Source organism: Nipponia nippon, unplaced genomic scaffold (assembly GCF_047370975.1).
Source record: "Nipponia nippon isolate SJK-2023a ecotype South Korea unplaced genomic scaffold, ASM4737097v1 scaffold_7, whole genome shotgun sequence".
NCBI lineage: Eukaryota > Metazoa > Chordata > Aves > Pelecaniformes > Threskiornithidae > Nipponia > Nipponia nippon.
Window position 1 is genome coordinate 50,135,020 of NW_028262391.1, and position 60,948 is coordinate 50,195,967.

At 41.1% G+C, this 60,948-nt stretch overlaps 1 protein-coding gene and 1 long non-coding RNA gene across 3 annotated transcripts; one reads left to right on the plus strand and one right to left on the minus strand.

The window, feature by feature from the left end:
• The first annotated feature begins 9,077 nt into the window (after positions 1-9,077).
• Positions 9,078-20,856, plus strand: LOC148051068 (uncharacterized). 2 transcript variants are annotated; one of them, XR_015700569.1, is made up of 4 exons: positions 9,078-9,124; positions 9,218-9,290; positions 13,361-13,440; positions 20,727-20,856. It is a non-coding gene; the product is annotated as an uncharacterized LOC148051068 (long non-coding RNA). The 2 variants fall into 2 exon arrangements; XR_015700568.1 differs by having other exon boundaries at positions 9,104-9,290.
• KCNG4 (potassium voltage-gated channel modifier subfamily G member 4) lies at positions 20,533-39,967 on the minus strand. Its single transcript, XM_009477441.2, has 3 exons — positions 39,841-39,967; positions 38,157-38,956; positions 20,533-21,318 (listed from the first exon to the last, which is right to left on the minus strand). Exons 2-3 carry the CDS (start codon positions 38,904-38,906, stop codon positions 20,533-20,535), a joined length of 1,536 nt encoding a protein of 511 aa, XP_009475716.1. The 5' UTR covers positions 38,907-38,956; positions 39,841-39,967.
• Between the last annotated feature and the right edge of the window lie 20,981 nt (positions 39,968-60,948).

Below are 60,948 nucleotides of genomic sequence, written 5' to 3' on the forward strand. Positions count from 1 at the left end.
CCCAGAGCGTCTCCTGATGAGTTTAATGTAATTTGAGACCCTCTCATTCTTGGATGCTACAATTGCAATGAGATTAGGAAGCAGAGTGGTTAAAATGAATTTCCATTGCTGAAAAAGATATTGGTAGATAATTCAGAACTTCTCAAAAGAGAAAAAAATGTTAAAGATTAGAAGGCTGAAAGGAATCCATATTGAGAGACTACGTGCTGTCCAGAGCAAGCAGGGACTCCAGCTTCTTCAAGTTGCAGTTCTCTTTGCTTTCTGATAATATGCCAGATGTAACATGAACGTCTCCCAGATCAAGTGTTGCTTGATTAAAATGGGTTAGAGAAAAGAAATGCAGTGAGAGCTTGCCACTTTCTCCTCGGTGCGACTCACCCTGCCTGCCAGGCACAAACAGGCAGCAGAGCTATTATCATTCAAATAGCAAGGAGATGTGTGATTTAGGTTTTTCAGGTCTCTGCCTTTTATACTCTCATAATAGAAATCATTAGGGATCCACCGAAATATTCCATTTATCATGCTAAATTTAGATGACTGGTGACATTAAGTGCTGTTATGGGTCTGGGTCATGATTACTGCCAAGCAGAGTCTTGTTCTGGCTGAGTGAGTAGGCATTAACTCGAATGGCTAGATTGTTATCCGTCATGGCTGTTGAGTAAGGCCCAGTTTTTCTAGCAGCAGGATGGGTAGGAAAGTGTCCAAGAGAAGTACCTGCCTCTTGTATCTGAGGATGAATTCAGAATCACGTCTTCATGCTTTTGCTTGGGTAAATCAAAAGTATTTGAGCTAATTCAGCCTTTCCAAATTGCACTTTTCTGCTTCTGCATGCTGACTGAGGCCAACTCCTATTTATGCACTGGAGGAGAGTTATTACCTATGTGCCTAAGAAAAGGAAAGGAAGAGGCAGGCATCTCTGAAGCTAGACAGTGATGAGGTTACAAGGAAATTACACTCCCAACTACAAACATACAGAATTATCACATACGATTAAGTGGTTTTCTCTTCTGTCATGCAGTTTATGTGCAATCTGTCATGGCAGCCTTGCTCTGGAATTTGAATGAATCTCAGCCTTTGACTTCCATCCTCTCCAGACAGGTTTTTAGGTTGACAGCCAAAAATCAGGTAGCTTACAACATAAATTCACTATCTTGAGTTCCAAACACTGGCTTTACAAATTGCACTTTCATTATGTAAAATAAAGCAATTTATATCCATTGACAGTAGATACAATGCTTCAGTGCACGCTGTTTGGCTTGATGTATTTGATAGCTTGAAACTAGCTGCCTTCCAAACGGACAAGTGCTTGTCCTGCTGCATGATCCTTGTGTCTATAAGCACTAGCCTGCTCATCTTCCAGAATGAAGTAGGTTGGTTTTAAATTCTGAGTTTAGCCATTTTAATCTGGAATGAAATGCATGGATAAAAGAAGTTAATTTGTTTGTCTTGCTGGTAAACCTCAGGCTTCTGTTATTATAAGACTGCTTATCCGAAATAATAAATTCATGCACTTTTTTTCCTCTGAAACACTGGCAAGGTATAATTATATTATGATTTATTTTACAGCCTCAAGACCAGAACCTGAAATATTTACTCAGGCAAAATTAGAAATCAAGGAGAGTAATCAATCATTCACAACTAGGGAACTGTAATTCTTTCTGTGTCCATTTAGTAGACTGAGTACAGAATAACCCTGGTGTTAGGACATCTGACAAATGCAAAGAATAAAAGTCAGGTTTCTTGATTTCTAGTGCCCTTTCACTCTGAGCCTTATTAACGCATCTCACCCTGAGTAACAGTCAAAAACAGTAGTTCAGCCTTTCTAGTACCAAGGATAGAAGATACTAGTGGAAATGGTGATAATTTGGGACCCCAGTTACCTAGCTAATTGGGAGCACTGGACAAGGCATCCTCCAACTTTACCATTTCCTTCCATGTGGATACGGCATATTGGTGGGATTTCTCTCACTGGTCAGATCTACTCCAAAAGCTACCAGTTGTGTAAGATTGCGCTTGGTTTTGGGGGGAGGGATGTGTTATTGGGTTTTGCCCATGATATTTTCCTCTTCCCCAGGCCATGCTAGGCATTCCTGATGGATAGCTGTCCTACTGTGTGTTTTAAGATCCCAACCAGTCACTACAACTTTGGTTGTAAACAGAAAAACTTCTTATGGCATTTAACTGTATGGGGATACAAAAGTAGATTACAAATCAGCAATGTGTTCAGGGTAAGAAACTGCCCACCAAGGAACTGTTAATGTATGAGGAAACAAGCTGATTTGAGAAAGAAAAATGAGTATGTCTCTGAAAGACACTTTAAGAATTATCCCTATTTTCAAGCCTGAATCTTCAGTAACTGTAAATCGGTATGTAGAAAATGGTTTGTCATGTCTAATTCATGCTTAGTAAAAAGATCATAAAAGTCTCCAGATTCTGCATTCTTTTAATTTCCTTTTGTCTCAGGAAAACTAAGAACTGTCACCATAACTCTAAGTCTTGACATGCGTTTAGTTAACAAAACACTGTGTAACGTCAGTCCGTAAGTCTTGCCACGAATAGTCAATTTTTCAGCTTCTTTCTTCAAGTGAATGGTGAGCCTAGAATAATAAAATACGATGGAATCGATGTCAACCCAAATGATTATTCAATGAAAATTTAAGTAACTGAGTGGTCAGGTAACCATACGTGAATTGCAGAATGAGGTCAGCTGCTGAGTTGTGAGTCATCGGTGTTTCATAATTTTGATAGATGCTTAGGGTTCATTTTGTGGCCTGTTAAAAATGAGACATCATTGTGTCATCTTTCTTGTCCCTTAGAAATGAACTGCACAGAGCCAATCTTGTACAGTTCATTTAAGAAATTATTAGCTGAATCTGTTAGAAGTTGGTTTTATTTATTTCAGTGGAGTTACGCTAGTTTACATCAGCTGAGGTTATGATGAATATTTCCTTGGATCTTCCACAAATCACTGCACATATAGTATTTTGGGAATATATACCTGTGAATGTGAATAACAATTTCTGACTGCGTGGTTTTTGAGATATGCTGTGTGTGGCAGGACTCTAGACCCTACCTATCAAATATATGCAGGGACATTTTGGCCAAAACACCCTGGAAGTGGTGTTGTTCATACCTTTGATTTCGAAGTGGAACATTCACTGAAATTAGAATGATGCATGTGTAATTCTGAGCAGATCTTCTGCCTTCCGATTTTGGGTCTGTCAGGAAAGTTATTTTCCAGTGGGAAAAAAACCAACTATGCCATTTTATTCAGGCTACAGGAGCTATTAATCCTCAAAAATGGCTGTTTGCAGACAGTACTGTCTGGTAAATTCTTCCTTACAGCTTTTTTCAGCTGGCCTCCACATAATACGGGTATAGATGCGCTCATCCCTTACACTTTTACAGATGCTGCTCTGGCAAGTGTCATTGCAGCAATGTCCATCAAAAATGTCACTCAAGGGAAACATCTGCCAGATCTGCCTGCCGGCATGAGCTAAATCATCTCACTGTGGATCGACTGTAGTTCATCCTTGCCTCTCCCTCTCTCAGAAAATCGTTAGGGAGCCATAGAAGTGCCGAAAACTCGCCATGAGTGACTTGCACTAGGTGCTAAATACTGTAACTCTGATAACAGTTAAATTTTTATCGAGATCTGAAACTCTAGCAACTTTAGTCATTGCTGAGGAATGGTTCTTCTAATTTTAAGGGATTGGATAGAAGAACTTGTGGGAACAGAACAAGTTAGGAAGTGAATATATGATCTGATTAATAAACATTCCATACTAGCCCTGAGCCTGGAGTATCTTGAGTTTAAACCTAGCTCACACTCTCACTTTTTTATGAAATGATGCTTAACACATGGACCTCACTGAAATTACGCATCAGTAAGAGGCCTCCCATGGCTTCACTGAACACTGCTTTGGTTCATGTTTCCTGAGAGAGGTACAAGGCAACGTTAAGTCGGGTACCATAAGTGGGGTACGTAGGAGATGGAGAGCAAAGCAAAGTAGAGATAAAAAGAACAGGGACTTTTAAGCTTGTTGTAATTTGCCTAATCCCGTTGAGATGAATGTTTCATGTACTTTATTTCTGATAAGTAGTCTTAACATTTTTCTCCTGCAGATTACCACTTTCTATGGCTTGTCAGTCTTTGCTGAGTTTCAGTCCGAAAGGATAGACAGTTGTGTGCTGCAAGACTGACAAGAAATATTAAAATGAATTAATTCAGGAAGTCAAAGTTGGTTCTTACATTTTCCTACATAGTCCAGTCCAACTGCAGGGATGTACTGTGCAGACCTAAGACCCCAGTCCTGCTGCTGCCAATTTCTTAGCAGATCACTGCACCCGTGTCAGAACTTCCTTGAAGGCAAAAAGTGCCAACTGCTGGGTCCAGACCTTGCCATGGGAAAGATCTGCCCCTGGAGCAGATGAGCAGGAACTTCCCAGGTGACCTTCCCCGCTGCCAGAGAGTCGCTCCCGCTGAGGTGCCTTCGATCCCAAGGAGAGGCATGAACCGATGCATCGCTGTTCAGATCACTAACGTTAGCGGCTTCGTCTGTTTAATTGGGACTCTCAGCAGAATGTGACTGCAGAGAGAGCCTGGAGGAAAGTAAGAGATCACTCGGGGGTGAATTGCAAATGTTTGAAAGCTTCACTCTCCCCTGGATAAATCCTCCCAGGAACTGCGACATTTGTGCTACTGCCATTCCTGGCCAGTCATCTCCTGCACTGGGATGGGAAGTTTCTTCCAGTGCAGGAGAATATTTAATAGAAATACACAAGAGATCTACTTAATATGTGGCATTTCTCTGTCATACAGCATGATACTAAATATTTTCCAGAGCTACTGAAGATATTTGGACACTTCAAAGGCTATTTTAGACCATTTTCATAATTTTCTGCATGAGTTGAGTGCTAAACTCCCGGATTTTTTGTGGATAGCTGTCAAAGGTCCCTTAAATACTAAAAATCTCTTTAAAATGTCCAGAACCTAAGCTACCATTGAAAGTCTTAAGTATTGTGCATGAGGCATATCAGTTGCTCTCTGTTTGTGCCTTACGTTACCAAGAACTGTGTCCATCATTGTTATCTTTTACCTGTTTATCAGGGTCCTGAATGCCGCTGATATTTCCAGTAGAGAACTTGGTGAGAGGTGGTGCTGAAAACGTAATACTTAAATATAAAAGGAAAACCTGATGTAGAATTGTATTAGGAGGTTGGCTCTAAATTCACCATCTTTCTCATATAAAAAAATAACATTATTTCAATATCATGCTAAATGAAAATTTATCTATTTCATTGCTCTTTTGAAGAATGTGACATTGCTGCCTAGTCAAGAACTGGATATAACCTTTCCATCAATAGGTCAATAGTACATTGTTTCTACATTTAGAAACAGAGTGCCAAAAGCTAAGACTTCAACATGCATCTGCTTTGGATTAGGTTTACAGGCCATCATGGAAACACAAGGAAAGAATAAAGAGGCATTGCTTATAACCCAGAATAATTTGATTTCAGGTTTTGCATCCAAAACTCAGATCGTTATTCTCTTTTGAAAACAATTAAAGGTTGGCAGCACTCACAGTTATGTGAGAGTGACAATATCCTTTGTAGTAAGGGATTTTTGGCAGAACACAATGTGTCAAACTGATCTCATTGTTCTCTTAGAAGATGGATCCTACAGCTGGTAAGTCAGTGACGAGAACTTGAAATATGCTTTATTCTCTGCATTCAAGTTAAAATAAATGTTGAATCTGCCAACAGTTTTCTTTAAAACACACATAAACACTTTTCACAGCATTTTTTTAATCAGTGGTTTGCTGAATATCTCTGCAAACTTTGCGGCAGTCTGATGTGTCAGCCTTTTCCAGATGTGTCAAACTCTGGCCACCAGTGCAACAAGAGAGTTGCTTGATTTATAGAAAAACTCATTATTGTTAGTGCTAAGCTGTCAAAAAAATGAATATCACTGGTGCTTCCTGATCCCTGATGTCCTGTTGGAAGCTGCATTCCTCTGGGAGAGGTGGATGGGAAAGTATTGCTGTTGAGAAAAACTTTGTCTTACCGGGACAGCGAGTGGGAAGCCAGCTTTTGAGAACCTGCAAGCTGTGAATTCTTTTTCCTGAAAAAGAAACAAAGGATTTTGTCCTACTTTTCTAGAGATTAGCTTTTGTTTAATCTTCCAGTCTTCTGGCGTACTGAATCACTGACTACTCTAATAACAACATACTAGTTAATCCGTATGAAACATGTAGTGATAATTCAGCCTAAGAAACAATTCATGTTTTACTGCTGCCAGCTAAAAGCTTATGTTAAAATTTCTGCTGTTACAGAAAAAAAATGAAATGTGATTTTTTTTTTCTCCTCAATTTTCTTTTTTTTTTCAGTGAACTCTCAAATCACGGTATTCTCAGTTATTTCAGGCATCCTCATCATACATCGTCAGTTCTTACCGGGTTTCATTTTACATTCTTTTAGAGCAGACCAAAAGTCCACCCTTCCACTTCACCAGTAAACAAGTAAGAAAAGAAAACCTGTTAATTACAGGTGGTGTTTATGTCTGAAGATCTGATCTAGTTTCACATAGATCAACAATTCTAATTGTCTTGGGAAGAAAAACAGCTGTTTGGTAAAAAGAAAAAAAGTCTATAAATAGAAAAAAATCTGCAAAATGTCTATTTTTTGTTGAGAGGAGGAAAATTTTTTTTTTTAAAAAAGGACAGTTTGAGACAAAAATGTCATATCAACAATTTCTCTTAAGGACATTTCAGCAGTATTATGCTAGTTCAAAAGATATGTATCCCTGATCTCCTGCTTTGTGCTCATTTTCTGCGTAAAAAGGTCCTCCTAAGACTCCAGGTTCCACAACAGCAATCATACAAGCTGGCAAAAAGATAACTGTAAGTAAGTTTAAAAACTACCAGGCCAACAGCAAAATGTCTGAGCAGGCTGAGATACTTCAAGCTGCTCTTCATGGACCTGCGCTGCTGCTTCACGCTTAGCATGAGATACTTAAACAGCTGAGGGGCTTTTTCAGTACATTAATATGTAAGGGGCAGAAAAGTCGAGAACTGGGTCAGTAATGAGCTTTGTAACTTTAAGTCAGGCATCAGCTTTGGTTTTCAGCTGGAATTTGTGAAAACCTTGTGTGGTGCTCTCCCAGGATTTGAATCTTCACATATTGTCAATGATGTAATTAATGATCTTGCACCGTTCTTGAAATAGGGAGAATCTACTTGTTAAATAGTCCTAATGATCATCCTGCTTCTACTGTTAACCTTACTGCGTATTTACTGCTGTCATGTGGGAGGGGAAATGGTCACATTTTTACGGTTGGGGGCATGCCACACAAAAGGCAGGCTTGACAGTACCACAGACAAGTCAGTAGTACAGTGAAAATCAGTGAGACCTGGTGATGACAAGCTTTAGGACTACAATTAAAGCCACATATCCAAATGTGCTTTTATGGCAGTGAGACAGCTCTCCTATATTGTACGTGTTCCACCCTGGTTCCCTGTGCGTGGACTTGCCTTCTTAGCCTTCTCCGCTGTGCTTCATTTTTCTCTTTTTAATTTGCCTCCTTCAGATCTTCCCACTGACTCACTTACTAGCACATCCTTCTGAGACGTTTTAAAAATAGATGGCTGAAAATAAGAACATTACATAAAAATGTGGAACCACTAAGACACATGGAAAATGTTCATAATAAATTACCCTCCCTCCTTTACCTTTTGCATCGACTGTGAACTGAGCAGACGTCTTCATTCTCTCTACAGGTAATACACTCAGCATACAGTGTTGCTGGACCTACGGAGAATTAGCGCTGAGTAACCCTGTGTCAGACTTTGATTCAGTCTTTTCAGGGGCTTAATGTGAAGGCAAAGTCTGTAGGCCAGACTGGATGATCAAAATCATATTTTTGGGCTTCCACTTCAATGAAACCACATTTGTAGATGCTTGTCAATGTAACATGGTACAGTGACAACCACTGTGGTCAAGAATAATTGTTTTAAGAATTTCATGCTGTACTTCAAATAGCATTGGATATCACTACGCAGTGTAGAAACAAACCGTTGTCAAAAATATGGCAATTATCAATTAAATAAATTTAATGTAATATAAAAACATGATGAAGGAATTTAAAAATCTTTTAAACACAGCATCTAATCTTTTGCCAATATAGCGATGTGAGTTCATTTTCAATATTCCCTATTTTCCTATTGCTCTTACATTACTAACTCAAATTCTCTTTTGGTTTTGTGGTTAGATTTTTTAATCTGCTTACTTGTGTTTAGTTTCAACAGAGATTTATCGGCAGAGAAAAGGCTGAGGTCTAAAGATCAATTCATTTTGTTATGTTTTCTTCGCACTCACCTTTTCAAGTTTCAGAGGGAGAGGGAGTAATTTGTTTGCTTTTCTGTATGCCTCCACACGTTGTATTTGCATTTGTAAATGACAAACTGCTAGCCTGATTTTTAATACTTCGGTAATTTGGTCCACTTGCTCTGATACATTAAAAAAAAAGAAGTAATTTGTTTCACCAGGAGCTCCCAGGTAGCTTTTGAGCTATTAGTTGGAGCTTCCAGTCTGGAAAGGTACACATCGGTAATCAAGTCTATTTACTCCTTTCAGTGTGAATGCATTGTGAAGGAGGGCTGGTCCGGAGACCTGTCTGTGATTGATGCCTCTGGGCTGTGAAAGGAGCTAGTATAAAGTCTACGACAAAACCCGCTGCCTTTTTTAAGAGGGGAAAAAAAGCTGAAAGTGAATTTCTCAGCGAGCGCATAACGCAGCATTCTTTTGCTGCACTATGGCCTGGGAAATTTACGGTGCCATTTTTTCCTCCCTAAGGATATTATCTTCCACGTAAAGATATACGTTTAGATGAGCACCAGCTAAAGCTTTTCTCTTTCTTTTCTTCTTTTTGGTTGCTTGCAGGACTTTACAAAGAGAGCTAGAGCTACAGCAAGTGAAGAATGCTCTCTGTGTTAATTAATCAGGCTGGGGGATGAGTGCCAGCTGGGGATCATTATAAATTGTTCGGAGCAGCATAGGAAGTTTGGGCAGCTGGGGCTGGGTGGTTGGCGTGCTGGCAGGCAGAAGGGAAAGGCTCTTCTTTTCTGTAAAGAATTCAGGCTGGAGGAAAGAAGGGGGGGTTTCTCTGTCAATCTTTAAAGTTAGAACTAGTTTCTCTTGCATTATTTATTGGTTGTAGGGTTTCACGTATCCTGTCTGAGTGCTGGAGGAAAACATTGCATACAATTTCTCTACAAGGCACCTCTGCTGAGGTAAGCTGAGGGTATTAATTAAGTTAGGGCTTGAATGTATTGAAGGTAGAGGAAAAGCAAGCTTGAAGTCCAGTACACTGAGATCTAACAATATCCTTATCTTTGTAGCTGACCAGAGCTCACATTTCTCCAAATGCTATTTCCAACATTTCTTTCTAGTAGAAACCCTGGGCTGAGTAATCTGCCCGATGCCACTGGGATAGTAGTTTGACTAGCTACTGTATTCTGGAGGCAAATCATGCTTTTGGCAATGAGGTGTTCCCCTGAACCATGTCAGTCTGTCTACTGTGAATTAACCCCTATGTGTGCAGCTAAAGGCAAGCACCTGGGGCGGCTGGTTTTCTTTGGGTTGCTTGTAATATATGGGATAATCACACCTGCCTCTGAATACTCATGCTGACTCTTTAAATCTTCTTTTTCCTTTTTTATTTCCCTTAACACTAGAATATGTTCCTGCCCTCTGAGTAAACCTGAATAAAACTTAACATTCATTTGCAGTCTTCTTGCCTTCACACTAAGCTACCCAAGATATTTTACTGTTAATTTCACAGTTTTCAGAACCTCAAGGCAATGCAGCACCTGTAAAGTCTCAAAACTAGTGAACGATGCCTATAGTTAGGAATGAGTGCAATGGTCTGCTGAGCTTAGAAATGTGCACAGCGTTACATGGGTTTCTGTGACTTTGTCATGCAAAGTATCTTGTAGATTTGTTCTAGCTCTCGTTGCTTCTGCTGGGGACAGTGCAGACCAGCTGAAGTAAAAGGAGATTACAGAAGGGGATGTGTGAAGACAAAAGCATGACAAAGATCTCTAGGTGATTCCGGGCAGGTGGTGTAAATCTGAGCACTTAGAATACAAAAGGATGCAAGCGGTAACTGAGAAAGAAACTAGAAAAGCTCATGTATTTGTTACAGTGGGCAGGATGTCCTTTGAGTCAACTGGAAATTACTGCAGCAAGGAGCTCAGTCTGCAGAAGGAATCTAACAACTTTTAATTGAATTGCACAAGATGCATGCTTGAAAGCAGGGGAGAGATAAGAGGGGCGCCGAGGAGGGGTACGCAGCAGCTAAAGGCAGCCACAAGAATCACTGCCATGTGCATTTCATAACAAAAACCTTTCGGCAAGAGTTTCAAAGAGGCTAGAGTGGTACCTTCAGTGCCTGTGTCTGTGGTTGAACCACTTGTATACCTTGTATATGTCCTGGAGCAATCATCCATAAGGCAGCAGCGCAGAAAGCAAGCAGGAATACTCCATGCTTGGTTTCCCCCTAGCGAGGCCTGGCTGCAGGAAGGAGGGAGGTCTTGCACCAACATTTCTTTGAAGGAAGAAGCTGTGCTAGCCCTGTTATCCATTATCTTGTCTCATCTCGGAGGCAGGATGAGAGTACAGTTGGCAACCATAAAACGTTGACAGCCACAGACAGCATTGTGGTGATGTGTCTAATGTGTTACACACATTTTTTTATAGGATAATGGCAAATAAATAAAGTGACATAAATATATACATTCCATCCTCCCAGAACAGCTTCTGGTCCTAACAGGAGAGGACCCATCCATCTGAGCACTGAGTTAGCTGCTCCTTTACCTTGCTAAGTGGTGCAAGTACCACTAGATGGCTGTCAGACAGAAGGTGTGAGGACCTCTGGGAAAGCATCCAGGGCAGATCGGGATTCAATGCAGAGCCTTTACAAAGTGGTTTTGAGGTGGGGTCTTAACTATCAGAAAGCTTTGGAGGTGGGGAGAGACTTAATCATGCTGAATTGTGTTTGTATGATGCGAGTTGTCACTGTTAATTAGAAATGAACTGATGTTTTGGCTTGGAAAGCATCATTCAGAGGAAGGGTGCTCATGGTAGAGCACAAGTCTTGTGAGGAGCAGCTGAGGGAGCTGGGGTTCTCTAGCCTGGAGAAGAGGAGGCTGAGGGGAGACCTTATCGCTCTCTACAACTGCCTGAAAGGAGGTTGTAGCGAGGTGGGGATTGGTCTCTTCTCCCAAGTAACGAGTGATAGGACAAAAGGAAACAGCCTCAAGTTGCACCAGGGCAGATTTAGGTTGGATATTAGGAACAACTTCTTCACCGAAAGGGTAGTCAGGCACTGGAACAGGCTGCCCAGAGAAGTGGTTGAGTCTCCATCCCTGGAGGTATTTAAAAGACGGGTAGATGTGGTGCTCAAGGACATGGTTTAGAGGTGGACTTGGCAGTGTTAGGTTAACGGTTGGACTTGATGATCTGAAGGGTCTTTTCCAACCTTAACGATTCTGTGGTCTGCTATGGGGTTTCATAGGCTGGAGGCATCTCTTTGAGCCACCGGTGTCAGGTTAAGTGAGCTCTGATTTGGCTGTTCAGATGTTGAAGGGACAGAAGGTCCCAGAGGCAAAAAGGACTGAATCACTGGAGCATTTTTGTGGTTTCAACTTAGTGTTATAATTTGTGTAACAGCATTAGAAGTGTATCTTAAAGCTGCCTTCTGATAATACAAAGTGTTTTCTCAGAAGGCAGTAATAAAATCAAGAAAATCTTGAATAAGAAGGGGACCAGCACAGTGACTTGACTGTGGGGTCCTGTTTGGCCCCTAGTCTTAGGCTCAGATCTGACTGGAACAGAGCTGGAACGGAGCCCCTGAAGAGTGAGCACATCATCTATCCATCTGTGCTTCGCTTCTTGATGGACTGGAAGAGTAGGAGAAAATCCTGAACACTGATGTCTTAATATTGGCTCAACACCAAAGCAGTGTTCCTGCCGATTCAGTTACGCTCATCTGGACATTCGGCGCACATGTTGATAAGATGCTTCTTTGATAATTTTCTTCAGTCAGTAAAAGTACACCGAGTGGCTGTATTGGGAGGGAGGCCAATGCAATGTTACAAAGATAAACTCCACTGCTCAGATGTGCTACTGCAGGTCACAGCTGGGGAGATGTTAGCTTAAAAATGGACTGCCGTGGCACAGAGTATTTACTGATCCTCCAAAACCCTATGAATAAAAAATGGATTGCCCCCGTGCAGCACAAAAGGCATGAATGGAAAGAAAGAGGAAACTCTATCTGTGGTAACCAGTGAGCTGTGGAAATCGGAGTCAGTTCTTACAGGCAAACTCGCTGGCTTCCTGAGGAAGAACCTCCATTAGTACCTGTTGCTGTAGACCTGCTTTGCTGCTATCTCATGAGACTCAGTCGTGCAATTATGGTTCCTTGGGACAATTCCCAAGCATAAATTTTGGCAGGGTTAAGCTCTGTGCAGAGTCTTCAGCTTAGAAGCCACTTGACTTACCCACTGCGTCTTGGAAGAGGAAAGCTTCCAAAACTAATATAAGCTTGATTATTCAACAGAAAAGCAGTTAGGAGAAATGAGTGCTCTTGCTGTCTTGTTATGTTCAGGGTGCTCCAAGACTTTTTGGCTGGTTGTTCTTGCTCTCTGAATAAAATGAGAGAATCGCATAAATATTGGCAGTCCTCAGTGCTGCTTTTAAGCCAAAGTTGAACAAGCAAACAGCTATGACTATGCCAGCTTTTCTCGCAAATAAGCATGCCCTTAAGGAGCAGGCTCAGCACCTCCTTGTAGTTAACATTGGAGTGTGTCCTCTCCCATGCACAGGAACCCAATGATTGTCTGACAGTGGTTTACAGGTTGGGATATTCTCTGCTCTTAGAGACCCTTTGGTAGCCCCTCTTCTCTCGGTTGGAAATGCGATGAATCAAGAATTGCATCCCTTTTCTTCCAGTTTCCCACCCAGAATCAGCCACAGTGGACATCTTTGAAGGTTTTATGAAACTCCCTCCCTTTTGGAAATGTTTGGGAGCATTCGGTGTAGCCGTTTCAGAGAGTGCATGGTCTGTGTTTTTTAGGAAGATCAACATATGTATAAAACCACAGCACGCAGCGGTAGGAGTGTAGATAAGAATGGAAATACAAAGGCTTGTGTTTGTGTCTGGGCTTGCAATTCTTGTCAACAGGTTGCAGGGGTCACAGTCCAACAAAACTTGTAAAGCCTGAAGCGTTGATCACAGTTGGTGGTAAAAGGAAGGTTGATCTTTCTTGTCAGCTTTCTGATTGACTTTTTTACATTTCAGAATCACTTGATGGAGGAAGAGAATGACAGCAAACATACTGCAGCAATGTAGAAGTAGTTACAACCTTATTCTCAGCTGTGGTAAGTTGGATTAAGTCTATGGATTTTAAGCGTGATACTGATTTATACCACATCAAGGCTGCTTTTCTTCTTTTCTTTGGTATCCGAAGCTGAGATACAGAAGCAGACAGTGTGAAACACAGAGGTCTTTTCTAAAACCAGTCAGAATTCGTGTTACTTCAATGAAATAAAGTATAGTCAAGTATAAAATTTAGCTACCTTATTGTAATATTTAGTTGCACCACTTAGAGTTTTCAGGTGATTCAAACTCTCTAGACTTTCACAAAGCCAAAGGCACTTAGCAGCTCACAAGAATTACCCGACAACCTGCAAAAATGGGCCTTTAGTTTGCTGTTATTTCAACAAACAGTGATTAAGGGCCAGCAAACCTGTTATACTGTACTGCTGACATATTTTGCTCTTTTGGGAGATAATTTGAAACTGATTTATCTGTTCTGTGTAGTGTTCCCTCCAATGTTCTTGCTCTTGAAATCCATTTCTGTGTTTGTTTGGTTGTTTTTTTTAATGCCACTTGTGTAATAACTCTGAGGAATGGACCCTTGGTTACAGTTTTATTCAGAAATGCAAAATTCTGTAGACAAAATGCAGTTTTAAGTTCTGTTAGAACATTTCACAATCTCTGAATCACTTATTGCATAAAGCTATTTGACCTTCAGTTTCCCTTAGGTATCTTTGTATCGGTATGAAATTAGTTTAATTTGTTTAAGCATGCATACTTACACCTTAATGAGCTGATAGCATTATCTTCATTAACTCTGGAAATGACTGTACTAAATCCTGCTGACTGGAAGCACCATTCAGGGTATCAACCTATGTATCAGACTTGGAATTACAGATAGAGCTGGTTTCAACCTGTATGGTTTCACCCTCTCTTTCCTAAAACTATTCTGTGAAAACCATCGTAATTGTGTTGTATGAGTCTATTAATGTATCTTTGCTGTACTGTGTAATGTTTTTTTTCTTTAATCATGAGTAGCTCATAGCTTTTCGTCTCTCTGAAGCTTTGAAATTTCCTGGAGTTTGTTGTCTTTGAGCTGAGATGATTTTTGTGAAATTCTCATATAAAAGTCTCTCAGAGGTAGAAAAGCTCTAACTAATTTGGTGTGGAACTAGGCAGTTAGGAAAGCTTCAGGATAGCTAGATAAAAGTGAAACATCAGACTAATGGAAACTTGTATAATTTGGAGAAGTAGATCCTCAAGGCATAAAGTTTTATGATTGTTACCTGCTTTGTTGTTCTGGTGAAGATATTTCAAGAACAGTGATTTGCAAGTGAAATTTTAATTAGAAAATTTTAACAGATATTTTCCTAAAAGACAGTAGAAGACCCTTAAAGGACGGTACGAGACCTGTTGATTGAAGGGCATAAAAGCACTTCCTTTGTTTTATTAGTATTCTCTGTTCATGAGTGCAATCCAATTATCTTTAGTATTTGTCACACGGCACCTTTAAGGTTATGAATTTTAATAAGAAAATTCTTCAACAAGATGGCTTTTCATATAGCAGATGAACAGTTCCTGATGTGGGGTTCCAAAGTGGGCAGGCAAAACCAAAGGGAGCTGTGGAACTGGGAAGGTACCTGGTCAGCGTCCTGTCTGTGTGGGAAGTGATGCGGGCCTGGGTGCGGAGGTAAAGCAAATGGTGGAACATCAGCAAACGATCGTGCGGCTTGTCTGAAATTAAGTGAAACATGATTGGATTCTCACCGAGGCATTGTGAGGGCTTCATTGCCCTGCAAGGTCAATATAAATTGTACCATATCTATTTTATCTTTAGGCAGAAGAAAGATTCTGTACCACTCCATTTGTTCTTACTGAGAATAGTCACGGTTTCTTGAAAGCTGATGGAAAGAAATTATTTTGAAGAAGCAGAGATAAAACCTGTTGACTCGTAGTTAGTGTCTAACTGACTAATATTTGGCTGAATGCTAGAACTGGCAAGCAGGAAATTTTGGAAGATATTATGACTTTATTATGTGCATGTAGAGAGTTCTATGCTAATATGTTAAATCCTAAAGGATTTTTTTAAACAAAATTGTCAGGTATGAAGCAGTAGACCTTTTCATTTAAGATTTTAAAAATTTTAAGTGTTGTTTCAGGATGATTAAGTTTTATTACTTAGTTATGGTACTTATTACTGGTGATATAACAGACTATAACATTCAGAAGAGGAACACCCGAAGGGTCTTCTACAGCCCTTCCCTTTTAGACGTACGCTTGATTTTTACAACTGGTGTAGTTATGGCGGGGATCAAGTATGGAAATAATGAAATCTGAGCTGGATTTTTATCCCTCTTGCTGAATCTACTGTAATATTCTGCTAAGGTGCTCCTTAAGCACTTCTACTTGGTGCTGGCAATGCAGGCCTGCAATTTTTACACGAGTTTCCTTGGTACTATTCTGAATGCAGATCTCTCTTACAGTGAAGTAGCTTTGGGTTAGGTTTTTTCCCCCTCTGTGTGAGCTTTTCATGGTGATCAGATACAGGCATAAGGGAACTACAGGAACACTAAATTTTGGGGAAAAGAAGTTTTTGAGAACTAGCTTCTATTGGAAGTAAAATGGTAAAGACAGGAGGACGGGGGAAGGGAAACACCTTAGTTCTTTCTCATCATCTTTTCCTTGTGAGTATCATTTTAGTCATCCACAAAAAAAAATAAGAGTAACCTAGAGTAGTGTTTCATCCTAATATTGCAAATTAAGAACTGCACAGGTCTGTCTGTTGTTCCTAACAAGATCTGCACCCCATGTGCAACAATGGGTTTGCCCAAACTAGTCGGAGAGTTCTGCAAACCTCAGTTGAGCTAAATGCTGGTGTCCTGTAAGGAGAGAGGAGTTTTCAGCTCAGTCTCTGTGCTTTGCCTGCTGGGAAACTCTGGTTTAACACCTCATGTCCGAGGCCCGCAGAGAACCCAGTGTGCCTGTTGAGTACCTGAGGTGTTCACAGCCTTGTCCCATTTCGTAGGGCTTTGCCAGGTACTGGTGCATGGCTAGGGCTCAGGGAAGGGATGAAAGCCCCATTTAGCTCAGATAAGCCATTGCTGCAGAAGCAAAATAGTTCACAGGAAGGAATTCAATAATTTCAGTAAAATGTGCTAGAATATTTAGCTTTTTACTATGCAGAAACCAGACTCCATTTAGGTAATGTGAGTATTATATCATCTTTTTATCAGTTTTAACTTTAACATGTGGCTAATAATTTATTACTTGTAGAAGGACAAACTTTCTAATGCTCCTTCAGGGAATGTGCTGTGATTTTCATTTCCTTGACCTTCTAGGTTTTCATCATTATTTATAGATTACTGCAATGTATTAAAATAATTTTCTGAACAAAAAAAAAAGGGGGGGAAAAATCTTTCATTAGGAATAAAATCAGAGGGGGCATGCAGAGTGTCATTTTTTTTTATCAGCAGATGTGCTTAATTGTTCAAAATAACTTCAGAGTACTGTTTGGGTGTGTTTGAAATAAAAATATTGACCAATATAAGTTTTAAATAGTTCTGCTATAATTCATGCATAGGATATGCAGTACACTTAGTGAATTCTTTTGCAATTTACTCCTAAAATAACATACTATTCCCTTCAATGAATTTAGGTGACTTAATAAACCTCGTAACTTTAACTATATTACGAATACTAGTGGCTGGATGCAAACTTCAGATTGCCAAAGACAGATGAAAAGCAAATTTCGGGAGATCTAATACTAGGTTGAATTAATAAAATACTGAGTCTACGAAACTAATGGGAGTTCATAACTGAAATAATAACATGTCTTATGCTTCTCTACCAGAGGAACTGATGGAAGTCAAAGAGGAGAAACACCTGGGGAATAGCTGGGAGGTACGAGGGCTGCAGTGAGAATTGGAAGCAATCTGCAGAATCCCTGAAGAAAGGAGAGTTAGGTCAAAGCACAGGTCTTAGCCCGTCACTGCTATTTCAACATCACAGAAAATTTGCATTTAGTCCGTAATCAAAACCCATTCGCTGTGTTTTGGTTCCAAGTCAGACCAGTAATTGGAAGGGTCCTGTGTTGCATTTTCATGTGGTTCTGTCACTCTCTGGTGTCCCCAGCTGGTTTGCAGAGCAGGGTAGCTATCAACCAGCACGGTGGGGAGTTTTGTGGGTCCTTTTGTTATCCAGTAGAGTTGTTGCTATATCAGCATAGCAATTAGAAGCTTCAAAAGAGATATAAAGCATTTGGTGAGGGCTGAGCAACATCTTTTTCTCTGGATGATGGGTGCTGTTCCTCTGCTGCTTCTAGGATTTAGATTCAGGGAAAAGGCTTTGAACTAAGAGAAGCTGGATGCCAGGCACCTAAACTGCTCTTTTAATTAAGTCTGGTTATGAAATGATATGATCTTGGCAACAACAATATCTGCTAATTGTAACTGCTTGTTCTGAATTTGTTACTCAGTTGAGTTACACAGGAACTAAATGTTCCTCCCAACATATTTTTCCCTCCCTAGTAACACAATGAATCATGAAGGACATTTTCTACGAAGGCTGGTGCAGCCCAGAACAAGCTATAGGAAGAGATTAAGTTAGAAATAGAAATATATGTTATGGTTCCGATGCTGCTGAAAGTACAAGCACTTACTTCACTGTTAAACACTGATTTTTGTTTGTTTGTTTTACCTCCGCGTTTCAGCACGTTCTTCCATTGTGTTTTGGAAGAACTTACACAAGCTTAAAGGCTTGACTGAGTCAGGATTTGGATTGCTGTGAATGTGGATGCATGCGATGTCCACAACCCCACCGACATCACAGAACCTGTTGGACATTAAGCTGTTATAAGTACTCAGGCAGTAAAAGCTCCGATATTTTTCCAGCTGTCTGCGTGTTTAGAGCAATGTGGCTGGGCTAATTTTCCGTGGGACCATGTTGAACTAACTCCTGAACTAGCAAGAAAACTGTTAATTAGAAAAAGCAAATCAGTTGCACCACGTAATTGTTTGTATTTCCAAAGAGCGTGTCAGTGGGGAGAAATGTCTTTTTAAAGAGGTGGCTATTCTGCATCAGGGTACGTGTCCTAGCAGGGCTCAGTCGGCAGGGAGCAAGCACTGTCTTGGGCTCTGCCGGACCAGAGGGGCAGAAGTGGACTCTGCTGGGTGTTGTGGCAGCGCGCCATTGTTTTTCCTAAGAAACTGGGATAACTGTTAAGAAATATAGACTCTCCCAGAGAAATGCAGGTAGCATCACCACGCGTAGGACCCCGGAGAGGTCTGGGTCACGGTCCAGCTTGGGGTTGGATTTTGTCTGGTTTACCGTGTAGGTAGTCCTGTTGTAGAGAATTGCTGGCAAAAAATAAATGCTAACTGTGAAAAATAAAAAATCAGATGGACCTATGCATTAACCAGCAGAAATGCCACCATTTATGTGGCAAATATAAATGCCTGTCATCTGGCCTCGACTTGTTCCAGTTGTGTTGGAACATCCCATCTATAATCTGCTACAGTGTCTCTGGTTTAAATCATAGGGTCAATAGCAAGATAAATCCAAGAGATTAATTTGAGTCACGTGATCCAAATTGTGCCAACAACTGTGCTTTTCTGTACTTAAGCTACGCAGCACAGCGAGGACAGTATCTAAAACCCAAAAGTCCCCAACGCCTGCATGAAGTTGCATAACTCTGCAAGTGGCCATGTTTGTGTGTCCACGTGGGAGACGGGTCACAGCGCCTGGAGGTAACCCCTGGGCTCCAAACCGCACCGTGCTGGGAAAGCATGGTGCCTGCTGAAAACTGGAACTGAATCGTCACTTCACTGAGCTTTGCTCCATCACAAGGTCAGGGGGACCTTGGTAAGATTTAAGAAATGGAATAATGAAAGCTGAAAATCTGATTAAAAAATAATTTAGGCCTTGATTTATCTCAGCACTTAAATATCTGTCCAGCATTCAGCGTGTCAAAGTTCTGCGGGTATCAACAGGGCTGCTCACAAACTCAGGACCTGTGAGCTGACGCAGGCCCTAAACACACAGGTGCGTGCCCAGACCTGGCCTTCGTGGCTCGGTATCAGTCTTCACTAACTGCATTCACAGCATCTAAAAGGTCGAATTGTAAAAGATCATCTAGACTATCCCACGAAGTAGCGTTGTTGACTTCTGTGTAGTCCTGTTGCTTTCTTCTGGCTATACTTGGACATCCCAAAAGGGACGTCTGCCATTTGCATTAGGAAATCACTCCCACTGCCTCTCTGGCAATCATTCACCTCATTCTTTACTAGTTATACCTTTGGATACTTCTGAGCTGTCATCTTATTTTCAATAACTCTGTTTTTTATCTTTCCTCCAGAGAAGCCATCACCATTCAATAAAAAAGATAACACCAACTCTTTTTAATATGGTCAATAATCTTGGTTTTTTTATTCCTCGTTATTATTTTAAATAAATATATGAAAAAGAAGTTTGAAAACTTTTGCTGTCTAGTATGAAACGTTTACAGTTTGCAGACCGCAACTGCATTTCAAGCAAATTCTCTTGCAAACACTATGTATTTTATACAATAGCAGTGCCATTTGTTATTTATAGATTGATCGTCTGGCTACAGGCAAACTTTGAAAGCTTTCACATACAGTGCTTTTATTTTAAGCTTATTGGTAGCTTTAGATACAGAATTCAGATTTGTATCGAGGCTTATGTATGCCTGGTGGATGAGCATTGTATAAACACTGGTGCGTAGCCCTGAAAGAATCCATTCTAATGCTTGACTCAAGATGTTAATTGCAAGAACACTGGGAACTCAAAGGCAAATAAAATAACAAGTGTATTTGTGCCAACAAAAGCTGTTTTGTTTGTTACTCGTTCAATATTAGGTATTCAGCAAGATACAAGACTGACAGAGACAAGGTTTATTCTTATTAGTCATAGAGAAGAATGAGTATTATTGAATAAACTCTGACTTTTGACATTCTCAAGACCTCCAGCTCCATAATGATGTGTTGGAACTAGCTGCGTTGGCTTGACTGCTTATCATACCTATGCTGGCAGAGAAAATTAGCATCGTAACCTATGTTGTTGCTTTGCTTTGTGTATTATGTTGTCATACGTATGTGTATATTTCTATTCGTGTTCTTGGGAACGTTTTACAACCAGGCTTAGTTGCCTGTGTAAATGTATTTGATTGGTGATGCTTGATCCTCCAGGATCAAGCTGTCTGTCTCATTGAAGGTGTCGCTCTCACCAGAGTGGTTGGCATTTTTTACTCTGTTTAGCCGAGACTGCAATCGTTCATGTTCTTTTCTCAACTCTGAGTAGGAATGGGAAAAAGTGTGGAATATTGATGTTGCAGGAAAAGACATGATGAGAATCCCACTGAGGATGCTGCTCAGAGCCACCATCTGGCCTGGGACGCTCCGTGGTACCATATCTCCGTACCCCACAGTGGTCATTGAAATGATAGCCCACCAGTAAGAAGCGGGTATGCTTGTAAATTCAAGCACCTTCCCAGATTCATTCTCGGCGAGATAGACCAAAGGAGAAAACAGAGTGACAGCCACGCATAAGAAGAGTAAAAGCAGGCCAAATTCCCGTGTGCATCTCCGAACTGTGAGGCCCAAAGTCTGCAAGCCCAAGGAGTGTCGGGCAAGGCGCATTACATACAAGATCCTCAAGGCACGTAAAACCCGTAGCACCAAACCAACCTTCTCCAAATATGTGTTGCTGCTTGGCCTGTCATCCTCCTCATTTGAGTCATCCTCTGAGAAGATGAGGGAAACGTAATAGGGGGAAATAGCCAAGAAGTCAATGATATTTAGGGGTCCTTTGAAGAACTGACACTTGCTCCTTGCCTGAATGAATCGGAGGCAGAACTCCAGGGAAAACCAAGCCACACAGATGGTCTCTATGATGAAGATGTAATAGCACTTCTGAGAACACTCGCCCTGACACAAAACAAAAAGAGAATTAAATAAAAGAACAGTCTGTGAACCAGCATCCAAAAACACTAAGGACGACGCAATATATATCTGCTTGAGTCACTGGTATCAGAAATGAACAAATCCCAGCTAGCAGGTGGTCGAATGACCGCCATCTTTCAGTGGTGTATAGACGATAATGAGCGCGTGAAATATCTGAATGAACAGATATAGCTACCTGCTTATTTTTATGATGTTGCTTCTTCCAGTCTAAATGAATGAAACTCGTTTCTGTATTCTGGTTTTTTTTGGCACGCAGCCTGTAATTCCCAAATAAGTCCCACTTTCTGCTCTCAAAGAGAAATTAATTTAAACTTGACTGGTTTATAAGCCTGTACAAAAATCAGTTTCTCTTCAAAAGAAAGATTAATGTTTGAATGTCTCTGTAAACTTCGGGTGCTGTTCAGTGCGTGGTGCTTTCACAAATGCTGTGTACTCTGGGGCAATTGAAAGTGGTTCAGAGATGTTCATTAAGTCATCTGGATCCTTGGCTCAGTTATGCCATATATAAATCATGTTTCTTTCTGTACATGCAAATGTTTTAATCTAAAGGAAAATAAATATTCACCCAGTGGGTGAAACTTGCCTTGAAGAATCCTCTCCCAGTATTGAGGCCACGTGCTACAAGCAGTATTTTCTCGCTTTTGGTATCAAAAAACTTTGGCTTCAGTTGAACTACCTTGGATTCACATTTTTTATTTTCCTGAGCTGAGCCTAAAAAATTATACTTTTGCTTTATTCCAGTGAAATGAAGAGGCAAATGTAAATTAACTTGTAATTATTTGGGTAAGCAAGAGACTACATTGAGCTTTATCCCTTAGTGATGGGCAGCCGCTAGGTTACATCCATCCAAAGAGCGAGCTAACAGAGGGACGCATCGGTTGCAGGGACTGAGGTGTACGTACGGCCTCCTTCATACGCACAAGTGTCTGCTGACTGTATTTCACCTGGCAGAAAACAAACCAGGTCCCGCCACCACTTTTTGCCTTATAGAAAGTAAGAAATAGCAATGAAAGCAGCATGTACTGCTTAGCAGCTGGACACCTCCCCCTGAAAGGAACACATTGGCTTTCAGTACTGGTGTCTCTGCTTTCTTACACACCCTGTATATCCTATTGATAAATACATTCCCGTACCTGTACAGAGAATTAATATGTTCTTAAGAAACCTAGCCTTGTGATTGGACTAATGCTGGTTTTTTTGCTTTTAAGCATTGTGAATAAGTTTATTGAAGCATTCCACCCAGCAGGTACTTGTGTGCTATTTTCACAGTGGCATGCTGCTGTTTACATTAAGTTCTTGCATCGGTGCAAATATTTGGATTACAGCTCTAATCCAAAACCAGTTCAAGTGAACTGGAGTCTTTCATGGACTTTAGCTGACTTTGAAGCATCCTTGTGTGCTTTTCTTTGCTGAGCACACTATTGAAACACTGGGATATGAAGTGTATGGGGTTTGAGTTTTTGGTGAAGGTGAGAAATTTCAGCTATAACTGGGAACCAGGGAAAGCGATTGACTAGTGTCGCAACCCTTTGAAATTCCAGGCTGGACTCAGAATCTGGGTTGTCACTGCATGTTCCAGAAAACCCAAATGTAGAAGGCAGTAATTTCATTTTAGGTTTTTAAGCTGCTTGAAAATTAATATTTAGCAAATGGCTTTTTCCAGCTACGGCTTTGGTACATGAAGGCTTGGCAAGCTTAAAGAGTCTTCTCCATGTATTGTTGCTGAACAGGGACTTGCCTCTCTGAGGTGTTCACACTGCTGAAGATCAAGCAGAACTAGGGATGACGAAGGAGGATCTGGGCAGAGAAAGGACCTCCTTTGGGGAAGGCAGAGCGGTCACGTGTTATTCAGGAATAACTGCAGACTCTTGGTTCATGAAAGGCTTTTTTTGTAACCTCTGTAGAATGAAGTCAGGGCTGCTGTGTGCATCTTTCCTGACAGCCTGTCTCTGAAATTAAGCAATTTAGAGGAACAGTTCCTTACACAGTGTTATCCATTCTCAGCCAAATTTCCTGAGCAATATTGATTAAAAACACCATGGGAAACACATACCCCTACTATTAATTAAACTTATTACCAATGTTCAGTTACCATCTGCATGGTTTTTTAGAATGTCCCTTGTGATAGAATTACTGCTGTTCTTGGGATTAACAAGTCTTTTTGTTCGGGTGGCGTTTATATCATTGGCTATCTGAGGTTCCCCAGGTAAAATGGTAGCATATCCCTTACGTACGTCTTTTACTCTGTCTAACCCTCAGAACAATTTAGCTCTGTAGCACCGTTTGGGGATTTTTCCTCTTTCTGAACAGTAGACTGTCAAGGTCATAATTTATCTCTTAAAGTAAACATCGCAAAAGGTAATGAAGACTTGGCCCTGCTAGAGTTACACGTACAGGATCAGGTTATAGCCCCACTTGAAGTCATTGCCATGGCATTGCCTAGAGCGCATTGATGTTTGCAGAGCTGCTGACTTGGTTTGATGAGATGGTTTGCAATCAGCAGTTGTGTTATGCAGTGTTCACTTTTTCCAAGTTGTAAATTATTTGTACAGTGCTGCCTGGACTCTGCACAGACCTGCCTGTGGTCACTCCGGTGATGTGGCCTGTGAATTATTCAGTGTTCCCATCAAGATTTATTTTATTTTTTGTTAACTGGGCTGAATTTCCAGTGCATCTGTTATTTACCTTTATACATTTACAGGTGACTTTGCTCTCAGATCATCATGTAGCTTTCACTATTCCTTCTTTGGAAAATACAAGAAAAGCAATTTTGTTTGCTGGAAGTTTTAACCATTAAGCTCTAGGGCGTCTTTTGAATTGAGTGTGAAATTTCAAGGTGTAGCATTGTAAGGACTGGTTGGGAGACTTTTTTTCTTCTCGCCATCCTCGGTTACCTCAGTATTCCCCATGGAAAGTTATATACATTTAGAGAAAGCAATTTGTGCAGTCAGCTTCCTAAATGCGTATTTCATTTTTCAGAAGAGCACCCTTCAAATCAAACCTTTCAGGAGTGTTACTGTGCATTTTATTTCTCCTTTGTGCATAGTTGTGGATGTAGAGGATGGTGAGTTCTCCCCTGTTCGCACACTTTGTCTTTTTTATGTACTTTGCAAAAGACATTTCAGAAATGTTTGCATATGATTCAAACCACAGTCCCGTCTTCTGCTGCAGGAAACAAAAGAGTGACAGTATCACACTCTCTGACACTGTGACTAATGCAGAGAATTCCATGCTTCGTTTTTTTCAGAAGAGACAGAAAAAGAAGGATTTGTTTGCTTCAGACATGCCTACACTACGTGAAGGCCTGCAGCAAAACCAGCCCTGTTTCTCTCAGAGGGAACTGATTTATCCATGCGGCAGAGTAGTTCTGTATGGAGGTGACTAACTCGAGCCCTAGAAATAATGCAGCTGAGCTACCCTCTCGCAGCAGGGCCATTTCACTCCATTACATAGTGTAGACGTACGGTGATTGAGTCAGTCCCTATACAACATCTGCCAGAAACTTCCAAGCCTCTTTCTCTGCCTGTCTGTCTTTCTGTCACCAGTGTCTGGAAAGAGAGTCTAAGACCTTGGCTCTGTGGGATTTAATAAGAACATGCTCATTGATTTCACATTGGGAGATAGATTTCATCCAGTGAGTTTATATGTGAATGTTTTATATATTAAGAATACTTGTATATATTATGTAATATATGTGATACGGGTTATATAGAATATCCCTCTCTAATGTCAGTCTCCTTGAAGATTCTTGATCCTTTTGAACATCCTGTTCAAAAGCAGAGAATATTGGAATAAGAGGGAAAAAGAGGAAATGTTAAGTACCAAAGCCAATATTCTCCCAGTATTTTTTGATGATTTTTAGATCTCAGAGTGCTTTATGTTCCACTTACAGCTGTTGTCCAAAGAGCAGGCAGAATAACATGCTGTGTTATTCAAATACTATGTTCTCACCAAAATACGTGTGCCTCTATGTCAGTGGTAGATTTCAGATTTGCTGTTGTCACCAGATTCTTGTTAGATGTTAGTTACTTTCAGTGAACTGTCAAATTATGGCCCAAATACTCTGATCCATGAAAGGGTTTTTTTGCATAAATGGCTAATAAAGGAATTTCTGTGCTACAATGACTTTTATATAGTTCCTCTTTCTGAACAAAGCAAACACATTTGGGAAATTCTAGTGATCAGTGCCTGCCAACACAAAACACAACAAACAACTCCCTCTCTTGATCTTGCCATTAACTAGAGCAGAATTCTGAGCTGAGCTTTTCAGATCTTTGTGTAAAATTTGTCACTGACTCCTTTTTCCTCCTGTCTGCATTTTTGCACCTGAAGTACCATTCAAAACTGTCCTTGCTAGGATGATCTTGGGAGGTGGTTGAGTCCCCATCCCTGGAGGTATTTAAAAGACGTGTAGATGTGGTTCTTAGGGACATGGTTTAGTGGTGGACTTGGCAGCGCTAGGTTAACGGTTAGACTCGATGATTTTCCAACGTAGATGATTCGATGATTCTATAAAAGTTCTGAGCCAGTATGGTGTTGACTATGAATATATGAGGGGAAGATGAGGTTTTACTTATAACTGACCACAACATATTTTGGGTGGGCTTTTTCCCCTCTGATATGTCTTACACTACCGTAGCATCAATCAGTACTCAAACTATCGTTGACTCTGACGGGAGAAGAGTTATCACAGATCCAGTGGTGAGTGAGTACCTAACTCTTTATACTCTGTTCATCCTGCAGATTTACTTTTGAACAATGCAAGAATTTATCAGGATTTATGGAACTTGTCTCAAGTTGAAATTCTACAACATATAATATAAATGCAATAAAATAAGTGCCTGGTATTGATCTTACTTATGAAAAGAACATTTGGGTCAGCAATGAAGGAAACAATATTTTGTATGTAAAAAGGCATATACTGAGCCTGGTGCCTGAAATATTGAGTGATCTCTTAAATTTATAAACCACCTCAAAGAAGCAAAGTGGCTGTTTCAAACTTCTGTACCACCAGAGATAATACGCAATTTGTGCTTCCTTTTCATTATTGCCTTCCGCTGCGTAAGGCAACGGCTCATTTTCTGGGTTCTCTTATGCGTTGGAATGTTTATAGTGTTACAGTACAATTGCTCGTTTTAGGATACTTCTATTAACTTCTCTTTAGATATGAAAAAATAGGCTCATAATAAAGTATAAGAACGGCAGTACTGAGTCCAGTTAGCCCAGTGCCCTGTCCCAACAGCCTGAGAAAACAGATGCCCAAGGCGAATCTCCCGGCTTCTATTTTCCACTCCAGAGCTTCCTGAGCTGAAGGTCGTGTTCGTGTAAGCAAACTGGATTGCTCTTCTATAAAATTTGGCCTTTCTTTTGTCTGCCGCTTGTTGCATGGAGACTCACCTCTGTGCTTTGAACTAGGTTGCTGTTAGTTTCATCCGATGCCCCTAAGCTCTGCCACTGGAAGGGACACTGTTTGCTCGATTGACATCTACTCGTTTCCTGGCATTTGCGATTTTTGTAGACCTCTGTTGCAGTCACTGTCGTAGCTTGTTCCCATCCTGAGGAATTCTGCCTGCCTCAGTCTTTGTGTGAAGTCGTTCCATCCCTGCCTTTCTTTGGCCCTTGTCTGTTGTGAGGTGTAAGGGACTGGGACTGCAGTTTTAAAGCGTGGCTGAACTGTAGGTTTATATAGTCACATTTATATATTTTCATAATCAAGAATTCAATAAATTTTGCTTTTTATTGCGCACTCCTTACAAAAATTAAAGCAAGTTGGATTTCTGTAGGGACAATGCTTGGAATGTAATATTTCTAATGGTGAGAAATTGTGTAACTCTGGGAAGTGTTACTGCAGCTTTCTTGCAGCACCTTTTTCAAGAGGATCTGAGGTTCAGGAACTGGGCACCTCCGAGGCCAGGACTGGCCAAGATAACGTGTGGTGGCTAAATCTCAGACCTCAGTTGCACAGGTTAGTTTACAGAAGAGAAATTTATTCACTAACTGTGAATTCAAGCTAAATGAACTTGAGATATGTGCCACTTACAAGATAAAATAAATAAGATAAATTTCCTGGCCAAGGGCCCTCTTAGTTTACCAGAAACATTAGTTAAAGCATAATGACATCTAGGATAATAAACAAAACGAGATCTCAGAGTTATGCTGTACTAACCTATCTTACAAGAGATATAAGTCTCATCTAGTGAAAATAATATCTTTACATGTGTGAATAATTGTGGCAATGCCCAGGGAGACTGAATCAGAATTTCCCCTGTGGAATATATATATATATCTTGTCTGTCCACCTTGTTTTTCAGATGCAACACGCTTTGTTACATTTTCTAGACAAGGAAAAAAAATTATTATTTATAGATAACTGGATGAGAACACCAAGGAACTATTCTTATGACTTCAGGGACAGCTCTGTGCTGACCATTTGTGTCCCACTTGATTGCACTCTAAGACACTTCATAAATAAAATGTGCTCTGGAAAACTTGTTCTGAATCATTCCCTGATCTGCCCATTAATTTCCTACTGCCAAAGATTTACCCCAATACCTTTTGCAGTGGATATTTACCCTTTAGTCCATTGCAAGGTGTTTTTCTGTAAATGCTGAAGGAAACACAAAACAGAGTGATAATCTATATTTTGCAAATCGTACACTTCGGTATGCTCCTCTTATAAAGCTGTTTGAGGATTCCGGGCATTTGAACCTCGGTCTGTCTGGCCTGTTAGCAGCTGAAGGCTGTGTTGTATGTTGATGGAAAGGGTACCAGGTTTTACCTTTGGTCCCCTCACCAGTATCAACTGGAACAGATCTGTTCTTTCTAATCCTCTGCAGAGCACCGTGGAGATCAGTGGCACAATTTTGATGGCGAGGTAGTGGCTGACTACTTACCAGCAGGCTAGCAGAGTTTGGCCCTTTTCTGAAAAGGGGTGTTATATCCCTGCCAGCTCTATGTTGTGGCAATGGACTCTTCATGTTTTGTTACTGATTCTTAAAAACAATAAAACCCCCCAAAAATCCTTTTTAAGCAATTTCCGGAGTGTGAGAAAGGGAACTGAAACTATCAGAAAACATCAGGAGGCACGCAAATTTTCTCTTAATCTCAGGAAAAATGGGGAAAGAAATCCTTTTATTCCCCGTACATTGGAAGCGCAGTGCTGCAGCTGTATTGGGGTGGGAACTGGATAGGTACCAACTTTCTGCCCTCGGTGTGACTGACCAAGTGGAGGTTCGCTGGCAGCAATCTGAACCAGGTTTCTGTGGCATGTCATTTGGGATTTCACACAATCTGTGAGTAGGGTAGAGTCTGAGGTGTAAGACAGGCAAACCTGCAGCGTTCCTCATGATCTCCTTGCTATGCTTGCTGGTTAACCCTGTTCATGATGACGCTAGTGATTTTAAGCATTTCCTGGGTCAAATAACCTATTTCCTAGCTAAATGGTGAAAGTTGCACCGATGCTTGTAGAACACTTCGCTAAGTACTGCTAGATCAGTATTTGGATTATTTCAGAATCACGTCATCCCTACAGAGATTAATATTTTCAAAGCTTTAGAGCAGGAATCAATATGTACATCAGCAATATGTATATACGTTGCTTATACAGCATGCTTGTGAGAAAGGCAACTAATATTATTTATGAAGCCAAGTTGATAAAAGTCCTTGAACGCAGCTAGAAGAAATTATTTAACCACTGTATGCAAACACTGCTATTCCCAGGGTACATTTATGGAAACCAGCTGGCTCATCATCATACAACAAATGAGCGATGGACAGAAAGGATCTGAAACCTCTTCCCAGCTGGATCCACCCGAGCTGCGGTAGTGATTGCTCCTGAGTAAAGGCTGTTCTGGTGTTCAGTCACCCATACTAAACAAATAGTCTCAAAACAAAGCAGGGGAGGAACTCATAAAGCAATACGCTTGACTCTTCTTGATTCAGGCTCCTGTTGGAGTCCTAAAGGAGAGTTTCCCTAAAATAGGACCTGGACGTGCTTAACATTCTGCAGCCGAAGGAGAGGCTGCCATCATCTTTCACACCAGAAACGTGCCTGGCTCCGTGGCTGGTGCAAGGTCACAATTCTCATCTGCTAAAGCTACCCTGGCAGGTCCAGGTTTTGTTTGGCACATTCAAGTAGAGGCAGTTACTGCTCAGATCCTTCCCTCTGATCTGCAGCCTGTTTTGTGGCCAGAGGCCAGTGTCCACTGAAGTGGTAGCAGATGGGATCAGGCTGCGTTGTGGCTATCAACCTGCCTTCTGCCCGCTTGTGCTATCCAACACTTAGTAGAGAGGCTTATCTCGGCAAGACTGCTCTTCTTGCAGTCTGGCCTTTTGGCCCCCTCAGAGAAAAAACATTCAGCCCTCTATGTGGAGGATTTAGAAGCAAAACTCGCAGGAATTTTCCTTTCTATGCCCAAGGTTGACATTTCCTGGGCAGGGTGCTGTTTTCCAGCCTTTTGCACTTCTCTCAAGGTTATACATGGGCACTGCATCCTGGGCTACAGCTTCTCCCCAGGCAATTCCCTCTGTGGAAAAAAATACGAGCTAATGTAATAGTGAAAAAATAAGCTTTGGTTCTTGCTCTTGCCTGTCCACAGATCCGAGGCGGTGGGTCTACAGTGTGAGGCTACAAGTCTAGAGAGTGGTTAGGGGGGAGCAGAGGCAGATCAAGACCTCGGTGTAGGGAACCGAGATACCTGACCGGTGTAAGTGGTTCTTATCCCAGTCCACAGCAGGAGATGGACAGATGCAGGGGAGAGATCCCTTTTGGTTGTAAAATGATGATTTAGTTAGTAAGTGTTGTGCCAGGCTGTGTTCCCTGCGTACCTGGAGCTGTGGGATCCCGCTGCAGTGCTGCAGGTACTGCTGAATCACTGCGACCGCATTGCTGCTGTTATTTGAATAATTAAACCATGCTCTGCTGAATCAAACGATGGTTAGGGAGAACTTGAAAACCCTGTGTTATGGATCACTTCAGTACTTGGATTTACAGTTACAGACTGATGCAATAAAATCAAAAGGTTTACAGCTTGCTGAGAAAGAGACTGTAACCTGATTTACAGAATGATGAGCTTGTTAAAGGAGTGCTGCGTATTCTGATCAAAGAGTGATTTCCCACTCGCTTTGCTTTATGGGAAAGAAGCCTGGACTTCTGAACACATTTACTACAACTAGTACGTTTGAGGAAACTAAGCTGATATTGGGATTATATTAATGTGGACATTAGAAGGAACATAGAAGGAAATTATCCCTGTATCCAACACATAATTATCTCGTCTGGGACAGAAGTGTAACTAAAATAAAATATTTCAATTAACTATTAAGCCTGGGTCCTTATTCTGCAAACACCATGAGAATCAGTCTGAAGAATTTGAATTTGATGTAAACCAACTGGTGACCCCAGAGTGTTTGTGTTAGCAGAAAGATGTGGAAGTAGTATCTTTGTCTTGTTTTTCCAGTAGACTTTAACAGACTGCATTTTGTAACTGTGAAGAACAATATAGTCAAAATGACAAGGTATTTAGCTGGGACTTAGGATGATGACCTTCCATTTCCAGTTTTGCTGCTGGTCAAGTCATTTGCCTTGTTACTGTTTCTTCTCTGCTTCCTTCCTCACTGCATTCGAAGTTCTTTGGAGCAGAAACTACTTGTTATTGTACCTGTGTAGTACAGGGTGTGCAGCGGGGTTCCAAATAAGGTGGAATCTGTTATAAGGGAAAATACTAGTGCTAACAGGAGGTGCTGACACAGTGGGAATAAACACAACATAATGCAGTTCGTAGCCCTGGTGCTGCAATGAAATTAGCAATTAGATTTGCTCAGAATTAAAATACCAGATTGTGAATTTGACTGCAGCAGTAGAGTGAAGAGTCCTCAAAGATTTCCATCATGTTCAAAGAGGAATTTCTAAAACACATACAAATTTGGGTGGTTGTTTATTTTTAATACTTGATGCATTAGTGCTATGAGCTTGGAGGATGCATTGATTTCAAAGAGCGCTTTCCAAAGATGAGTGCCTCCCTCAGAGGAAATACCCATCTTCCCAAAGAAGGCATTTATTAAGCAATCACCTGTGCTGAACCCCTTGAGATGAGTGAAGTGAGGAAAGTAAACAGGATGTTTTCCTATTGTAAATATTACAAACTTGAAAGCAGCAAAAGGGAAAAGAAAGCATGATTCCCAGTGAGGAACACATGTGCTGGCACATTGACTAGGAGTTGATTGACTGCCCGCTGCAGAGCAGCTAGAACAGCTGGGTGTCCCCCCAGGATAGCGTGCAAAGCCAGGAGACTTACTGCCGTTGGGATACAGCCAAAACTGGATGAACGTAAGGCAAATTCATAATGTCTAATTGTGCTTTCTGAACATTGGACCTTGTACTGGCAGAGCCAGCTTTAGGAAACCATGCAGAATCCATTTTCTCATTGGAGTGTCCAGATTCCCTAAAGAAAATTGTTTCCCATGGCAGCGAGGGTAAGTTGAGAAGCAGATACTGAGCAGCGGCTACCCCCCACTGGTGCCCCTCTTTGGTTGTGTAGAGCAGGGCTTAAGCAATGTGAACTTCACCAATGTCGTACATATTAGATCGAATGCTGAAATACGCAGTTCTGTTTGCAGCTGCTTGGAAAACAGTTACTGATAATGTGGAACTATGAAATCAGAGTCTTAACATGGGGCAATTGCAAGGTCAAAGCTTTTGACGTTACTGAACGGATATGCAAACCTCAAAAAAGGCAGATCCCTTAAAGCAATAGTTTCTATATATATCAAAGTCCCAGGCTTGAATATTCTGATTTCTGTTCTTTCACGGCTTCTTATTTCATATCTTTCCTCAATTGTTATTAATTTAACTAATTCAGTCCACGAAGCAAATAAGTTAGCTGGATTCTACTGTGCTGAGTATACCTAGCAGACTGGGAGTTTTTTGGTACTTCAGTGAAGCACATTTTCCTACTATAAAATGCTGCAATACTTTCATTGCTGATCAAAATGGATAGAAGAAATCAGAATTGTACTAGGTGACTAGATAATTTAGGAGAGTGAGTGTCCGCAGTAAGTGTCCTGATGAGAACCCTGAAAAATGTACTCAGCAGATGCAATAAAACCAAAGCATATCCAGCTTTATTTTGTTCCAAATGCTTTCAAGTCATATGTGTATACCAATATATTTATAGTCATGTACACATCGCCTTTATAGTCTTACGCTTTTATATGAGCATTAGAAGTGTTCCTGAAAGTCAGGATTTCATTAATCTCTTTGCAATAGAGCAAGTCGTTCTGGGCCGTGCTTTGTGTGATGTATGCTTGTGTTCGAAGGTGAGTTTGAACACCAAGTTACTGTGAAATACCCTGGCTTTTCAGGTATATTCTGAATAGTGCTCCACTTCATTAGTAGTACTCTGTACTAGTCATTGAAAAAGATATTTTTCAGCAGGAATCATTTTGCCCTGGCTAATCAGCTAGAAAACTCTTTTTTGATCAATATTGAGACCCCTTATTTAGAAGCGATAAAAATGGTAACCAGCAGTATCTGTCAAAATCTAGCTGTCATATTCAATTTACCAAAGGTGATTGCTTTAACAGTTGGCCAAATTACACTTTGATGAAGAATCTTATCTTTGCAGACCACATGAGCAGCAGAACTAGGTTTATTCTCCTCTCATTGACACTCTCCATATGGATTATTATCTCCTCCAGTCACTCTGAAGTTCTTTGGGTTTTCCTTTAATAAGTTCACTAGAGATATTTAATGGTATCTGCAGGTTATGGGCAGGGTTGTAGCTTTACATTCTAATGCTTTTGGAATGGCTTTAATAGCTTGAATGCTCAGGATATACCTCTTGCAAGCATATCTTCACATACTGCACTGGCTAGATACAAGTCAGTGTGAATTTTTATAATTAACACATTTAGATGTGGCAGTGGTAACCCTGATGAAACAAATACCTTGTTTGATTTTCCTTCTCTTCACTGTAAGACCAATACATTCTTTTTTCCCCTATAAAGTAGAATTACTCCACTTTTAAAGAAAAATGTGTTTCTCGGCAGTTTCCTCTGGTGTACAACCTAAATATACTGGTTTTAGTATCGTACAGACAACATCAGCAACACCAAACGTTGAAAAACATAAGTCAGGGCCTCCAGAATAATGGTGTAGAATGAAAAAATAATTTTTAATGGTTCTATGTATTAGGTACTGGGTTCTTTTCCTCTGTTCATGTTTTCTGGATTCTCAGTGCAACCAGAGACTAAAAATTTACTCTTTCAAAAGGAATTAGATTTTCACATAATCAAACGACCCCAGGAATGGGAGCTTTAAAAAAATGAATATTCTAAGTTTCAGGATAAAATCGTTAGATCTGACAATACCGGTTGCAGCTTATGCCGGCTCTGTTTCCTTAGGTTATATATAATACATAAAGCAATTGCAAGCTTCTCAAGGTCAGTTAAGAGCAAATACAAAAATGAGTAGTAACAAAGTCTGACCACTCACTGATCACCAGAAAGAGAAGGAGAACAGAGAACAGACCTTTCCTTCTCTCTTAAACCACACTTCCATACGACATCATGTAAGTGTGGTTTGTTGGGAGCCGTCTACGCTCGGAGAAAATGTTTTGGTTGTTACCAGTGCTGAGGGACAGGGAATGGAAATGTCTGGGGTTTCTTTTTCTTCTTCCCCCCCCCCCCCCCCCGCCCGCTGACCTTAATTTGCTTGCCTTCCTGAAGAAAAGACCTTGCCGTATCCTTTCTGCTGAGTTATTTCTCTAGAGGACACCGATTTTAGGGACTCATTAAAAGAAATACCTCTTCCTAAAGAAAATCGGAGGAGTGCTTCAAAGCAGTCTCCCTGTCCAAGCTCTTCTGCGGCAGTTTTATTCTCTAGTTCTCTGGTATAATTATGTTTTTTCCTTTGGGGTAGATGTGCTGAGCAGTGACTATTTCAGTTACACCTCTTGGATCCTGATTGTATCTTATGTGGGACTGGGACTTTCGGGGGACTTTGATGGGACTTCTGCCTTGTCTCTAGTGGGATAATCTTAATTTCTTCCTTTGAGGGAAATAGTGGTAGATTTTGTCGCTTCAGCTGTCTTACCCTACATGCATGGTCTCTGGTTCGGATCTGTAGTTCTCTCAGGCTTCCTGTTAAGATCAGTGATAAACAGAGTTCCTCACCTCCAAATATGCCTTTTTTTCTATCTCTATGTACACACATGCCTCAATTACTACATTTTGGTGACACTTCCAAAATGAAGTGTCCTTACTGAAGACAGTTTGGTCTCCGTAAAGACCAGATGCAAATCTCCTAGCTAAGCATCTATTGCCATTGGAGGATGTGACATTTCAGTTGTTTTATGCCCAAATAACATAATTTGTTACTAATGAGTCCTGTTCCCTTAGCATCGTGTATGATAAATCCTTTTGTAGATCTGTTTCATGGTCAGACTTAAACTTGAGATCCCTAGAGCTATGCATTTACTGCTCTAGAGTCTTCCTGAACTTTTGGCCTCCTTCTCCTGGGGCTGTTCCCTCTGGGTTGGGGTCGGTGGCAGGTGCTTCTGTGATATATAGTTACAGAATTGTTTGCCCATCTATCTGTGTTTTTCTTTCATATCTAATGAGGAGGTTCCTAAATGACATTTGACATTTTCTGGAGTGTGTGCATGGTATCAATTATAACAACTCATTCTTTATTTTACTTTCGGCTGTATTCCTACCTTTAAGCTAACCCTCCCCTCCCTTTTCTGCTGCCCATAGAGATGGCTCCTTCCCTCCCCTCTGGTTGCCAGGGTGACTGGGCTTCCCTGATGCGGATGCTCTTGCCTTGGCTCCTTGCCATCCCTCTCCCAGAGACTGGAGTTTTCACTTTCCCTCGGATGGCGAGGACTCCTGTTTGCTATTCTCCCTTCTAAGCAGACCTGGTTTAGCAACTGCTAAAAGGACAAGTGATTTTGTGTGCCTGCAGGGCGGGATCAGCCAAGCCTCTGAGCGAAGTGGAAGTCACCTTGTATTATTTTTCCTTTTTTTTTGACTCTGATCCTTCTCCTTGAGCTGGAGTCCAGCCAGTTGTCACTCTCTTAATGTGGCTGTGATGATGAGAAAAAGGACCCTAGAGTGGTACATATGCAGCAGAGGTAAAGCCTTTTTTATTTGTATTTCAGAATGGATAAATTCAATTTCCAGTGTTAGTGATGCTGGAAAACGGATCCTTGCAGTACTTGTAAGCACATTTATGCATAGAGGTTTTGCCAAACTTTAACTCCGAAATTAATAAACCTCAGAATAGGGCATCTTTGAATTCAGGTGTGGAATTACAGGTTGTTCAGAAACTTCATTGAAGGAATTTGACTGGTTTTTGTCACTGAGCAAACAGATATCATGTGATCTTTCTGTTTAGCCCAAAGAGCCAAAATTTCAGATTCTGCATGCCTGTCCCAGGTTGCTGGTAATGTGGTCCCATCTTGGAATCACATTCAGAGGTCAGCCCGTGAGCAATTTTGAGTTACAGATCAACGGAGAGTTGCAGTTCGCCTGGGTATGACTCAGCCGCAACCAAGAAGCAGTATTTTTAGTCAATTAAGTTCTCTGAGTTATTTGTCCAGTTCTAGCTAAAATGCTCTTTTGAGATCCCAGTAAGAAAGTCTTAGGTGTTGCAGGCTTAGAATTTAGGGAATTTTCCATCCCTAGGGATGGAAAAACTACTATTTAGTAGTTCATGTGCTCTGCTTTTCCACAAGGCACGAGTATTTTGTCTCGTCTATTCCCCTGTGTTTTCTCTGGCATAATTTTAAACGGTTCAAATAATAGGACTTTTAATACTCTGCTCTGTGCTTCTGGGACACAGTGACCAAGTGCATTAGACTGTAAGCGTGCTGTAAGTGTAAATTAGGTAAGGTTTCCAAATATTTGGACAAATGTGGTCCTGTGCTCAAGTTCATCCTTCATCCTCTCCTCTGCACTTTAAACATTCCATCTTTTGAGCTTGTTTGAATCCAGTTCGCTTGTTTTTAAAGTAGTGATATATATGCAAATCTCAAAGTAGTAATGTCATCTGTGTTTTATAGGAAATCCAGGAACAGCAGCAGCACTGCAGCTACCAGATATACTTATAACCCTCAACATGCTTCCCTTTCTAACATACGGTTAATTATTTTTAAAACAGACAACATATTACATCTAGCTGAGCTCTGAAACATTATGTGCTTGTTCTTTTGCATGAAAAGTATTTATAAAAGCTTTTTCTGCAGTGGTTGGGAAATTAAGATAAAATGCATGGGGCTACTTCCATTAAGAAAGTTAGTAGGAAGCACTTGCTGGAGCAGAGTTTGTAATGTTTTCACATCTCGCTGTAAGAAGGATGTTCTATATTTAAAGCACTTCCTTGGAAGAAGCATTGGAACAGTGTTACAGTTTTTCCTGCCAAAAGTAATAGCTGTGGAAGGCTGCAAGAGCACCAGACTTATTACTGAAAGGTAGTGGTCTTCCTATGCAAATGTAAGTTAACGTTCAAGGAGTTAAATGGAACAGGGAGTGACCTTAAGTTTCAGCCTTCTGTGCAGTCCTTAGTTTTATGCAAAGACACTGAATATCATGACATATCTTCACCATGACTGTACTGCTTTGGCTTACTGCTTGAGCAATGAAATATGTACAGATTTTTGTATTGTGCCCGCCATGCTGTGCTATAAATGTAAAAATGACTTTATTCATCAATATACAGTACTCTGAGGAGTGTCTTACCTCGCAGCAGTGGTTGGGGCAGGGAGTTTATTTGACCTGGGTTTCCTCAACTCTTTTGGAAGGGCAGTTTGCAAATGAAGTGCAGGATTCATTAAAGAGATTAGTTAGGTTATTTGATGAATTTGGACATTGCTACATCTGAAATAACTTTGGATTGTTACTTTCCTCTGTTTTATTATTAGAATAACAAATCTTTAAAATGCTGAAATATTCACAACAATGTTATAGAGAAGATCCTTCATGTATGATACAGGCTTGGTTTATTTGCCCTGAATTAATGTGGATGACTTATTTGAAAAGGGTTTAAATGCAGTTAGCAGTTCAGCTAGTATTTGGCATTACTCCTACAATATGTACATATATATGTGAGCAAATACAGAGTTCTGTTGGCAAGGAATTACGATTTTTGGAGGTGCAGCTTTTAGGTATCAGTATCTGCGAAAATACTTCATCTGTCTCTCATCCCTTAATCTTTATGCAACTATTGAAATGTAGCATTATAACATTATAAAAACTAATGAATATTTCTTCCTCTTCAAATATTTGACTGTAGTATCACAAGGGAAGATAACCTGGCTATTTTAAAAGTAAAGATGTCAGAGGAAAATATTTGTTTAGCTGATGTGTCCGAACAAGAGATTGCTTGTAACTAGAGAGTAAAGCATGTTGAAGAGAAAACTCCACAATGTCCGTTTGAGAGTCTCAGTGCTAACAAGTTAACATAACTTAGACTAGCAACTGCTTCTTCAGAAGGAAAAACAGTGCTGTATTAGAGAGCTGCAATATCTATTCTGTCCAGAAGCTCTTTTCTATATTTTAGCTAACAATTAGTAAAATATTTTGTTCACATTATTCTTAATTGAATATCACTTTGAAAACGATAGAACTAATTTAAGCCATTGTTGCATTTTCTGTTATAGAGCATTTCATTACCAGCGACAGTTTTGAACCTCATCGCTATGGTTTTTCTGTATCTTTTTTATCCTTTTAATGATGTATGCCTAGCAAGACAGACACATTTCTTTTAATTCTGTAGTTAGACCAGTTAAAAAGGACTGACTTACCCTGTCTTCTTCAGCTCTTAAGTCTGGCATTGTGCTAACACAAAGGCTTATAGCTGTGGTGGCCACAAAGAGAATGGAGAGACAAGCAAAGACTTTGCCCGGGAGTCCTGACTGGGGATTTTCTACCATATCTCTGAGTCTGTTCATAAACTGTCCAAATTTGGTTTTCTCATCCAAGACACATGTAGCTTCTTTGCTCCTCCGAAGCTCCTCTTCTTTGCGTACCTCGGCCAACTCCTGCAGTTTTTGGAATAGTTTTCGAAAGCAGCAGTTCTCCAGGTTGGATTCCTCAATCCCCCAGTACCTCAGCTCCTCCTGAAAAGACAAGGCACACATGTCTCTTAAGAGCATCAGCTTCCCTGCTGCTAGAAAGCTGACAATCATCCCAAAAGCATTGGGGTTCCTGTCAAAGAAGAACTCCTGGGTGTCTTCATCGTAATCGTCACACAGCTGAATTATTTCTTCATAGCTGCTGCAAAACTTAAGTTTGCTCAGTCTGGTCAGGGGAAATTCATCTAAAGTACTCCAAGGTAGCAGGTACTTGATGCCTCCAACATTTATCATGATCTCTGTCTTTAGATCGACTGCGGAGACTTGATCAGGATGGTAAATTCTCCTGGCTCTTTGGTAATGGACCCCTTTGACAGAAGGGGTTTCAATGGAGACAGGAAAGAAGTGGCTCAAGGAATTACAAGACGTGTAGCTAATGTTACTATAGTCTTGATCACTGCCTCCGGAGAGAATAGGCATCTCTAAGAGTTCTCACTGGGACATCCGAAATGGCATCAGAGCAGGGTTATCTGTCAGCCAAAAGATAGAGGAAGGAGGAGAAAACACAGTAGAGGTTATTGCAAAAGAAAAGGTGTTTCAGGCTACTTTCCCAAATCACAAAATCAATAAGTGCCTGTTTTGTAAGTAAAAGTCACCTCTGTGCTTCTTCCCGAAATCTGCAGCCTGTGAATGCGATTTGCTGTGCAGCCTCCTTGGTTGTCTGGCAACACACAGGCACAGAGGAGAGCTAAAGCCTCATTCATAATTATCGTGAAGGGTCGGATGCCTGCAAATCCAAATGTGAACAGATCGGTCTCTTCTCCGAGCAGATCTCAGTCATCGTTAGATTGTTGTATTTTCCGGGGGTTGTCGCGTTGCTTCCTTATTTCTATAAACCCGTAAATACACGCTAACTCAACTAAGCTGCTTAATAGTTATTAGAGTGGTGAATTACCTGCCATCAGCTGGATGTGAAGTTCTTAATTGCTTTAACTTGAATGCTCAGATTGCGATTCCTCTTCCTTTCACTGCACGCCTGTTTTGCCTGCCTCTCAGGGGTATTGCAAGGATTAGCTAGTAGATGTTTGTAAAATGCTTTAAGAGGCAAAGTGCTGTATAAATGACGACTATTCTTATCAACCTAGTCTCATGTCACTGCAAATTACTGAGAAGATATAGGGAACATTTGCCCACCCTGGAGAAAACTTTGTTACACAGACAGAAAGCAAAGTATTATCAGCTCAGGGTGGGGGGGGGGGGGTGGGGGGAAGCAATTGAAAGACGACCCCCCTCACTTCCCTCTTTCAGGAACAAAACCCTGGTTTTGTTCATAATCCCTAAAGATTCAAAGGCATTTATTACCCCAAGTCAATGAACTGCAATAATTGCAAGGAAACTTCCCGAAGTTACTTACCACTGTGCCACGGGCTGCTGCCCGGTGCCTGGCTTCCCTGCAGGTGAAGTCCACATGCCGCAAACTGATCGGCTGTCCTCTGAGTTGCAATCCAGCTGAAAGACCTGGGGATATTTTACAGTATTGATTACACGAAAAATCACTGTAGCACTCTGGAGATCACAGTCTCTTTCCTCTTTCTCTTTCTCTCCTTCTTCCCCGGAAGAGGAAAATATTCGTATGTGTTCATAGAATATATCTTGTACTAATAGATCCTTTGCAAAGGAGACAGTGTCCTAAGTGGCAGCTCCTCTTCGGACTCCTGGGGCTTCCTGGTGAGATATGCTGAGGGAGAGCTGGTGGATCCTGCCCTCTCCCTGCCTCTCCTCTGTTTCCCTTGGGACTGTCAGTGTGGTCCTGGGAGAGGAGGGGAGAGGGAAGGGGGAAGGGCTTAGAAATAATCTCTCCAGCATCACTCCGTCTATTCAGCAGGCAGCAGGCAGCAACTGGGTAAGAACATGGAGTACAAGGACAGTCTCCGACTAATGAGGTTTAATAATGAGTAAATTCTGGCAAACCTACTTAATAAAACAATTTCAATGTCTATTAACTCCTTCCATCGTAGTCATACCACAGTTGCTTGCTCTGGAGACACCAGTCAAACTCCTCAGGAGCAGTTTCCGTGTCCTGCATCCCTCTTGAAATTGGGGTTTTCTCTTAGATATCCCTAGGTGGAGAGGGAAATTTGTTGGGTCCATGGATGCTGGGCCTCAGCATTCCTTTGGCTACTATGGATGTGCTTTCCTCCCATAAAAGAATGGGTCTCTGGCATGCAAAGAATTGCTGCTGAGCACTCTCTTTTCCAGAGCTGCAGTGCTTTTCCAACAGCCAAGAACTTTCTCCTCTCTTCATTACAGATGATGGGAAATCAAACATAATCCTTCTCTCACTTTTCTCATACGTGGCTGTAAAAGGGGTGAGCTTGCTGTAATGCCTTTGGGTTCTGTACTGCCAGATCTTGGGCTGCTTCAGTCTAAAATTGGGATTACATGGATTCGACCCATATTCTACTTGCTTGGCCTCAGTCAGTGGGTTCAAGAAGCCTACGATCAGATCCTATTGACAAATACCCTCTGTGGTGCTCCCAAATGCAGTAAGAAATGCCTTGGCTTATGTTTATCCCCAGTGTGGCTCAAAGCACTGAACCTGAATCCTATTACTAGAGAGGTGTGTGAATCTGTAGGATTTACGTGTCCCACCGTGAGTATGAAGGTCGCGTGGAGAAGTGTTCGGAGCTTGGATCACAGAGCTGCTTTTCTGCAGGTGCCCTTTGCTGGCGCTGTGCGACTTACCCTCGCGGTGCATGCGGGACCTGCGCACTGCTGGCCTGATGCACCTCGCAAGCGGATGCTGCCGCTCTTAATCAGCGCTGAGCAATGCTACGGCGCAGCCTAGGACGGGAAGCCTTTGCTAATTGGACTTTTTGGCACATCTTTCTTGGCCCACGTGGTGCCCAGAAGATTAACTTCTTATCAGGCTTCACCACTGGGGTTTTCACTCAAGTCCTAATTATGCCATCCACAGAGAAAGACCAGATAGATGCCTGAAGGCAACTGAATTCTGGGAGCATAGCTCAAAAATCACTTAAATCCTGCCACCTTTGTGCAAGATGCAGTTTGCTCTGCCTATCAGTCTTTCTTATGGATTATTTTTGCAAAGAAAAAGCAAACCTATTCTAATTAACTTTGGATGGATTGTTTCACAAAAGGATAAAACCAATTAGCATTTCCTTCTTACCTTGTGAAGCCCTTGTGTGGTGCTTTTAAAGGTTGTATTTCTGAAACCAGCTGACAAGAAGGTGCATAAATCCAAAACAATGAGTAAATATTGTACCTAATTGAGTAATTTGAGCGTTGTACTTATTTATCAAGAAATACATATATTTTCATTTTGAAGACTTCACTTCCAATACTGGGTACTCTAATATTTGCTTTATTGGGATCTGCAGCTGTGTCTGTAGCTAGATCAGGGCCTCACTGCCAGCTAGAACCATACAAGCATCTGTCAGTCAGCCCTTAAGAGTCATCTGTCTTCACAAATGAGACAGAGAAAGGATAGAAATATTTTCATCTGCACTTTATTAATGGGAGATGAAGGCACAAAAAAGAGAAATACTTTCTTTGGTGTCCGAGGAAGCTGGGCCCTGACCCCGGCTCTGAAGGTCCTGACCATGTAACCGACCCCAAAGCCGTCCTTCCACCCGGGCCAGTCTCTGCCTTCAGCTCTCCTGGACCCTGCTACCACGTCTGTATGAGATCCTCCTTAGTGGGGGTATCTAAAACTATTAATGCTGGCACCACAAAACTGAAATCTCTCCCCAGGTGGGAAAGGCATACTCCTGGCTCAATTCTAACCTCTGCTGACTTGTTTTTTCACCTTTTTTTTTTGTTTTTCATAACTACTGCTGTAGTTTTCCTATTAAATTCCCTTTGGATTTGCCCCATTCAGTATGAAGTTCATAACCTTTATTTTCTTTTTCTCTTTTCTATTTCCCTTACAATTTCTGGAATTGCTCTCTCCTTGCTCCGCATCCATCTGGTCGCATCAACTTCTTTTACATGCCCTTTATGCCTTAAATGCAGTCTCCGTATGCTTCATTTATTTGTTGACACGAATGACATTCCTCTCTCCTCCCTGTTGTGTCCCCCCTTTTGCTGTGTTGCCATTCTACTGTAGTTTGTTTTAGGCCTGCCTCTCACATCCCCTTTGCACAACACAGGCAAGATGCTGCTGCTGAGAAGAAAGCCGAGCAGAAGAGGTAGTTCGTACCCAGGTGGCTCCAGGGACAAAGCAATTGCACGCTGTTGTACAGCTCTCTCGGCTGGACTAAACCTAGCCCTATGTAAACCAAGGTTAAAGCCTCAATCTAGGCTGTGTTAAAATTGATAGTGTAACTCTTGCTGAATCCAGATCCAAACACACACACCAGAGATCTACTAGGCTGGCTTGAAACCTTGTGGGTACGACGGTGCAGTTATTGTCATGTCCCTGTGGCACGCACAGGAGAATCTGGTAAGAGACACCCATTATGGTGAGCAGGATTTTCTTACATAGTTCAATAATGAAATAATTTGCAGGACTAGTATCTAGGTATTGATAATAGTTAAATGGTGTAGAAGATGGGAAAGCCAGTGACGTTCACTGTCACGTGCTTACCTGTGATTTCATCTCCTGTATTTTGTTCTCTGCAATTATGCCGGAATCCTGTATCAAGCAGCAGATACATACAGAATATAGATATACAGAAGAAAGCACTTTTTTCACAAAGCCTGTAATAAAACTGTAGAATTTATTGGCACATGATGTGGTGGTGGCCAAAAGTGTAAAGTATTCAGAAAAGGACTGAGCAAATTTATGCAAGGAAGGTCCGCCAGGTAGATCCAACATCTGGCACAGAAAGTCAGTAACCCACGTATTGCTGGGCAGCAGGGAGATATTTTGCCACAATGCATGTGCTTGCCCTGTTCTGGTTTTCCCTACATTTTTGATAGATGATGTACATGGGGGCTGCACAGCCCCTGGTGTGACCCGGTGGAGATGTTCTTATGCTGAGAAACCTGAGGAGGGTGGCCTAGGCTCTACTAGTTTGGTCACGCATTTCTGGGTTGATCATGCACTACTTACCTGACAGTATTTTCTCCGAACAGCAAAAAAGAGCTGAAGACAAAACTCTGATTATATACGTATGTGCATGTATATATATTCAAGACTAATGGTGTCTGTATACAACGGGCAATCTCACAGAGGGGCAGAGTGTATGCTGTGAAATTTTATGTGCTTACAGGTCTTCTAATCATTCTGCAGGGAGCAAGCATGTAATTTAATAAAGGCACTGTTGTCAGTCTTCCTTCCTTCCCAACTGCGCTTTTTGTAACGCTTGAATATAATACAGAGATAATTACTTTGCCTGGCATCTATAACAGGAGATGCATTTCAGGCTTTTAAAGTCAGAGAGAAAACAAAAGTGTAAATCAAAATAATTATTTAAGGAAATATGAATGCACTGAAAAAGAGGAGAAAAAATAAGAAAGAAAGAAATTAATTTTAAAAACCTGTACTGCCTTCGTTCATTGGCTTAGAAACTAGCCCAGTAATGAATCTTCAGTTGGTGCAACTTCATCACAAAATTATTGCATGTTGTTTCTTTTATCAATTGAGTGTACAGCCTTTTGTCTGTGAGGGCTAACTCTTCTCTGAGCCTCACCCAATATATAGACCTGGCCTTTCTCAGGTTCTTTATGTTTGTGCCGTGTGAACTCTTATGATAAAATAATTTTTCATTTATTTGCAAAATAATTGACATAGGATTGAAAACAGCATTTTAACACTCAAACGTTAGTTTAAATGCTTCCATTGTGTTCACGGGTGGTTAACACTTCGGGAAGTAATTGGATTTAGATAGCCTTGTTACATGGAAATTCAACATCTTTTCAGACCCTCGTATTACTCATTGGGCATAAAGAATAGCTTAGCCTTCTTTTCTTAGTTTAATTATGACATTACACATTGCAAGGTAAACTTTCAGGATTTATGCCAACATTTTATTCAGTCCAGCAATGTTAGCTTCATGTTCCTGTTTATTTCCTCATAATTTGTCTTTATGGAGCAACAGAAATACCCTTTCTTGCCAAATGCCTGGTTTGTATGGATAATTAAATTGACAGTAAAGGGCTAGATTCACCTCTTCATTATTCAAGTCTTACCGAGTTGCAGCATTATTGATTCCAGTAGAATAATGCTGCAACCACCCAGGAGTATGTGGTAAATCAGGCAATGGGTACCCTTGATTTGTAAGCACTTTCATAATATATTGCTCGTTCATCCAAGCCCTTAGAAACCCCAGTCATGATCCATGCTCCTGTTGTGCCACAAACCGTCTTGGAAGACTGAGTCACATATTGTTGGTAGTGTTTTATTCCTTATTTCCATCCTTGTCTTTGTAAAAGTTGTTTCTTTTTCCTCTGTCGAGTTTGATGAAAGCCAAAAGGGGCCCCTTCTCATTAGGCGAAATACCACTAAAGCAAATGAACTATTCAGAGCATTTTTTTGCTATGTAAATGTAAAATAAGGTTCATGAGATGTAACGCACAGATTTCTGTGTTCTTTCACTCTTCTCCCTGCATGAAGACTGAACCTAGGAATTAACTTCAGCTAAGTTTCCCAAAGTTTTCTGTGCTCATTTCCTCTGGACTGTTTAGAAAATGATACCTATTAATGGGCAGTACCCAAGGAAACTAATTTCAAATGGATAATCATTCGTATGTCGATCCAAATGAATTTTACATAAGGGCTGAATCACTTAGGTTTAAAAGGTTTTAGGGTACTAAAATGTTGTGCGGCATGGGTGGAGGAAACAGAGAGCTGAATGCCATGGCTTAGAGCTGAGTGCTACTGTCTCTCCACAGAGCGAGAGATTGATTAAGTGAGATACGCCCAGGTAATGTGAGCATCACACTTTAGAGGAAGACCATCTCAAGTCTTTCATAACCTGATCTGGAGAATAATTCCCTCCTGATTGCAGTTCTGGTGAGCAGTCTCACCCTGAGCACCACACACTTCTTGAGGAAGAAGTTTCTCTACCACCTCTGAGCACTGGTCCATTCAGAGGTGCCAAAACACTTTTTTGGAAACACATGCAACCTTCCTTTCCTTGAGTCCCAACCAAAGGGCACGTCTGTCTAACTGCATGCACATCAGGAAAAAAATGTGGTCAGCATTTTTGAACTCACCGAGAGCCCAGCAACTGAGGGAATGAAAACAGAGTCCCTGGTGATCATCAGCATGAGGCTGTTGCTGATAAATGGAAGTTTTCTTCAAGAGTACAAACTTCCATTTTCTCTCTTACTCTGCGGGGAGATTTGGACTGTGCATTTTGATGTTTCTGTCAAAGTTGAAAACATCTTGACAATATAAAACCTTTGGTGAGATAAAAATTGGAAATGATATAAATATTTTTCTTACCAAGTGGTTTTCATTTCAAAAGCATTTATGAATTACACCATTTTCAGGACTGGTATTAAGAGAGTCATTTCAGTGATCCAGCTCAGGATCACTGAAATATCACAAATACCCAATATATAGTACTGGGTACAGCTATACACATATAACTTCCACTGTTTCCGAAGACCCTCTAAAACCTGATATTTGACTGCCATTTGAGTGTCTAGGTTGGGGTTATTTTACCGTTTTCATGCATTTCTACAGTCAGTAACAAGAGACACGGTTAAGAAAGAGAAAGCTTTGCTTCAGAGAGAAGCTATCTGAAGGGTATCTGCACAGGGACAGGTAACAGAGAAATTGTATCTGTGTCACCAAGTGTTAGGGAAAAATAACACCCATTTCAGAATTTGAAGAGGGAAATGGGCAGAAGAAGGTGTTGCAAATTTGCTAGGAAGAAGAACTGAAGAAACACTTAACCAGGTGTTTCAAGTAGCATGAACACTGTCATTACGTGCTGAGGAGAGCGCTCACGCGGGGGATATGTATGTCTATAAGTACCATTGACTTTGGAGATGCCAGGGTAGCGGGTATCTGTCTGTATACACAGGCACACACCTGACTTACTGTGCACACTGAAATGTCTGCCATCGGGCGATGCAGTGTTGAAAGAGAAAAGGTAATATTGTGGATACAATCCAGAAGTTCTTTGTTTATCTCTCACTGTTGTAAAATTCTTTCTTTGTCATCCCAAGCATATCACTTAATATCTCTGTGCCTTGGTTTCCTAGTCATAAGTCAAATAAATATAACCACCGTGGTCTTGTAAGGAGAACTCTGTTTATAATACTAAGATATGACAGCAAGCTCCCATTTGGGGAGAAGGACAGGAGGTATTAAAAAGTTGATCTTCAACTAACTATGCTGGAGAAGACTGTTTTTTAATAGGTGAATAAGTTACTAGTAAGACGGATTATCTACAGTTATGTAGCTCAAGAATAAAATACAGCAATGCTTTCAGTTCTCAAATAGAAAGCAGAAACAGTGTTAAAATTACATTAGCTACTGTGACGAACTGCCAGATTAAAATGTGAATTGCTAAGCAGGTGAGGTGGATTTGAATACTGAATGTTGTTGATTTTTTTTTCCCCCTCTCCTGTTAGGATTTATTTCTTGAATCGTTTAAAGCTAGTGAAGGAAGGTCTGAGAATTTTTTTATAGTGGTTACTGGTGAGATTGATTACTTCATCTTGTTTTTTCTAATACCATACCGTTCAAATGAATTACCATATAAATCCAGTTCTCCATTTATGATGCATTAAATGTAAAAAAAAAAAAAGAATCATTCCAACTATATTTATTCCCAAGTCTTGAGACCTTGTGTTAGAAAGCAATATACGTGAAAGACATTGGTTTGCATATAGTACCACCCAGTTGTTAAAAAGTACCTTTAAGCTCTTCTTAACAATTTAGCTAGTTCCTCAATGAGATCTGTATCTATTTTAATCAATGAAATGTTCGCCTCATTCAGGCTAAAATACAAAGATGTTACGATGTGATCATACTGGTATGAAAGCACTAGAAAGAGACTATGTGCTTGCATCGCAATCTCTGCAAACCCGTGGGAAGATCCCCATCCACTGAGCTCTGAATAACTCCCTTTGAGAGGAAAGGAGAGAATTTTGCCTCCTTGTGCTGGTGCTGGGAGTTCCACCATCTGCTTCGGAGACAACTTTATTAGGCCGACACTGAACACTTTTTAAAAGCCCACCGTCAGGTGAGAAACCAAGCTCTTCCCTTGAACCCCCTCGGCAGACTCATTTTTCAATCCATCTGACAACGCCTACTCTTTGCAGGTCCTATTTCAAAAGTGAATTAAGAGCTGCCTAGCCATTTTTAAAAGTAAGCCCTTGGTTTGCACTTTCCTCCCTACAAACTCTTTCCCCGTTTGTTTGGAAATTCGCCTTAGCAACCCGGGGACAGACCCCTCTCAGCATGCAGGGCTGCAAGGCTTCAGCCCTGAAAAGCTTCAGTACTGCAAAACCTAAAGGACTGCTCAAGTTCCTGTCCTGCTGTCGATAGGTAAGTATTTTCCACTTTTCCCTGATCTCTGGCTGCTTTGTCAGCCTTTCATGTAGAGGAACTTTTGGACTGCTTTAAGGTATGCTGGAGAGCTGGCTTGGCATGCAGCAGCACGAGGATTAGGAAGGTACCAGTGCCCCTTGTGAGCCTCCCCGCCCGAAGCTGACATTCTGGGCCATCACCTTTGCAAAGTGATCACTCTGTTCTCAATCTGTATTCCCTACCTCCTCCTAGCCTACAAAGTCAGGAGGACTCATTAGCTGTGAGTGCTGAAATACTGGAGGGGAAAAATAATCAGAAAGTGTTTCATTCACTGTCATCTTAGTATTATCAGCATACTCTTTTGGAAAAGGTGTGACTCTGAGTGGCTGGGCAATGAATGGATATGTGATCCACTTTTATAACCCAGCTTTTGTTGTAAACACTCCAAAGATGCATTAATTAATGATAAAATCAAGGGAAATGTCTGGCAGGATAGATAGAGAGACAGAGACGGAGCTAGAGAGATTAGAGAAAAGGTAGGCATTCATAAAATTAGGCTGAACCTGGGGAAAAACAGACTAATATGGGGGGAACAGACTGTGGGGGACTAATCTAAAGGAAAACAGCCATAAAGTAGGAAGAGAGATGGTTGCAATGAAAAGCAAGTGTCTGGAAAGCAGAAATGCTGTTTGGTTTTATACTATGATGGGTAGCATAAAGCAAAACATAAAATTACTCCACTCATGTAGTCCATCCACCAAATTAATCATAAGATGCTTGTAGAGATTTAAAAAGATGATGCTATGGGTCATGGATTAAATGGAAGTAGCGTTAAGTTTTCAGTTCCTATGGCTTTGGATTTCATTGTTTGAAAAAGATTTGCAGAATTTGAAAGGAGTGGGGTTGGCAAAGTCATTTAAAGACATGAAAGTTTTGTCTTATGAAAAAAAGGCAATAAAAAAAGAAAAGGAGAACTTAAAATATTACCAGGGACATGGCAACCATCCACAGTTGTCGAATGGGCGATAACATGAAGTGAAAGGAAATATTGCTTTGAATGATTCAGGTAAAGACACAAAATTTCAGTCTGAATGCTTGGGCTAGGCAATAGAAAATGTCTTAAATAAAAAGGTCACTTAGGCTCCTGAAGGGAGGGAAGCTTTGCCAGTGAAACTGCTTTTCTCCCCAGAGGTTTTGTCCTGCCAGGAGGTGTTCGCAGCCAGCGGCTGGTCTGGATGAGTGCAAGCCTCTGGTGTGAGCAGGCGAGAATGTTGTTTGAGAGAATGGTTTTTACCCTTGGGTCAAGTAAAGGCAAGGTACACTGCTGTAAACTGTAAAAGTAATGGTCCTGAAGGGCTGGTCAGACAGAGAGGAGGCGTTGGAAAATGCCAGTATCCCGCAGTCCTTCGCTGGGGTGCCTCCTGAAGCTGTGATGACAGGAGGTAGTCGCGTAGAAGCTGGCTGCACATGTTGGGTACTGTTGGGTGTTCCCCTGGTATATATTTCCCCGTGCTGTGGAGAGGTACGTTGTGTGGCAACTCAGACACCCCCTACTCTCTATTCAGCAGTACAAACACCGGTGAGAGCATTTTCACATTCACTGCTCTCATTTGTGCTTTAAAACCTCTTACGTGGAGCTTCAATGACAGATACTCCTGTTTCTGGAGCGCTTTCTTCCTAGTCCCTTTCAATAATTCATATTCATCTACGCCTCATTGCCGTGCTCCTTTTCATTGCTCCTTTGATAATTAAACAACAGGACATGAAGGGTATGTGAGATGCTGAGATACTACCACAGCTCAAAATACACCTGACGTTTGAGTGAGGTAACTTAATTACCACTTGGTCTCTTATTGCTTGCCTGGGAAATAACCAGTACAGTTGTCTTACATATAAATGTATGGCAGCAAGCAAGAGGGAAAAGAGAATTTGAAGGCTCCTTGTGGCTGTGATATTTCTTCATGTATTGAAGGCAGAACTCCTGTAGTTCATTTTAACCATTTCACGTTGAAAAACACAATAAACATGTCTCCGTGCACCCCTTTTCTCGAGGTAAGCAGAAATTATCATCACATTTAGTTGAAGTGTTTTAACCCTCAGTAAAAATTCCTTGGTTTAGACATGGGCTGCAGAAACTTTAAGTTCTTGGTAATTTTACATTAGTGCATATGTTTTTATCACAGACTGTGCACAGGACGAATCCTGTCTCCAAGATGTCGCTGTTTAGAACTTCCCTTTTTAACAGTGTTGTAGAAGGACTTAAGTAAATGGCAGCACTTGGCATAGATCCATCCCACTTAACGAAGGAGACTAATTTGAAATGTATTCATTCCAGACTATTTATTTGGCTAGCCAAAACCAAGAAACTACTTAGAGGATGATAGAGATCTCAGAAAGGCTGACTCTCTCCTGTTGCTTGTCCTTGTCTGCTGGGTATAGAGCTGGCCAAAAGGGACGGTCTTTCAACCTTAACGACCTCAATTAGATACTAAACTCAATGGCTGAGTCCAGGCTTTGTGCGTGGGTGTCGATTTTCCTTCTAGCAATATTTAATCTGCTGAAGGGATTAGGAATATGAAAAGAATTTGATTAGAATGAAATAACCCAAATTTTCATAAGCTCGTAAAGTAATGCAGGCAGCAGAAGTATCAGTAAGCTTTCTCTAGTATCACGCTTGATGGGCTCCTTCAGCTCCCTGGTTCTTAATTATACACTCAATGAGTTTTCATAACCCTCCACACTTTGATTGCTGCTGTGGTTTGTTGGTGCTGCCCTTTCGTACTACTACTGCAGTAATTGTCCTTCTCAGAGGAACTGTCACCAGCCTGTTTTCCTCTCAGGAGTCATCTCCGTGTATCAGTCCGTGTTGATGGAACCAGGGAATATAGTGCATGTTTTCATGCATTAGGTGACAGTATAGTGTATTACTGCTTGTATTTTCCTCTGAGCCCAACTGATCATATGCTACTGCAAAAGCTTGTAAAATCAATGCAGATACTTACTCCTTTCATCTGTCAGTGCGTCAGCAGATAGAAACGGGGAGCGTACTTGAGGTGACGTGATCTAAACACAAGATTAGCAGAGGGCATCAGTTGAAAGCACAATCTACTCTGAAGAGTGACTAAGGAGAAAATTATACTGCTTTACTCAGCACCTCCAGTTCCCTGCTTGAACTCAGAGGCAGAACTGGTACTGCCAGAGGCTGCTGGTACTGACGATGCTGCTCTCCTCCAGCTTTGGGAAGGCAATCCTGTTAGCAGAAAAGCAGCTAAATCATCTTCCTTTTTGTGCATCGTCAACAGAATTGGTCACTGAGTTCAGGCAGAGTTCAGTGATGAACGAGAGCTAAAAAGGGACCCAAGGGCACAGAGTCCCTATGGCTGGGACTGCAAGTTCTGCGTTACCGGTGATATGAGAAGGAAAAAACTAAAGCTGACTGGAAAAACCAAAAGTGGTGTGATGTTCTCCTGGTTTTAGGATGAGATCTTAATTTTAAGAAATAGCTTTGTGAAGCTTCATATTCCAACATATTTTGGCTGGCTGCAGGGCTTTGGAAGGACTAGTGGATTCCAGGTTCACATTCTGATAGTGCTGATAATTACTTTACTGTTACAGAAGTGTTATTATTTTCATGTAAACTGATATTATCTTATAATTTATATTCCAACTCAAAGGAAGAAGTGTTTCAGGGTATTGGAATACAACCACCCCTGTAGCACGTCTACCTTGCCATGTACTTTCTATGATGTTTTTGTTGTATTATGGCTCTATGATTTCCAGCAAAAACCAAAGTTTTGTTACATGAATATTGTCTAGAAATCAATGCTGGCTCTCTGGTATCTGAGACAAGATTGGTTTTGCTATTACTTGGTCATTAGTGGTGTTGCAGGAGAGCTTAAGAATCCAAGGAATAGACTTGAACACCCTCTCGTTTGGTAAAAACACAGGACAAACAGATGATTGTTGTCTCAGGAAGCTCACCCTTGAAATAGATGCAAGAAACTAAGCCAGGCACTGTGGGTTTGTTTGGACTTCAGTATTGTATGAAAACATTTACCGTTTTCAAGGAAAAATTGGGTCTCCGGTTTCACTGAGAGACTCTTGAGCGAATTCCCATAATTGTCATTAACTGGCCAACTGCCTGATGCATCGAATTTAAAGGCCAAATCCTGTTCGCCTCTCTCCCAGGATTATTCTGTTCAGTTCAGTCATACTGGATGCTGTCCTGTTAATCGTGAGTAGAAAATGTTCATATGGACATGACAAGCAAAATCTGTCAGCACTTGTTTGCGAAAAAGAAGGACCATATGTTTTCAGGCCAAGGCCAAAGCTGAATGTTTTAGACTACAGTAGATCCTGTGCAGAGAAGTGTTAGTATCATTCATATCTTCAACTTTAAATTCACTTCAGGCAGTAAAAGAGTCTTTGGCTGATATTAGCACATCTTAAGCTAATGAGTCCTCTGAATTGTAGTCCCTTCCAGAATCTATTTACAATGGACATAATTCACTAATGGTTATATATTTGAACTTCATCCTTTAATAATAAATTCCACTGATAATTCTGTGCTTTTCTGAAACTTTGTCCCGTTAGATTCACACCACGTATCTCTCCTAGGATGTTTTTATAGTAAGAGCAGATTGCAGTTATGTGAAACTACACACCTTAATAGAAGTTTGAGTAGTCTTCAAAATACCTTGTTTTAAGAAGATTTTAATTCCATTACAAGTCTAATAAAAATTTTTGTGCAACCCTTACTGTTTGTTCGATAAGTGTTTTGATTTTATGTTCCCAGTATATGGGAGCTGGAGTGAATTTGTTATAAGGGGCAAAGTCTTCTGGTTGGAGATGCAATATGGAGATACAAGCTTTCCCATATCCTTGTATTCCCATTAAATTCAAGTTTTTAAAAATCAGTTTTTAATTACTTGTGCCAAGCACGCCCAGAATACAGAATGATGATTTACTAATGGCCCTTTCAGTGTTGTTAGCATAGCAAAGTGCTTGTGGCCTTCTTACGCAGCCCCACTGCCCTGCATGTTCCTGAATTCAAGATTGTCCTTTACCATGCCCTTCATAGGACGAGGTTGTGGGAGACATGTCACGGTATCAGCAAATGTTCTCCTTCTTTTCTCCAGATATGCTTGGCTACAGTTAAGTTTGTTTAGGCTGACTTAAAGACAAAAATAGATCCTATCCATCCTTTTGATTTTGCTAAGAGTTATATCATCTTTTAGTATGAATGTGGACTCTTAAAAATACAGTCTCATGACTAACTCATTTAAGATGCTATATTCATTAGAAAGCCCCCCAAAGTGCCAGTTGGCTTATTATTAACATTTTCATTACATTACTCATAAAAAAAATCACAAAGCGTTTTTTTTTAGTTATTATGCTTGATAATTTTTATGCAGAAGCCATAACCTCCTCAATCAGTTGCCTCACAGTTCAATACATAATTGACAGGAAAGTGATTTTATTGCTGTTCCTTGTAGCATTTGGTTCAAATAAAGACAAGAGGAAAAAAAAAAAGACGCATTCATTTGTAGATGGATTAACTTCGAGAGTACATGAGACTATTCCCATAGTTTCATCTTCTTAAAGCAGTTACCTGCTATGCTGTTGATTTGTCCTATGGGGTGGGTTCAAAGAAACCTGATTTTAATCCTTCAGTGCTTAATCTATGCCATAGCTTTCCTTTGTTACCTGAGGATATCAAATAACATGTTTGGGCTTAACCTCATTTTTGCTTCCCGAGGCTGCTGCTCCCCCAGGCATGGACTTAAATGGAGATCTGACCCTTTCTGCTTTGGTTTTCCATCTGATGATGTTTCTTCTCTCTGTAGATTTAAAGCCTTTGGGAGAAGATCTCTCTCTCAGTATGGCTGCACAAGACCTAGTACATAAGGGGCTACTTCTACTAGGAAACTCTAGGAGCTCCTCAACAAAGAAATAATAAGAAAATAAGTTTTGGAGAAAACACTAATATTTATGAAAAGAGGGGGACTCGGTACCTCTGAACTTGTCCAAGCCAGCAGTACAATAAACCAATTAAAGCAACATACAGTGACTTCAATCCAAACAACCTAAAGCAATCAGGTATTAGGGGGGTTTGCTTTTGCTATATATAGAAAAATGCATGATAAGATCTGGTGCAGAAGCACTCACCGTGCAGAAGCACTCACCCTGCAATCCAACATTATTTTCTTGTGTAAATTGCCCGATACTTCTCCCACCTCAAACTCTCTCCATAGTGGAGCAGGAAATACTGGGTTTACACTAGTGACACCAGTATTTGTTTTTTACACTAGTGTTCACTGCTGAATCTTTCCCTTCTCTGTGCTGGTAGGTAGTACGCTCATTTTAAGAAATTCATGCTGCATGAATAGATGAACTGCAGTCTGATCAAAGACTGAACTCTCGTGCAAACCAGCTGCAGAATGACAGTAACATTCTTCATTTAAGAAAGCCAGTTTCACGGATCTTGTAAAAGGGTGATTTTTCTCGGGTCCTGGTCTCTCTTCCTTGAACTTATATTCCATGTTGTTCTTCCAGATCAATGTTTGTGTTGTAATAATGCTGGATGTGGAAATGCTAGGGATTAAAAAAATTTTCCTTTTTCTCAGCCTGCTTCAGTGGCTAAACTTTCAGTGCCTTTGATATCCTGGCATTTAGAGTTTTGTTTTTTAAGGGACATAAATGGTTTAATACCTATATGAGTAAGGAATAAGTCCACTCGTGTATTTGAAGTTGCAGAGTCTGGAATGTCTGGCCCACGCTGGAGGTAAAACAAAGGCACATATTGAAGGATAGTGAATCATGATATTTTGCTTGGGTATTTCTGGATTTTAGATATTAATTTCTTGGTCACTTCTCTCTGGGAGTATTCAAATGGTGTTGTCTAATGCTGATTAACATGACCTTTAATTTTTGCCTATTCATTTGTCTTCTTACGTAGACAAAAATATAGACACATGATTTCTGCCGGTTTCTGACTTTGTCTGACACCTTGCACAGGGGAGCAAGTTACGTTGCGACTTTTTGGAATCATTTCCAGTTGTAACTTCATTTCTGCATCTGATTTTATCCCCTCAAGAGCAAAGCTATTATATTCCATCGGATTACATCAGCTAAGAGAGATTTAAGAGAGTAGAAAATCAGGCCAGGGATGTTGAAATGTATTTATTGCATTCGCACATTTTCATTAAACCATGTATTTAATGTTCTTTTTGAAATTGTTCACTTATGCAAAATAATGTTATTGCAAAACAAATGGAGTCATCACGTTTGTGAATGAACCTTTATCATCTGTATTTCTGCCTTTAATGCTGTCATTGATAGCGTCTAAAGAGGACGCTACTGTCAATATTTTTCATTGCTTCATCCTTTTGCAGTTTGGTTCCACTGTTGCTAATCTTATTGTTTTTAAGGAAAAGTTGCTTCTTACTTACCTGTTACTAAAGTTGATTCTGGGTCATTTGACCCATGACAGAGTCTTTCAGAGGGGAAAAGCTGGGCTCCTAAAATCATAGAATCATAGAATGTCCTGAGTTGGAAGGGACCCACAAGGATCATCGAGTCCAGCTCCTGTCCCTGCATAGGACAACCCCAAAATTCACACCATATGGCTGAGGGCATTGTTCAAATGCCTCTTGAATGTTGTCAGGCTTGGTGCTGTGACTGCCTCCCGGGGGAGCTTGTTCCAGTTCTCCACCACCCTCTGGGTGAAGAACCTTTTCCTAATGTCCAACCTAAACCTCCCCTGGCATATCTTCCTGCCGTCCCCTCAGGTCCTGTCATTGGTCGCCAGGGAGAAGAGATCAGCACCTGCCTCTCCTCTTCCCCTTGTGAGGAAGCTGTAGACCACGATGAGGTCTCCCCTCAGCCTCCTCTTCTCCAGGCTGAACAGACCAAGTGACTTCAGCCGCTCCTCATACGGCTTCCCCTCTAAACCCTTGACCATCTTTGTGGCTCTCCTCTGGACACTCTCCAGTAGCTTCGTATCCTTTTTGTACTCTGGCACCCAAAACTGCACACAGTGCTCAAGGTGAGGCCGCACCAGTGCAGAGTAGAGCGGGACAATCGCCTCCCTCGACCGGCTGGCAATACAGTGCTTGATGCACCCCAGGGCACGGTTGGGCCTCCTGGCTGCCAGGGCACACTGTCGGCTCATGTTCAATGACCTAATCCAGTGAGTTATCCAGCAGGAACCATGCGGGAATGCTTCCAAAGCGTCTGGGAGGCGATCAGCTGCTGAGCCGCACCAGTAGCCACACTTGGGTTGTGCCAGCTGTGGACAGGTACCTTCTCTGGCAGGAGTTAGCCCTCGTCTCTGGCAAACAGCAAGAGGAGAGAAGGCCAGAAATTTGGGGTCACCTCAAGCACCTGTTAAAGCATCCCATTCTGTGAATTTGCCATTTTTGTTTGGAATCGGTAGAGCTGCATGGCAGGATTAGTTTTCTTCATTGGCAAGTTTTGGTTTTGCTCAGTTTTTGGAACTGTTCTCCTCTGACATTTAATGAAAGAAAATACCTCTCTTCCCAAAGGCTGTTTATACTCCTTTTAATATACAGTCCTGCTGTTGTCAAATATCTTATTAATGGTTTAATCAAACAGCAGTGGTTTGATTAAGGTCTTCTCCTGGGTCATGAGCAGCGGGAGATCATCATTAAAATTAGTGACTCTGTCATGGAAAGAATCATTCCAGGAGAGGAGGTTTAGAAGTCTGTCATCAAAGAGCCCACCTCTTCAGTGGTATCGTGTTTGTTTTGAAACCGGCCCGTTTGGTGGTGTTTGCTAGCAGATGATCTCGCTCTTCTGCCTTGCCCTTGCGTCCCTGCTGCCTGCCTTTGTGCTCCTGACAATGCCGAAACCCGAGGCCGGGGCTTCCTTCGCACCCTGGCAGTGCACCAGCAGCGCGAGGGGACGGATCGCGGCCGTTTGGTTTGCAGGAGAGCGGCACTGGCGTTTGGTAGCAGTCACAAAATATAGCCAAGGAAAACATGTGAAGAAGCATTTTGTTAGGAATGAAAGTATTTTTCCTGCATTGGCAAGGATCAGTTATTTACTGAGAGAGGAATATGACAAATACTCAAATTTGTGTCATTTCAAAAGCATTTTATTTTCATGCACTGTATATGCAGAAGATGAAGTACAAAGAACATTTCCTCACAGCCATTTTTCTATCACTTTCATGCATGTTCTACACAAATCGTTGTTTACCTCTACTGTGTAGCACTGCCCGACTTTATTTTCTTAACTCCTATTACTTGTGTTGAACATATTTGTATGTGTGTGTAAGTAAACATCCATATGCATACCCACTGTAGGATATAGACATGCCACAAATGATGAATGATATATCATACCGGATTTTGACAAATGCAGGAGGCAGTATCGCTGCTTCATCTCCTTTAAGAAATCTTTGGGCTCTCACTGGACAGGAATGGGGAGTTTTCCCTTTAACATGTCAGCAGGACTGATTCACAAAATGCAGAAATCATTTTCTGCATAACATTTCAGCATTATAATTTCCTGTAAAGAGATTTAACATACTTCACAACATTTTCTATTTCAATACAATTATTTTGAAAGAGCTAATGCTCTTCTATTAGCAAGAGAAATCATGGGCAAATTATTTAAATGGCTGATGGATTATTCACACCGGCTTGTCTGTTGCTAACAATCAAAAGGCTTGTACTGACTGTGGACTCAGAGCTCACAAGCAGCAGATTTCAGGCTCAGTCCTAATTTTGTCCTTTCAACTCACATCTTCAATGAAGAGTTCAAAGTTCCTTACAAAATTATGTCTGAACTTGACTAGTTTAGCCGTGCTAGCAAAACACCAGCCACTGCGATTGGTGAGGCTATGGCTTATGGCTAATATTAATGTCTAATTCAGTAATTATCTTCTGAAACAAGCAGATTAAGCAATCATATGGCCTCACAGATGCAGAGCACTGTCATGTGGGTGACGTTGGCAGATTGTGCGCATATTAAGCATTTGTCTAAGGAAAGGTGAGGAGGGAGAGTCGTGCAACATGGCTCCTCACCCCTTTTGCTTTCCTGTGCTAGTAGCTCTGGGGCAGAGTGTGGAAAAGTTTGGAAAATTGCATAGAAAGTCTTAGCAAACTAACTGACGGCGTAAAAGCTAAAGCTTATCTTTGATAGAAAAGGAAGTAAAGAGAGATTGCTGTCTAGAAATGACATTCTTCAGTCTCAGTTGCTTGTATGGGTCCGTTATCACAGGATCTGAGTATCTCGCCAGCTTTAATGCAAGTACCTTTGCAATCTCTGGAGGGGTAAGGAACTCCTATCCCCATTTTTTCGATAGAGGATAGAGGTGCGGAGGTTGCACCGTTCCTTGCCTACGGGAGTGACCTATGGTGTGCTCCAGGATCCTCATCCCTTCACTATCCAGACCACGAACCCGGTGTAGAACATGCTGTACCTCCTGCACGCACAGTTTTCCTTCCTCAGGAGCCATGGTGCAAGGAGGAGTCCGCCACGTCGCCAGACCTTGCTGCGGTGTGGGATCACAGCGCAGCCAAAGGGAATACCTGGATCAAGGAACGTGGAAGTGCTCCTGCAGTCTGTGCAACGGGCAGAGCCAGGGTAAGAAAGGATGATATCGATACTGAAAATGAGACTGAGGTGGCGGGGATGGATGGTGGATGATGGAATTACAATCCTAAAAACGCACGCTCAGTTTCCATCCCCATTTGGAGGTAGCTGCCCTCTGTAGATATTTGAGTTCTTAAGTCTCCCAAGGAGCCCAGTGCTTTGCTTCTGCTTCTTCACCCCGTGCCAATGCCCAACAGGGCCCCAGAAATGAGATGCACCTTCTGCATGCCTCTCTGTGGAGCATTTCTGGGTTCAAAACATGCACGTGAACCATCCAGTTCAAACCCATCACAAAGTGTAAGGGTGGAAATCACTGTTTTTATGCAAAGGGTGAGAAACACTTTTTTTTTCCTCCTTTTTTTTTTTATTGTTGTTGTTCATGCTAATGAGCTGTGTTGAGAAGCAAAGCCATGTCCAGTGGTGCAGGTTGCTGCCATCATGTTTCAGTAGGGTCAGAGCTGAACGTGTGGCTGCTTGCCACAATCAGAGCTGCTTTTCAGGATGCTGCTTATCCCATCAGCTTTTTCAGAGATCAATCTGTTGTTTGGCAAAAGCTGATTTCCTGCCTACGCCCTACTGGTCAGGGGAAAAGCAGTTCCAGCAGACCAAATTAAGCAAAAGAACAAAAAGCTTCATGTAGGCATGAATACTGCTTGCGCCGGCGCAAAGGTCAGTCCTCCCTCCTTGCCACAGCTCTTTGCTCACACCGAGTGCATGGGCGCTCTGATGCAATATGGGTGCAACTGTGAAGCACATGGCACCACAGGGCTGTGCAGAGAAAAAAAAAAAAATCACCATATTCAATGTAACTGTGTCTATCTGCATATTTTATACGTTTTATAATGGTGTATAAATGTACTCTAAACATTTCATGAAATACATGGGTTTTAAAATTGCTAAATATTTAGCTTTAGAAGTTGGTAATGAAATTTCCAAGAGCCCTGTATCATGTTCATAGAAAATCTTAAAAATGAAATGATTTCTGAAATGTCGTAACTTGGGGCAATTTGCCCTCACTGAGTTCAAATTCTAAGAATTGTATTTTCAAACCATTCTGGAAAATAACTTACTCTTGATTAATTCTTCCCTACAAGCTCTGAATTCTTGTTGCTGATCACAGTGTAATGAGTAGTACAAATTTTTGGTATTGCAATAAAGTGACCTGGTGCTGTGGTTGCAGCTGTATCAAGGTGAATAAAACCTTGAAGATCTAAAGGATTAAAGTACCTCGTATACCTCAGGATTGTAGAAAAGAGAATGGGAGAAAGAAATAAGGAACAAAAAATTGTGTTCAAAGGCCTAATGTTGGAGCAAAGGCTTTCAAATGCGACCTATATATTAATTCAGCATCACTCACGTGGCTGGAAATGAAAGAAATGCTCCATTTGTTTTGAATGCTTGGGGTTTGCATTTGAAAGTCAAACTGCCAAGGTTAAACTAGCCTTTTATTTGCTTGGCTTTTTTGCGTCTTTATCTCTTCAGAGTTGGATAATCTTTATTACTTTAGTTTTAATAACATATCTGGAAGATGTTTGCTCATGTGTTTTCTATATTCGGCGTACTGACATCAACATTTTTTCACGGATTTGTGGATAATTCTGGCTCCCATGTTTCTGGAAAACATAAAGGCTGACCAGTAAAAATCAAGCGTGAGAGGGGATCTGGATGTCTCAGTTAATAAGTATCTAAAGAGAAGGGGTGATTTTGGACTCAATCTAGCGGTTCTTAAAATGTATTTCATACAGTAAGCGTTCCCTGGTCACCTACCCTTCGTGGTTGAGAGAGGGGCAGTTGCCTTCAGAAGCAAGTGCTCCCTCGCCTGAAACCCTGCAGGTTCGCTGAAGCCTGGTTTGAAGCCTGCTCCTGGGACGTGGCAGTCACCAGTACCTGGCTTAGAGATTCCCATCGAGGAGGGCTTTCTGTATCTGGGTTCTCCAGGAGTATCTGTTTGAATGCATTGTCTCACACCCCTCTCTCCCCTCTCCACTTTCTGTGAATAGATATTTCTTTCCACTTTCTGAGGTAGATATTAAAAAAAAGGGAAAGCTATCTCACCTGAGGATCTGTAGCTTTATATTTTCAATAGATCTGCCCTCTAGTCAAACCCGAATGTGACTGGCCCGTTGCCTATTTGTGAGTTTCACTAATGCCTTCCATCCCCACGTTTGGATATTCTAAGAAAGAGAAGTATGTGTTGTTAATAAAATACAGCAGGGCTCTGGCATATGACTGTATGACGCTGAAGTTTGAAGAGCTCTAGAATCAAATCTGCAGCTACGTTTCAAATCTAACCCTTAAGGTCTGTAAAATGAGCTGACCCTTAGTTCTCTGTGTCCACTGTACAGTGAGAAAGGTAATTTCTTATTGTCATGCCTTTATAATATATTCATCCCTATTTCATAGGGAACGCTTTATCACCATGGGACTAAAGCTGTTATTTCCCAA

What these genes read in the sequence shown, in the direction of transcription:
- KCNG4 (XM_009477441.2), bottom strand. Translation starts at nt 38,906, where the DNA reads ATGCCTATTCTCTCCGGAGGCAGTGATCAAGACTATAGTAACATTAGC. An exon ending in TAAGAGCTGAAGAAGACAGG is followed by an intron (nt 21,319 to 38,156) that starts GTAAGTCAGTCC and finishes GTTTTGTGTCAG; the next exon opens with GGCGAGTGTTCTCAGAAGTG.